The 72089-nt window shown below is 33.4% G+C and overlaps 6 protein-coding genes and 1 long non-coding RNA gene across 16 annotated transcripts in view; 2 read left to right on the forward strand and 5 right to left on the reverse strand.

The window, feature by feature from the left end:
- Positions 1 to 1404, reverse strand: part of LOC132040502 (protein RGF1 INDUCIBLE TRANSCRIPTION FACTOR 1) — a 3624-nt gene extending 2220 nt beyond the window's left edge. Inside the window, exon 1 of the mRNA XM_059431156.1 lies at positions 965 to 1404. Within this exon, the coding sequence (XP_059287139.1) occupies positions 965 to 1138 (174 nt within the window). The 5' untranslated portion in view covers positions 1139 to 1404. The remainder of the gene's footprint in view (positions 1 to 964) is intronic.
- Positions 1405 to 25884: 24480 nt separating this feature from the next.
- LOC132040511 (UDP-N-acetylglucosamine diphosphorylase 2) lies at positions 25885 to 35048 on the forward strand. The gene is made up of 15 exons (XM_059431166.1): positions 25885 to 26163; positions 26417 to 26471; positions 26730 to 26881; positions 28117 to 28156; positions 29075 to 29167; positions 29239 to 29348; positions 29462 to 29536; positions 30493 to 30532; positions 30703 to 30785; positions 30886 to 30963; positions 32129 to 32272; positions 33185 to 33252; positions 33604 to 33718; positions 33816 to 33972; positions 34726 to 35048. The coding sequence occupies exons 1-15, from the start codon at positions 26008 to 26010 to the stop codon at positions 34821 to 34823; spliced, it is 1464 nt and encodes a 487-aa protein (XP_059287149.1). The 5' UTR covers positions 25885 to 26007; the 3' UTR covers positions 34824 to 35048.
- LOC132040519 (uncharacterized) lies at positions 35024 to 37052 on the reverse strand. Its single transcript, XM_059431178.1, has 2 exons — positions 36804 to 37052; positions 35024 to 36433 (listed from the first exon to the last, which is right to left on the reverse strand). Exon 2 carries the CDS (start codon positions 36430 to 36432, stop codon positions 35362 to 35364), a length of 1071 nt encoding a protein of 356 aa, XP_059287161.1. The 5' UTR covers position 36433; positions 36804 to 37052; the 3' UTR covers positions 35024 to 35361.
- A 3237-nt stretch (positions 37053 to 40289) lies between these two features.
- On the reverse strand, positions 40290 to 41807 carry LOC132040530 (uncharacterized). Its single transcript, XR_009410703.1, has 2 exons — positions 41301 to 41807; positions 40290 to 40533 (listed from the first exon to the last, which is right to left on the reverse strand). It is a non-coding gene; the product is annotated as an uncharacterized LOC132040530 (long non-coding RNA).
- A 6174-nt stretch (positions 41808 to 47981) lies between these two features.
- LOC132047648 (receptor-like protein EIX2) lies at positions 47982 to 50795 on the forward strand. The gene has a single exon (XM_059438665.1). It carries the CDS (start codon positions 47982 to 47984, stop codon positions 50793 to 50795), a length of 2814 nt encoding a protein of 937 aa, XP_059294648.1.
- A 1668-nt stretch (positions 50796 to 52463) lies between these two features.
- On the reverse strand, positions 52464 to 59527 carry LOC132040537 (uncharacterized). The gene is made up of 12 exons (XM_059431191.1): positions 59338 to 59527; positions 59167 to 59263; positions 58928 to 59003; positions 58125 to 58221; positions 56758 to 56860; positions 56183 to 56316; positions 55446 to 55623; positions 54969 to 55123; positions 54587 to 54796; positions 53283 to 53630; positions 53083 to 53209; positions 52464 to 52843 (listed from the first exon to the last, which is right to left on the reverse strand). The coding sequence occupies exons 1-12, from the start codon at positions 59452 to 59454 to the stop codon at positions 52692 to 52694; spliced, it is 1794 nt and encodes a 597-aa protein (XP_059287174.1). The 5' UTR covers positions 59455 to 59527; the 3' UTR covers positions 52464 to 52691.
- An 11226-nt stretch (positions 59528 to 70753) lies between these two features.
- Positions 70754 to 72089, reverse strand: part of LOC132040548 (protein FAR-RED IMPAIRED RESPONSE 1-like) — a 5714-nt gene continuing 4378 nt past the window's right edge. For 2 of the 10 annotated variants that reach the window (XM_059431201.1, XM_059431261.1), the window contains 2 exons: positions 71820 to 71885; positions 70754 to 71715 (listed from right to left, as the gene is read on the reverse strand). The gene's annotated coding sequence lies outside the window, so the exon portion shown is untranslated. The remainder of the gene's footprint in view (positions 71716 to 71819; positions 71886 to 72089) is intronic. The other 8 variants (XM_059431246.1, XM_059431232.1, XM_059431238.1 and 5 more) reach the window with 8 other exon arrangements.

A 72089-nucleotide genomic window follows, 5' to 3' on the forward strand; every position in this document is an offset into this window, starting at 1 on the left:
AATGTGAATAAATGAAGTGAAATTGGGGCAGAAAAAGCATATAGAGATAAGTACTGAAAATGGTCGACTAAGAAATGAGAGGGAAAAAAAAAAAAAGATTTAATTTTGAGAATTGGGTCAAAACTGTCTTTGAAAGCAACAGGCAAGGAACCTTTGCAGGGGAAAATTAGGTGTAAAAGAAATCTTCTAAAATAGGAAAGCAAACAGCTCCAAAAAGAGGGAGCTATAGCTCCCAAACACACTACTTTTAGTAATTGACAACACACTAGAGAAAATCAAGATGAAATCTTGGATATTGTAAGGAAATATCCAAAACCATTTAACCTTTAAGTAAATCCACTTAATTTAAGAAAATAATTTCAATTGAAATACTCAGAATTATTTCGCAAATACTACTATCAAAATTAATTACACCTCAATTCTAAACAAGTTAGGAAAAATTATATGATTAGTGAGTGTCCATGTTGGCTGCGGCTCCATTTAAATTCATTAATTTAACAAATAAAACATTTAAAAGAAAATTACTTCTTTTAATTTCACAAATTCAAATTGTTTTTTACACAAATTTGAGCAAATCCCCCCGCCCCTCTTACAACCTAGCTCCCATAAGCAAAGAAGAAGAGAAGGAGAAATTTTGAAATCACCCTAAAAGAATTACTCCAAAGTAGTAGTACTACTTAACATCCAAAGTAAATTAAAAAAAGAAATACCTATTATTGAAAAATCAAATTTATTATCCTCGAAAAAAAAAATCAAATTCAAGAAAATAACCAAATAGCACATAAGACATGTTACCAAAATAGTGGCTTAGGAATATATAATTAAAATTAAAAATTCTCACAAAAGGAACCAAAACCTCAAATGAAACAAGTATTACTTGTTCAAGTTTTATGTGGTACATATATAATTATACATGTTTAATAGTGATATTAAAGAATTACTACTAGTTAGTAAAAGTGTAAACCTGGAGAAGAGGATGGGAGTGATGAGAAGGAAGGCAGTGAGGGCAAAAGCTTTGACAACACTCTAAGCAGAAGATGTTTTTCTCATTTTTCCTCCTATTATGGTGGACTCCACAACTTGCAAAGAATTTTTCAGCCATTAATCCTTCTAACCATGCAGGTTTCATCTCTTCCATTTGATCTTTCTTCCTTCTTCTTTATTTCTCTTAACAATTAACAAAAATTATATAGAGAGAAAAGGTGGCAACACAGCTAAATTATGTATGTTATAGAATTCTATCAGTTATATAGAAATTTTTATAGAGAGTCTAGACAGGGAGGTAACTTGGTAAGTGGCTTGTTGGGGTGATGGGGTTGGAGAGGTGTGGGTCTGATGGGATGATGAGACTGAGAGTACTGTGGTAGGAGTACTTATATATTTTTATGCCCTTTTGGTTTTGGTAGCCCAGTTCTCAGAGGCCCTACTTATAAAAAATAGTGCTGCTTCTGGTTTAAGTTATACGTGTATTACTATATGTTGCTGCATTTATTTTATATCATGCTATTTATTGTTTTATTTTTCTTACAATTTTTCGTCGGAAACATTTTTTTAAAATTAAGGGTCTATAGAAAACAACATCTCTAACTCATAAAGGGAGGGATAATGTTTGCGCACATACTACCCTGTCTAGACTCCACTTGTATGATTACACTAAATATGTTATTGTTATTGTATTGACATCGCAAAAGATATATACATAACAATACATGTAACTGTATTTAAGTATCATTGATTAGTAGCTTAAAATAATTGATAAGTAATAGATCAAATTATACGAATTGTTTTAAAAAATTAATATTGATACTATTAGTGTATATCACAATCTTTTTGCATCTCTTTTGTCAAGAGACCAAAATTACAAACAACAAATACTAGTTAAAAAAAGATAAACAAGGAATATCACTTTAGTTTGGAATTCCCAGTTCTTTTCATAGGAGAGTTTATCTAGGTCCCTTCCACTTGACATAGTATGAATGGTTAAAGCTGGTGTATCTTATTCTAGTACATAAAAAACTGTATAGACCAATTTACCAACGGACTTACTATGTGTTTTTTTCTTTATAACGTGAACTTACGAACATCTCGATTAATTTGATATGGTACCTGTTATCATTTATCAATACAAATATTAGATAAGCTTGTCTACCAAAGCTGGGACAAAGGAGAAGAAATCGTCTAGTACTATTTTTGCCCAGTCAGAGATTTAAACATGAGATCTCATGATTCTCATCTCACTTCATTGATAACTAGACGATACCGAATGGACTTACTATCATTGATCATCGATATAAACTAGAATCAATATATTTCCCATTTAGTTTACCATCTTATAAGAAAGGCAAGAAAAAATTATTAAATGCTATTCAGATTATTTCGCACACCCCAAGCTGTGGAATGCAAGTGCAGTATGATCTGTGATTTCTGTACACATATACGTTTCAAACTGATCAAAACCATATCATTACTTAGGTCATAGCTATCACATATCAATTTTATTAGCAAGGGGGGCAACAACGTATGAAGTTGTAGGATGACATGACTTTCGGGCTTTGATGATCTCTCCAAAAGTTCAACTCTTCCAATTGTGTATTTATTTCCTCGTTTTAATTAAGTAAACTTTGATTAATTTTATATGATCAAAATCAAAATAAAATGATTCTTGATAAGGTTGGCTTATCATGAGATTGGGGAGAGTGTTGTAAAGGGTGGGAAGACGGGCCATTAACATGTGTGTACTTATCTCTGCCCTCCCCCCAAGCACGACCCCCCACCCCACCACCCCCACAAAAAAAAAAAAAAACAAATGATTTAGATAGTACGGAAAAGGGTCAAATATACCCCTCGTTATATTTTTTGTTCAAATATACTCCTACCGTTATACTTTTGGCACAAACATACCCCTCCACTATTAAACTTGACCAAAGTGAACATGTGGCATTGACATTTTGGTGAGGTGAATGCCACGTGTCATGCCACCTCACACCCCCAACCCACACCTTCACTACCGCAAACTATCTTTACCATCTCCGCCATACAATAACAATCGTCGCCATTAACCCATCTCTTTTGTCCGTTCAGTTTTCTATCATACACTAAACTCGATTGTTCTTAAAGAGAGAAAAAGAACAAACTTTTGGTATGGTGAATATTAATAGTAAACCGTTGAACAGAGAAAATGGAGTATGTACTTAATTGAGTGGCCAACAAATTACAACTGATATTCGGGTTGTTCCCAAACGAACGTTGCTATTACTGTATTATTTTAAAATTGAAATACTAGTTGTTCTTGCTCGTGCTGAATAGTCAAAAAGATATTTTTTACAAGTCTTTTAGATGATTTAACTTAAAAAATGATATTTTATTTGGTTTTAAAATTTGACCGAAAAGTATAGCGTATTCGGTTACCATTGTATGGCGGAGATGGGTGGTAGCGCCGGCGGAGAAGATGAAGATAGTTTGTCGTAGTGAAGATGTGGGTTGAGGGTGTGAGGTGGCATGCCACGTGGCGTCTACTTCACCAAATGTCAATGCCACATGTTTACTTTGGTTAACTTTAACTGTGGAGGGGTATATTTGTGCTTAAAATATAACAGTAGGGGTATATTTGGACCAAAAGTATAACGAGGGTATATTTGAACCTTTTCCAATAGTATAGGGGTATATTTGACCCTTTTCCCTAGATAGTAATAGCACGGATTAGCTAATTTTTAGTCATGTAATTGAAAAATAGCCAACCCGTTTGAAGTGGGACAAATTCTTTTTGGAGCAGCCCATTTCATGACTAGCACCTGTAAAGCCCAACACTATTTTATCAACCAAAAAAAAAAAAAAAAACACTCAGATAACTGCATATTAAGGTGTGAAAAAAAAAAAGAAGGGTAACTGCATGTTAAGGTGAAAAATGCAAGACTTTTATTTTCTTTCATTTCGACTTTGAAACAATTGTAGCTTGTTGGTGATTCTAATCTCTATAAGGTCTTGGTTTCTCAATTATTTAGTAGACATGCATTAAGGAAAGACTGAACAAGAAAAAGTACTCCATATATTTAGAAGTATATGAACACCTACCAATCTAACATTTAAAAAAAACTCATTGGGATATGAATCACAGACCTATTGAGTATTGACCATTAAGGTCTATAAGATTAGGTTTCCGTTAAGGTATGAGCACACAAAAACCTTATGGTTGATTATTGGTAGATTCTAGTTTTTACATTTTTTATTGTTGAAAATATATACTTGTGGAATATGATTGTGAAAGAATTCACTTATAGTGTATCAATAGTAAATTCTTGCCTGTATCCGGTATTTATATCAAATAAGTTCAAATTACTATGATTAAGTGACTTAATAAAGTAGAAATATACATTTATTAGTCATGATTAAGTGATATGTATCAGTGGTTTTTATCTGTGTATATCAATAGCAGAGACAAGATTTTTACTAAGGTGATTCATCATTTACTATATTTTACATAAAAATAAGTTTGACTTTATATATTACAATGTATTTTTCCATTGAAAAAGACTTGGATGAAACCCTTTCATCCCTCTAGGTTCTAGCTCGTCCCCTAGTGTATTAAACCATGTTTTTTCAATGTTTTATAATTCATAGTATTATTCTAGTACAGTTGTTGTTATTCATCTTCATTCAGATTGCAATTGAGAAGTACCGAGTGCAAGGCCCAGTTTCTCAAGAGCAAAAGCAAAGGGAAAATCGCGTGTTTATGTCAAGTTATTATAGTTAAGTAAGAAATTAAAATTAGAGTAGGTACTAAATTAAGTATGGTTAAAAGACAATATGTTATTTAAAGACACATATAATGTATACATCAAATGGTAAATATATTTTTAACTAGATATCACAACTCACAAAGATCAAAAATAGAACTTGTCGATGTTCTAGAAATGCAAATTTCTCTATATTTTAGGTGTGCGAGGGGGGTAAAAAGAAATTATAATTTGCGGAAGTTGTAGGACAAAGTGCTCTTAAAAAATTTCAACAACTTGTAAAAACTTTTCTCAAGCAAATGGCCTCCAAAATTTGTGTCTTGTCACCTTTTCTTTTAGAGTGTCCTCTCTAAACGTGACCCTCTGGTACAAAGGACACCCCTTCATGTGGTACAATACATTTATTTCTAATTTTCTCCGTTCTAGTTAGAGTTAATTGCAATTTACCCTCCAACAGTATCTACCCCCTCCATTTCAATTAATATGGACATATTTAACGGGGCAGAATTTAAAAAAGAAAAAAAAGATTTTTTTAACATATTGTCTTAATTCTTAAAAAAATAATGATTCATATAAATCGCTTAGTGAGAAATGTTCCCAAGAAATCCAACGAGTAAGTAATAACCCTGTTATACAGAAGAAGGAAAAAAAAAAAAAACACTACAGAGTGTGATTTTTTTCTTCTTAGATTGAATTAATTCTGTAACTTTCACAACAAAATACTATAATATTTGTGTAACTGTAAAATAGAAGTTTATATTAAATTCTTTTCAAATTTGAAAAGATATCATTCTTCTTAGAACGAAGTGAAAAAAAATAAGAACACATAAATTGAAACTGAGGGGATGTAATGTATCAACAATAGCACTCAAGGGTGTGACCTAGTGGTCAATGAAGTGGCTTGAGGTATTTACACTAGTTTATATATGATGTAAATAGGAACTATTTTTCGTATCGCAATATATCTAATATATATGCTGTAAGATCAGTATTTTCTATAAAGAATTTTAAATGTATTGTACCCTTTGATAAGGTCTAAGGAGCCGTTTGGACATGATTTCATCTCATGAGATGAAATCACGTTTGGACACCCAATTTGGATTTCTTAAGTTGCAATTTTTTTTATAAACATAAAAACTCCACAAGTTGCGAAAACCATCAAAATTTTCCCAATTCTTATACAGTCTTACCAAATGAGTAAATCATAGTTCATAATAAAATTAATACGCTATTAAAAGGTCTTTCTAAAACATACAACATCAATTGATCAAACTTTAGTTCAATAAAAAGGAAAATTTAACATGAACAGTAATGTAACTACTCTTTAATATAATCCTCCCACATAGTAAATATGATTGGTAAATATATTTTACCAACTTGCAGATTAATATTTAATACACATGGTTAATAAACATGATTGATAAATATATCTATCAACTTATGGGTCTTTTCTTACAAAATATAAACGTATGGGTCAAATTTTACATTTATATTTTTTGAAATCATGATCAAATCTCAAATCATGCTTTTTTGGATAATTTGGGATTTCATCTCATGAGATGAAATCAGAGATGAAATTGCATGTCCAAACGCAGAGATGAAATTGCATGTCCAAACGCTGATTTCATCTCATAAGATAAAATCGCATGTCCAAACGCTTACTAACTATGCACGGAATAAATTTTGTGGGTGTGGTAGCCTTCACAAAGGAATTTTCCAAAATTGACATGTTTTAATTGTGTGTTTTCTTCTCAAATACCATTCCCAGTTTTCCAAACCCCATCATCAAAAGAAGGGGAAGTAGTGCAAATATTGAGCAACTACCAATGGTTGTGGCCTATGGGTTGGGTAGATGGATAGTAGTTCTTCAATTATAGTGAGAGCTTTCCGGTTTAAATTTTGGGAATGAAATTTCTTTTTTTGATACAAGCGCTTCCAATTTTAATGGGCTTATACGATGCAAATTCAAATTAGCAAAGACTCTAAAATCATATGCGGAGGTAGTATCTAACATGTGGGTCGAACCCAATAACTTTGGTCTAGATTCTATATCTATGCTTAAAAACACTAAAATTAAAAAAGTAAATTCAAAACTCAGTAACTAGCATTTGATTAGGCATTGTCCTAACATTTAGAACTTCAAAATCCTAACTCTGCTTCTATAAAAACCGAAAATATAAACATAATTTAGAAAGAAAAAAAGAAAGGAGAAAAGAGGGAATGGCCTTTGTTGGAATTTGAACACGCACCTTGCAACCATTACACACTATATTCTCATTCCCTTTTTATATATTTTTAAAATTCTAGCATACTTTTGCATATTTGTCTCATTTTAGCTTTTCCTCGAAATGGAAGTTTAGACTGGCGGACAGATTTGTTAATAGTATTAATTTGTAATTCATCTTTTTATTGTATACTATAAACTAGTAAATCTCATTGAATAGCGAATACTACAACAAGAAGTGCACAAAACTGTTGTTGAATGACTCGAAACACCAAATTCCTGTCCTTTTTTTGTCTTCTTATTTTTGGAAATTGTGTAACTTAAGATTAACAATTATATTTAAAACAGATGTATGTGATCATTTTTGGGTAATGATGTAAGATGTCAACTTATTAATCTAGAGAAGACTGTGTCGTTAGAATTATACAGAGAATCGAATGCATAACGGCGAATCAAAGCATTAGACAATTGCATCTTATTGGTCGGTGTAGTCTGTTGTTAATTTTAATATGTAATAAGTCTCACATTTCTTATTCATACGGTATTTTTGGGTAAAAAAATATAGAAGCTTATATTACGCACATCGTATTCTTTATGACGTGAATTAAGCAATGGCAACTTCAGTTTAGTGGCGGATTCAATAATACGTTCAAGAACTAATAGAACGCAGTGTTTCAAGGTGGAATTCCATATATAAATGCAAAAGCAAATATAGATGGAGTTAAATAGTATACATTTCACACACTCTCATACAATCCTTAAAAGGAATCCAATATTGTTCGTAATGCCATACTGGAATTAATTTATTCTTTGATTTAGCTCATTAACTGTGGTTTGCATCGGTCTTTACGCTCATTTCATGGCTGTTTGAGATCTATAGGCTTTGCCACTTGCTTGGAGATTTCATAAATTGGTTGAGGATGGGAAATGAATGTACTGGATTGAGAAAGGATCAAGATTCTGCATGTGTCTTTTATAGTCTGTTTGGCCAAGCTTCTAAATCAGCTTATTTTAAAAGTATTTTTCAAAAAAAATACTAGTTTGTGCTTGGTCAATTAATTTATAAAGTATTTTTGAGCAGCAATTAGTGTTTCGCTAAGCTTTTAAGTGTATTTTCTCAAAAGATCTTTTCAAAAAGTGCTTTTGGGGAAAAACTACTTGTTTTAGTTTCCCCTACTCCCCAAAAACACTTATTTTCTTCCAAAAGCTTGATCAAACACCTCATTTAAAAATAAAAATAAAAATAAAAAAGCACTTTAGGCCTCCCAAAAGCTTGGGCAAACAGGCTACGTACCTAATAAGTACTGTATCTATTCAAATGAATGTACAAGGCTGTTGGTGGGCTGTGAAGGTTGGGCTTGGGACTGGACTAGAGTGTTCTAAGCAGCATGTTTATTTCTTAAAGATTTGCACGATTTCCCATCTAAGGCACTGACTGGTCTTTAATTTTCGGCCCGCAAAGACCCTTGTGGTCCGGCCCTTTCCCGGACCCTGCACATAGCGGGAGTTTAATGCACCGGGCTGTCCTTTTAAATTGCTAGTCTTTAATTTTTGTCTTTCGCCTAATACCTCGATATTTTGGGTTCAAACGCGGGCTCAATAAAAAATAAAAAAAATAAAAATATTTGCAGGGCAGAGTTTCGTAGCAAAATTAGGCCTATTCGGGCAAAATTTGGGCCTTAAGACAGAGTTCTGCAAAATTTCAACTGAATTAAAAAAAAAAATTGCCTTAATGCAAACCTCTTGTAACACCTCGTACTCTCATACTAAACCATATCGGTAACATCCCGTAAGTTCGAGTTAGGTCCTAATGGGTAATATTGGTATTATAATGACATGTTAGTTATATGAATCCCTCGGGATGATTTCGGGCGATAGATAGCCGTTTTGAAGTCAAACCAAAAAGTGAAGTCCTTAAGGCCTTCTAAATCCGTCTAAATCTGAGACAGTCTTCATTCATGGCCAGTTTTCGAGCATTTGCGTTAGTAATTTGACAAAATTTCCTTCTTGAATTTGTAGATATTTTAAATACCTTTCCAACGGTATATTATGGAGGTCAAACGGACATCTGTATAAAGAGTTATGGCCATTTTACTGAAGGGTGGCAGAGTTAAATCTTCATTCATGGCCAGTTTTTGAGCATTTGATTTAGTAATTTGAGAAAACTTCCTTCTTGGAAGTTGTAGATATTTGAAATACCTTTCCAACGGTATATTATGGAGGTTAAACGGACATCCGTACAAAGAGTTATGGCCATTTTACTGAAGCATGACAAAGCTGAATCTTCACTGGAAATTTCACCCAATGTACACCCAAGGAGTGTTGGACGTACTTTCAAGTACGGGCCGTACATCCTAGGACGTACATTGCCCGTTTTTGGCAGAAAACTCATTTAAAATGGGTATGGTCTTATTTTGTTCCCATTTTTCATTCTCCCAAACCCTCAGGACGAAATTCTTCTCTCCCAAACTTAAAATACTCTAAGGTAAGCCATTCTAAGTCATTCCAAGTTAATTCTAACATGTACCCATGATTACTAATCAAGAATTCATCATTCCTAACCTAGGTTTTCAAGAAAACCCTCATAAAGATCAAGATTCTAGCTTTTGGAGTTCTTCTTTAAAGTTCAAGTCTTTAATTCAAGTTTTGAAGCGATTAAGGTATGTAGGGTTACTATCTACGTGTGGGAACATCATTGTTCTTCCCCACGCCTCTTCTTCCATAAAAGTATAAAGCTTTAAGAAAATTAAGGTTTTTAACCATATTCATGATAACCCTAGGCCCATGTCCCATGATTATAATATGTATGAAATTGTTATATGTAAATTCTTCATTGTGTTCTTGATACGTCATTATGATTATTGAGAATCTGTCCGTAATACATGAAAACCCATACTTTACATTCCATGGGTTCTTACATGCAAGTTTATGAACTATTATGATACTTTCAAGAAAAGCTATATATGTTTATTAAGTTCATGCAAGAATAATACGAATGATATCCATGTACATGCAAGTTATGATTTCATGAAAAGCCATGGGCAGCAAGTGCCACTTATGTTCCATGTTTATGTTTTTGGGAGTTGCACTAATTACCGAGAAGATTTCAAGCAGCCCGAAACTACGTAGCCACCGTAGGATAAGGATCGCCCACCCATGTTTAGGACGATTTCTCATAATGATTGGATCCTTTCATATTATTATTAAACCTCATATCACTAGCAAAGACTGAGCGTTCATTGGTAAGACGCAAGTACCAGACCATGTTGTCGGTTATATTTACTACTCTCCCTACTCACGATATTTTACACATGTTATATTCGTATATGTACTCATGTTCATGATCATGTTTCAGTTCAGTCTCTATTATGTTATTTCCATGTCCCATGTTATTTCATTCAGTTGCTTTACATACCAGTACATTCAATGTGCTGACGTCCCCTTTCTATTGCCCGAGGGCCTGCATTTCACGATGCAGGTATTAATTCACAGGACGACGCACCTGCTTAGTAGGACTTCAGACTTATCAGCTTATTGGTGAGCCCCATCTCATTCGAGGTTTAATCAACTCTTTATTTTGTGATTAGCTATGCATTTAAGGTATGTTGGGGGCCTTATCCTGGCAAGTATGTTTTCCAGTCAGACTCATGATAGAGGTTTCATAGACTAGACAAGTCAGTTATGTTATGTTAGACTTTCAGAGTCGGTTAGCCATTTTGGCTCATTTATGATATTATCCGCATTCATGATTTAAACAAGTATTTCTATTTAATATTATGACTTACTATGTTTTACAAAGGATCACTATGCATTCATGTCTTATTCCGCTTATGATACGTCTCAAAATGATTCAGCAAGCCATGTGGTTCGCCCAGTCACATGTAGTAAGGCACTGAGTGCCGTGTTTCGCCTAGGCCATGGTTCGAGGCGTGATACCTCTACCTTAAAGTAGAGTTTTGCCTTCATGTATAAGACAAAATTCTACCTTAACGTAGATTTTTGACATGCCCGAAGGTAAAACTCTACCTTAAGGCAAAGTTTGCCTCAAACTCTGCCTGATCAGGGAGAATTTCAAACTCTGCCATGCGATTTTTTTTAAATTTTTTTGATTAAGCGGGGGTTCGAACCCGAAACCAAGAGATTTTTAGCGAAGGACAAAAATTAAAGACCACCAATTTGACGGCCATAAATTAAAGACCACTGCCTTCATTCCGCACAAAAAAATATTTCTTAAATTTTTCCTCCTCAAGGCAAATAAATTTTTTGTGGGGTACAAATTTATATTTTCGCATCATAATATCCAGCAAGTTATGCCCCACGTCATTAAAGAACTTATACCCCACTAGGCATAAGTTCGGCTGTTAAGAACAAAAATTAAAGACCAGCCTATTTGAAGGAAAACCGTGCAATTTCTTCAAATTTGGTATACAAAGGCAAAGAAGCCACTACTCTGGGCCATTTGCAAAAATGATCTTTTCTGAGACCACTCTTTAATTCTGTCCTCCCTAGCTCAGTGAATTAAATTTATCGGCAAATTAAGAAAGTCATCCAATTACTTTAAAGATAAATTTATTTCACATAGCTAATGGGGAACAAAATTTAAAGAATGGCCTTAAAAAGACTATACAGTGCGAATAATCTCGAACAGTTAACCCAGTTACCAGCCCATCAACACAAATTGGACAGGGAAATAAAGCCTCTTAGGTGGTGTGAACGAGTGGGCTTTCTGATTTGAAAATTAGGATAGCTTACTATTAAGGAGTCTTTTAGGTTTAAAGGACTTCTAACAAGTAATAGGGCGATTTCAAATAAAAACATACCTCAAAATCGTTAGGTGGCAATTACATCAATTAAAAAATGTTTTTTTTTTTTTTAAACTTTGGACAATTTTTCATATAATATTCATGCTTCTGTTTATAGAAATTGTACGTAGTACTAAGAAAGTGTGAAAAAGGGAGTAGCAGTTTCTATCCTATACTCGATACATGATTCTGATTGAGTAATTTAGCGGAGAAATCTCCTTTGAAATTAAGACTTAAAGAGCATGAAATTGCTAACGCATTTCGCGAACTTCAAGTCTTACCGCGATAAATGTGTTTTCAATCATTTCAAATCCATTTTATGATTGTACTACTATACAAAATTACCATAAGACGTCACATTATTCAATTAGGGAGGAACAATTCCCAAGAATCTATACAGACGTCACATTTTATTATTGTTAATGAAAGAATGAGCCATTTCGAGGGCTACTGATTTCTTATTTCTCTTGGTTATTCTTAGTACCAGGTCCGCCTTTTTTCTTCCTTTCTAGTACTACTGTTTTTGTTTCAATATAGTGTTATTCCGCTATCTTTTTCCTTTTGGGTGAATAATTAAGGTGTGGAAATCATAATACAATCACAAGACAGTTGACATGTTAATTATAGGATTTTTTCCTCCATAACTCATACGTTTTATGTATGGCTGGGTTTATAATTTTGTCATTTTTTTTTTTCCGTATTTCTTCGTCATTCATCATCTTCTTCCCATTTTTATATATAATACCAATTGTTCCCTCTGATTGTAAAACCCGACTTAGTTGATTGGGGTAAGCTAATGAGTCTTTGCTTTTTTGTCTTGATTGCAGAAGAAGATTCACGAGAGTTTTAGCAATAATTTGGTCTGAAGAGGTTACAAACATCAAATACAAGATTGTTCTCAAAATTCTTAGAAACTAAAAAAGGTATAGTTCCTCTGTCCCAATTTATAGGACTTTTTTTTTTCTTAAGAGTTAAATTATGTAAACTTTGACCGGTATTTTAGTTCGAAACTACATCTTATCATGATATTGACATAAGAAGATATCTATATTCCAATTTTATAATATTGAGTTGATTTAATTTAACTTAGCTTCGTATTAGTCAAATTAACTCTCGACAAGCCAAATTAGTCACATAATTTGGGATGGAAGGAGTATAATTTTTCCCTTTTATCTCAAGCTGTTAAATTATCCAATTGTTGCTTTTCTTCTTTTTAGAAGTAGGTTTTAACTCTAACTAAGATGATTTTTGTTTTATTTGATGATATGTGATTAGGGTCGGATTTTTTTATTTTTTTATTTTTTTTATAGGTTGGTGTCTCAGGCATCTGTTATTATAGGCTCTACCAAATCAACAAATTATAAATGTTATGCGAGATTCGAAAAGGTTAAAAAAATGACGAAACAAAAGCTACCACAACTCTTAAAAACTCCCATGTCATTTCTATTCCTACCGATCTCTTCCCCTTGCACCACTACATGCGAGTTTGCTTTTTAGATTTGCAATCGTTATAAAGAAAAATTGACAATTTATAACAAGAAATATTTGCAGATATTGAGGTATCCATTCTGTTAAGTTTTATTTGATTTTTTTAATTTCAGGTCGATGCACTCAGAGAAAGGTTCACGACTAACAAGCACTCAGAGAAACGTTCACGACTAACAAGCACGCCTTTATAATCTTTTTATGGATAAAATAGTCAATAAAAAAAATGGTTGACTTTAAAATTATTCCTTACTGTTTTACTGATCGGCATGTAAATATCATTAATTTTCTTAAATTGCTTTACTTCGTACTTTTCGGTCTGTAATCTTTTTGAATTTTTTGTTTTTTTCTAGATAAGGTGAAGTGGCATCTCTCTATGACCAGCATTGCTATTTATCTTTTTTGTGATTTTTTTTGCCTTTTTCTCCTAATTTTTCTGTTTTTAAAAAATTTAAACGTGGCTAAATAATTACACTATTAAATGAGAAGTGTTATAAATATTATTTATTATTGTGCATGTCTATCTTTAGGAGAAATATTAGGGTTAGTGACTTTGGGATCAAGTCAGTTTTTCCCTATAAATATAGAGGTTCTCCTTCATTGTAAATCAATCCCTCAAGACAAATAAGAACTCTCCTCTCTTCTCTCTTTCTCCACAATATTCTTCTTGCTTGCTTTATTATTTCATAACACGTTATCAACACGAGTCTCTATTTTTTTTTTTTTATTATTATTATTGGAGTTTATTCCACATTAATACTAACATCTTCGGAAGCCTGACGCTACTATCCGTGGCTGGAAATCAAGAACGGTCACTGTATGTGATTAGGTATGTTTTTAGTCATTCATGAAGTATGTGGCTACTAATTATAAGTTATGTTATGATAGAGATGGAGTATACAGGTAATGTAATTTGAGCCCTTTTTCTTTCTCTTGATTTAATACATATGCTTATCAACACTTGGTAAGTTACTATACGTATTATATGCAAGCAGTAGTTATTTTGATGCTTGTTTTTATTATGACTATCTCAATGATAAATTACGGAGTGGATAACATTAATAATAACTGTTTTTGAATTCCAACAAAGTTCATAATATATGTACAATCACTAGAAGTGGGAAGTATATTTCATGTCTTTGTTAATCAATAGAAGGGATAATATTTTCTCATGTTTATTATGATTACTTTGGCAGACATGTTAGACAAAAATTCTCTATATTTTTGTGTGTCTTGATTTGCTCCTGAAGTAACAATATCTTAAAAGAGGTTCTAAGCTATCATACTTTGATATGCTTAAGGCATGTTTAGATGATTGTGTTCCATTCTTGAAGAATAAGAACTTTTGATAAATGTTACAAATACAAATTTATTCCCTGAAGTGAATATGATAATATTTCGTAAAGATTATAAATGCATACGTGCTTTTGGTTGTGAAAATATCACGCCTCACCTCAGACAGAGGTGGAATAATTGAAAAAGAAAATATTCTAAATATTTTATGATTTACTCCCGAAGTAGTAGACTCATAATCTGCTCACGAAGTAGCATAAACTCAGAAATCTACTCCCAAAGTAGCAAACTTTGAACTCTACTATTGTTTTTACATGTCCATTTAATTATTGTTCATCCCATGACACCAGCAATGTTTAAGTAAATAAGTAAAATTTCTTTTATGATACCAGCAATATTTAAGCAATATTTGGTAGTACAAAACGAATGATTAAGGGCTCCAGAAGAGCTAACTATTTACCTGGAAGATCATGACACTAGTAGCGTCCAAACAATATGTGATTATGGAGAATAAATTAAAAGTAAGAGCTTATATACTATTATGTAATTCGTTCTAGATTGTAATATACGAAGCTGTTATGATCGAAACACAAGTTGTAGTAAACCCGAAGTTTACTAGAGTAAATGGCTATCATATTAAAGCTATAAATGATTGGAGGATTAAATATTTTCAAAATCATAGTGGGTAAGAAATATGTATGTGAATGGTTACCCTCTTTATTCTCCAAATAGTATTACACAAATATAAGCATGATGAAATCACATGTCACGGTAAACCAGAAGTTTATTGGTACCAAAAAAAAAAAAATCATGTCATAGTAAATCAGAAGTTTACTAAAACAAATAGCACATGGCATGATAAACGTGAAATTTTCTAGTATAAATAATTTTATTAGTCAGCATGAGCGGTTCAGCCATCCCGATTCAAATATGATGTGTAGATTGAGTATTTGACATATATTGAAGAACTAGAAGATTCTTCAAGAATTTAATTTTGATGCTTGTTCTCATGATAAGTTGATTATACTGGCTAACGTTGGGATTGGATTCCCTAAATTTTGTAAAAATAAAAGGTGAATATGGGCCCGTTCACCTATTATGTGATGTCTTAAATAGATGCATTGATAAGATAGTCACATGTGCGTTTATTGTCAACCCGCAGTTTGACATATGCAAACTTACTTGATCAAAATAATTGAGTTGAGAGCACAATTTTCAGATTATGTAATCAAGATAATTCATCTTGTTAATGCTGGTTTATATCAAAGCTGGTTTGGCATTGAATGCCTCCGATAAATAGTTAAATCATTGCTTATGAGAACAAAGCTTCATATGTTGGTGTGAGATATGATATATTATATACAACATCACTTGCATGCTTTAGACCAATAAATTATGATAAATTCTCCCCCTCACAATTGGTTCAGGGTTAGGAACCAGGTATTTCCATATAATAATTTTTATGTGTGGTATATGATTAATTAATCTACCATGATGCACAAAGATGGATTCCCCCAAAGAAGATGAGATATATGTTAGTTTTTCTAACATAAGAGGGAGATAATAAGTAGCTAGGGAAATATGTTGTGAATTATCCTCATTCAAAAAGTAATTCAAGTTAAATACTAGAAGCATTTGCTGACCAAAAACTAATTTCATATTTCAGCTACAAAATGCTCCTGTTAATATTAATGTCCTGAAGGACAAAGTATACAACATGCATGAAACATGGTGTCAATCGGTTTCAAATGAAATAATCCTAGAAAAGGGAGAGGAACAAATGATCAGAATGGTCATAATAAGGATGCAATGTGCTCTTGAAGAGCCTACAACATAACACTTCATGAAACCTCATGAGAAATTTAGGTACCTAAAATAATGAAAGTGATGAGATCTCAATAGGTTATGTCATATTGTGAACCGATACAAATGATATATCGTCGACGATATCTTTGGTACAATATAGCGTAATATTATAAAAGGTTGTGAGGATCTGAATTCTATAAAGCATGCTGACATAGACATTATTACCAAGTGAAATGACTCATTTTGGTAAGCTTCAAACTTGTTGGACTTGTAATCCAAACATCAGAAAATATCACACATTTAAATATTAATGGATATTGTCACATGACAAAATTTATGTGAAAATTCTTGAAGTATTTTAATTGCCTGAAGCATATACGAGTTCTAAAAATTTATTCATAATTCTTATTTGAATTAAGTTAAGCAAGGTGAACGCGATTTGATTAGCTTAATGAATATTCACCGACTAAGGGTACAAGTGACTCTATTTATCCTTACGTTTTTATGAAAATCACAATCTGTTATATTGTTGTGCAAGTTGATGAATTGTATATTATTGAAACCCTTGAAGAGTTTTCAAAAGCAATAGATTATTATCTGCTGAAAGAAGTCGAAATGAGAAACTTGCAGAATTATTTGATCCTGAAGTGCCATATCTTTATGCAATGGAAGCATTATATATTTTGCTATGACTATGAGGGATTACAGTCATACGATGTTATTCTACATGACAGTCAAATCATATAAAGATAACATTTATTTATAAAGCAAGTCAGGAATGCACTTGGAGTAATTTCAACAATATTATATGCCGATGCAACTCTATCCAACGATTGAAGATGCAACAACATAAATAGCCTAACTAAAGAGAGGATTCATAAAAGGACAAAGCATGTTTCATCATAGTTGTTCTTCACACACGATCTCCAAAAGAATGGTGATATCAACGTGTAACAGATTCATTCAAGTGATAATATGGTTGATTTGTTCACCAAGTCTCTATCGATTGCAACTTTCGAGAAGATGGTGCACTAGATTGGAATGTGAAGATTCAAGTTTTGGATTGATGTTCTCATCAGGAGGAGTTAATACGCGTTGTACTCTTTTTCCCTTAGCCAAGGTTTTGTCCCAATTGGTTTTCCTGGTAAGATTTTTAATGAGGCAGCCAAAATGCATATTATTAAAAATGTGTACTCTTTTTCCTTCACTAGAATTTTTTTCCCACTAGGTTTTTTCTAGTAAGGTTTTAATGAGGCACATTATCTATTAAACAGACATCCAAGGGGGAGTATTATAAATATTATTTATTATTGTGGATGTCTTTCTTTAGGAGAAATATTAGGGTTAGTGACTTTGGGATCAAGTCAGTTTTCCCCTATAAATATAGAGGTTCTTATTCATTGTAAATCAATCCCTCAAGAGAAATAAGAACTTTTCTCTCTGCTCTCTTTCTCCACAATATTCTTCTTGCTTGCTTTATTATTTTATAACAAGAAGGAAATAATTGCATTATTAAATGATTCCCCTAAAATTTGAACCCCCCATTAGCTGTTACAAAATTTTAGAAGAAGTCTGAAAGTTTTCAACAGTGACTTCTACTTCTTTATTATTGTTAATGAAAGAATGAGCCATTTCGAGGGCTACTGATTTCTTATTTCTCTTGGTTATTCTTAGTACCAGGTCCTCCTTTTTTCTTCCTTTCTAGTACTACTGTTTTTATTTCTATACAGTGTTATTCCGCTATCTTTTTCCTTTTGGGTGAATAATTAAGGTGTGGAAATCATAATACAATCACAAGACAGTTGACATGTTAATTATAGGAATTTTTCCTCCATAACTCATACGTTTTATGTATGGCTGGGTTTATAATTTTTGTCAGTTTTTTTTTTTTCTGTATTTCTTCGTCATTCATCATCTTCTTCCCATCTTTATATATAATACCAATTGTTCCCTCTGATTGTAAAACCCGACTTAGTTGATTGGGGTAAGCTAATGAGTCTTTGCTTTCTTGTCTTGATTGCAGAAGAAGATTCACGAGAGTTTTAGCAATAATTTGGTCTGAAGAGGTTACAAACATCAAATACAAGATTGTTCTCAAAATTTTTAGAAACTAAAAAAGGTATAGTTCCTCTGTCCCAATTTATAGGACATTTTTTTTTTCTTAAGAGTTAAATTATGTAAACTTTGACCGGTATTTTAGTTTGAAACTACATCTTATCATGATATTGACATAAGAAGATATCTATATTCCAATTTTATAATATTGAGTTGGTTTAATTTAACTTAGCTTCGTATTAGTCAAATTAACTCTCGACAAGCCAAATTAGTCACATAATTTGGGATGGAAGGAGTATAATTTTTCCCTTTTATCTCAAGCTGTTAAATTATCCAATTGTTGCTTTTCTTCTTTTTAGAAGTAGGTTTTAACTCTAACTGAGATGATTTTTGTTTTATTTGAAGATATGTGATTAGGGTCGGATTTTTTTATTTTTTATTTTTTTAATTTTTTTTTATAGGTTGGTGTCTGTGTATCTGTTATTATAGGCTCTACCAAATCAACAAATTATAAATGTTATGCGAGATTCGAAAAGGTTAAAAAAATGACGAAACAAAAGCTACCACAACTCTTACAAACTCCCATGTCATTTCTATTCCTACCGATCTCTTCCCCTTGCACCACTACATGCGAGTTTGCTTTTTAGATTTGCAATCGTTATAAAAAAAAAAATTGACAATTTATAACAGTAAAATATTTGCAGATATTGAGGTATCCATTCTGTTAAGTTTTATTTGATTTTTTTAATTTCAGGTCGTTGCACTCAGAGAAAGGTTCACGACTAACAAGCACGCGTTTATAATCTTTTTATGGACAAAATAGTCAATAAAAAAATGGCTGACTTTAAAATTATTCCTTACTGTTTTACTAATCGGCATGTAAATATCATTAATTTTCTTAAATTGCTTTACTTCGTACTTTTCGGTCTGTAATCTTTTTGAATTTTTTTTTTTTTGTTTTTTTTTTTTGTATCAAGTTAATGTTCTCAGAGAGGCTTAAGGCTGACAAACATGTAATGTTTTTATTGCCCTTTTCATCTTTTTTTTCTCCATATTTTTTTTCTTACTTTTCACTAAATCTACGATTGTTATGCTTATTAGCATGTTTTACTTTTTGTGCATTTATAAAATTTTATTTCCTTGGAATAAATATATATTTTAAACTAAATGTGGAGATTATCAATATTTTACTCATTTACATAAACTTTTTTGTATCTTTTATTTTTCTTTCATCAAATCTATGATTCTTATACATGTAAAGTAATTTCTTTTCGACCCAGCGAAACGCGGATAAGTACACTAGTACTTTAATAAGAATCACAGCTACTTACAAAAACATTGTACTTTGATGACACAATTATCACAAATTAGAGTTAAGTCTAATAGTTTAGAATTGACGGTATGATCAAACTTTTAAACAAGGTCTGACTAAAATACTTATCAAAGTTTAGTATACCAAATATGATTTTAAACCACACAAAGTTCTTGGATGCAACAACCATAGTTAATTCAAATTCCAAGATATGATGGCCGACAGCGTCAAACCTTCCTTAAGAACTAATCAATCCACTTGAAAGTTCACCAATTATTGAACTTTGCTTATTGGAAGAATAAAGAAAAAGGTACTACGAGTACTTTTCTACGAATCATTCATGGGAATAAACAGATCACTGGCTAACTAGTTTCTATATATCAATCAGAGTTGCTAAGAATAATTCTACTTCAATTAAACACCTATTTTTTTTTTTTTAAAAAAAAAAAAAACAATTTGACTATTTAAACTACTTAAGAGAATACACCACGAGTTGAAAAAACAAAAGAGGAAAGAATAAACAATCATGGTCTTAAGTTGAAGATATTCAGCAAACGAAGAGGAAATTGGACAATTATTTTAAAAATAAATTGAACAATATTTTTCAAAAATAAGTGGATTAACATTATCGACAAAATGTTGCATACAACTTTATTTCAATTTATATGTCTTAATCTCCATTTTGTAGGTATTAAGAAGAATATAATTTTTATATTTAGTAAGTCTTGAATTTCGAAATCACACAACATATTTAAGATCATAATTTATTTAGAATTTTTTTGCCCAGCCAAAGTATGACATATAAAATCTATTAAATAATCCATTTTTGTAACTCTTTGATATGGACTACTCCCTCCGGTTCAAAAAGAGTGTTCACTTAGCCATTTGCACACTCCTTAAAAAAATACTAGTAATTCTGAGGTAAAAATAAGTCATTTTACTAAATTATCCCTAATCAAATGGATATTGAGATTTGATCACCTAACACTTAATAAGGGCAAATCTGAAAAACTAAAATTAATTATTTCTTAATTTGGTAAGTGAATTCTCTTTTTAAACCAAAAAATAAAAGTTAAGTGAACACTATTTTTTAACCGGATGGAGTAGTAGACAGTGGCACATGAATTACCTAACATAGAGGTAAAGAAAAGGCTCTAGCTGTCTCGTAGTCGTGAAAACATTAATATCTAGGAAATTACCAATTATATTATGTGTCCAATCATCAAAGCACATTTACCATGTCGAGACTATAGATTTCTACATCTTTTGTCGGTCTTTCGATTCTTTCTTAAGGGTGTCTGTTTGAAACTTTAAAATTACATTTTTGAAAACATTAACCAACTGCATAAGGAAACCTTTTTTTTTTTTTTTTTGCGTGGGGGTGGGGTTGGGCGTGGATTGGAGGTTGTGGAACAGTTTAAACAAACACTTTTTACAAAGATAACTTGTTAAAACTTCAAAAACTATTTATCATTTGATATCACACTTATATGTAATGTCCATGGACCATGATTGAATCTTAAATTCCAAGACTATACAAAGAGATCTATCAGTCACACCCAGCGGCGGATCTAGGATTTGAAGGTAGCGGGTGCCATAATTTTCTTCAATGTACATCTTGTTAGGAACGTGTATTTGGATTGAATCCATCTCTTTTTAGTTTATTCGAGTCAACTTAATAGTCTTTTTTTTAATTTGCAAATATGAAATTACATCTCAAAAATCAAGGAACGAACATAATTAGCATCTTAAACAAGAAATCATACCCATTAACAACAAAAGTAAAATCAACATTTTCATATGTATATTAAAAAATGAATTTGCAGAAGTAAAATAACATCTTGAATAAGGGAATTACACCAATCAAAATAAGAAAAATAATAGAAAAACTCTTCAATAGAAAAATACACCCCATAAGAAAATGTAGAATTAGATAAACTACAAGTTCTATGAAATTTCCATCACAATTTAACTAATAAAGTAATTTAAATTGAATTTAACAATTATAGAATAGCATAAATTTTATAATACACTCCCTTTGTCCATTTTTATTTGTCCATTATACTAAAAATATATGTCCACTTTTACTTGTAAGTTATATAGTTTGAAAAACCAAGATATAATTTACCATTTTATACCTATTTTACCCTTATGATTAAATACTTCAATTCATTTCTCATTTTTTTGTTGCTTATTAAGAGTATCCCAAGTCAAATATAGACAAGTAAACATGGACGGAGGGAGTAATAAACAAAAGAAATTATATAAAAAAAAAATGAATTTTGATCTCAATCCAAAATTTCCATTGAGACTCAAGTTTTTTGATTTAAATACTCACATATTTGAGATTAAGCGAAATGCTTAATTTAAGGGATTTTGAAGTTTCTATTTGTGTGTTCTCGCTAGAGATCACAGATAAAATAATAAAAAAGAGGAAAGACAATATAAATAATAAAGATAAATAAAAAATTGGGAGAGCCGAAAAGGGAATTACTGGAACAAAGGAAGTAAAAAAGCACAAAGAAAAATGGGAGTCGAAAAATGTTCAAGATAGATTCAAAATTTTGTCTACCAATTGTGGCACTTTTGTCTAATTTAAGACTTGAGATGATAGGATCAAATATTTAACCTAATTTAAGCAAATTACTACATAAGTATATAAAGATATTATTAATCAAGGGGGCCACCCCCACCCTTTAGGGTGGATCCGCCCCTGGTCACACCACAACCAACTTGAGACTTTGAGCCCGTTTGGATTGGCTTATAAGTTGCTTATAAGTTGCTTATAAGCTGTTTTCAGCTTTTTTGAGTGTTTGGCTGGCCAGCTTAAAGTCATTTTGTGCTTAAAATAAGCTCAAAAAAAAAATTGGGCCCATTTGACTTAGCTTATCTAAAGCGAACTTATAAGTGAAAACGAACATAAGCCAAAAAATAAGTTAAATTACCCCAACTTATTTTTTTTTTAGGCATAAAGGCTATGAAAACAGCTTATAGGCATAAGCCCATCCAAACAGGCACTTTGACCTTCTCCCTTCTCTCCATGAGAGCCTAAAATTAAGTAGGTGTTTGGCCATGAAAACCAAATATTTTTCACTTTTTTTTTAAAAAAAATTTGAAGTTGGAGTTGAAGATGGAGTTTTGTTTGGTTATAGTTTTTGCAAAGAATATTTGGTTGTTTGAATGTAGTGAAAGTGAATTCAAAGTTTTAGATTATATTTGGAATTTTCATGGCCAAACGTTGATTTCCAAATAAAGTGAAAAAAAATTCTGGAGAAAAGTGAAAAATTTCTCATGGCCAAACTGCTCCTAAGAATTTGATTGGATCTGACTCCGATATCAAGATAATAAAATAAGCTTTAAATGTAGCTCAATTCCAAAAATTAGATTTTGAATGAGAATTATTCAATTGGAACATAGGAGTAAAACTACATATCCCGCCACAACCGATGCAAGACTAACTGGCAGCGATAATTGTAAGTTTTTTTTAAGCTTTTTGTCCCTTTGGGGACAACTTCTAAAAAATGCCTTTTTAAAGCTTTTAAATAAGGTCAAATTGTTATAAAAATTAACTAAAGTGATACCCAAAATATTCATAAGAAAAAGACGGTAATAAAATGTTTCCAAAATTTCCAAATAAAAACTGCGTGCAAATTACTCAGCTGTAGTAGTAGTGTCCTTTTGGAAAACATCAGAGGTTTTGTGTTCTATAGGTAAGAGAAATGTTTTAATTAACATGTCTAGTTGTTAAGATGTCATTATTATCATATCATGAGGTTTGGCAATTGGAAATTAACAGATATTTTATGCTCGTAATATTCCGTGTGATATCACCACTACATAAGTGGGCAAACGTCGGTGCATCTCAAATTGTTCCATTCCCCCTTTGTTTATTGTCACACACTAAAGGATGAATAATGATAAACCTAATTTATTATGAATTATTCATTAAAAACTACTAAATGGAATATGTTTTGGAATTATGTCCTGCCTTCTGTTACTTTATGTCTGGCTTGTATTTCACTCCTATATATAAGAGAGGTTGGGATATCAATTTTCTTATTAGCTGCATAAATAAATATTATTTTCTACTATCAATCATATTCAACCTAAAGAGGAATTATGAAGCAACTTAATATAATATAATAATTCGCAGTTACCCTTGTGGTTGAGCAAAGAAATGGACACTTATCCTTAGGCTTTTACTAATCTAGAAACATATAATTAAGATAATAAAATTAAATTAAACTTTCATTCGTGTTTTAGGAGCTATTCTTTACTTTGTAACATTATACATACAGTTTTTTTTTTACATATGAACTCACTTTCTTATTTTCAGATTTTAAAATTATCAAAAGTGACACGTGTTTTTTCTTTTGGGACCATTTCTCACATATTGCCAAACAGTACTTCTATTTCACTAGATAGGAGTAGCTCTTTGTGAATTATAATACAATAAAAAGATAGGCATAAATACACCATTATACAGTCAAATTCTAAACAAAGGTAATGGTTTACCTGAGTTAACTCTTTAAGAAAATATTTATAGATTTATAAAAAGGTTTTTCGCTTCAAAAGCTAATTGTTATGGCACAGTTGACTATTGTAAAGGAAACAATTATTTCCACTGCGCTCTTTATTTGAAAAAAAGGCAAATGCTAATAAAAAATCATAATTAATATAATTAATGAGCTGAAAAGTATATGAGAATATTCTAGTCCCAAATAACACTTCGAAATTAAAAAGTCTCAAACAACATTAACGAACACGTGCACATACTTTGTGGGCACCCATGGTGTCACGTGACTATGGATCAAGAAAATCACGACATAGATCTAAAGTGGATTGGGACCAATAATTTTACAATTATCACTTTTGGATTTCTCATTTTCTTTTAATTATATTTAACTGTTGCAATAATTACCAAAATTTATTAGGGAAAGTTTTCATAAAATATCATTTCCTCTCAATTATGGCCTTCCTATCATGTATTAAATGATTACCTTGGATCTTGTTCATATTCGTTTTTTAATAAACATCTTTCTATTGCTAGAAATACTTTAGAATTATCTCTACTTTAGTTTATTCAAAAGCTTAGTAACTACCTCATCCACCATTTGTTCTAAATGATTGAATCTAGAAATCAATAATCAAAAGAGTTCTTTTTCATTGCATAATGTAAAACTTAAGATCTTTCCTTTCATTTTAAGAAATATAATTGGAAAAAAGATAAAACAAAGCAACATACTTTAAAGATTTGGGAATTGACCGACGAAATAGAGAATGTTAAAAAATAATCATTTTCTATATATTAGTGATAATAATGATCAAAGTAAATATATAATTTAGACCGGATAAATATCTAAAATAAATAATAGATAGTTGTATCAAATTTAAAATTTTGTATAGTATAAATGTGATTTAAATTCTTATGTAAATTTTTTATTAAGGTAAATATCTCTAAGGATCATTGATGCAGGTCGCTTGAAATCTAACAAAACACTCCAAATCAGAACTCCAACTAAATTATTGACGTCATTTTATTTTTGCTTTGAAATTAATTTTATCATTTAGTTAGTATTGTCATATTTAATCAATTAATTGTTGTGGCTTTTGTCGGAAAATTGATTTATGATGAATGAGATAGAAATTTATCGAATATAAGGAGGCTGACCCTAAGTAATAGAGAAAATCCAATTAACACATGATTCTGATTGCAAATGCAAGAAAAAAAACATTTTTTTTTACTTTCCCCACCACCCACCACGACTACAAAACATCTCCACCATCACTAGTGAACATAAATGTTTCATTTTTTTTATCAAATAATATTTTATTTTATTAAATTTGTATTTATTTTCTACTATTTAGTTACCTTTTAACTTGAATTGTATATTTATTATGTTTAAATAAAAACATTATGCACATTCAATTATTGAAAACAAACAGTCTCAATCATTCAGTGTTCAGATCTAGAGACAACATCTTAATCATTCAAATGTGCATTCAGATTCAGACGTTTTAATCTTAATGAAAACAAGCGAGGCCTAACTCTTTTTTTTTTTCAAATAATAAATTTGGGTGTGTAGAGGGCAAATTAGTCATTGAGCCTTGTCCATACAAACTCGATTCTTGTCTTCCTCGTTACTGTATGTATGTATGAAATAACCACCAACCGTCAGCACAAATACAGCTCACAATCTCACAATGACCAAATAAACACACACTCTCTCAATTCTATCAACATTCTGTGTATATAGATCTAGAGAGAGAAACAAAGAGATCTAGTGAGAGATAAGAATGAGGGAACCAACAATGGATAGTAACGCCCCAGTATTATCTCCACCACCACAAGCTTTACTTGAAAGGCTCAAAGATTATGGCCAAGAAGATGCTTTTGCTCTTTGGGATGAACTTTCTTCTGAAGAAAAAGATCTACTTGTTAAGGATATTGAGGTACATCCCTTTCTAACCGATTTAATTTAACTATGGCACTGCAATTACAAGGTAAAGTGTGTTTCTTCAAGTAAAAATTGTTTCTTTTTATTGAGTTTTCTTTGTTTCTGTTATAATGTCAATTACATGATAAAATTAGAATTTTTAGATTATCTCTCAGTTGATATTGTGAATTGCATTTTTTTTTTTTCCAAAAGTTTGGGTACTACTGATAAAGTGATGACTTTTAACGTGGAAGTATATTTTATTGCAGAATATAGATCTCCCTAGGATTGATCGGATCATTCGGTGTTCATTTCATTCACAAGGTTGGTGCCAAGAACACTTTTTTTTTTTTTGCTTTTTTTTTTTTTTTGTATTAATTTTTATCGGAAACAGCCTCTCTACCCCACAAAGGTAGGGGTAACGTCTGCGTACGCCCCACCCTCCTCAGACCCCTTGTGGGATGATACTGAGTATGTTGTTGTAATTTTCGTCATATTACTAGTTATCAAATGAAAAAAAGATTGTTTGCCTTAAAGCATAATAAGTATATCTGAAAGAATTTGTTCAACATTGATTTTCAGGACTCCCAGCAGCGGCGATAGAGCCAGTGCCGGAGAGTTGTGTGTCGACAGTGGAGGAGAGGACAATGGAAGAGAGAGAGAAGTGGTGGAAGATGGGCATGAAGGCCATTGCAGAAGGCAAGTTAGGTGTGCTGCTTTTGTCTGGTGGCCAGGTAATGTTACTAAAGAGCTCAGGACATTCTTGACTTTTAAGCATAGTAAAGTAACGTCTTTTATGCTTTTACTTGGTCCACCTGAGGTGTCATAAATTTGGTGGCTTGGTTAACCACTTTGGAATGATTTCTTATCATGAGGATTTGTGCTGCCGCTATGGAACTCTTGATTTTGATCAAGGGAACCAAAAGTAGGCTATGATTACGTTTATGCAAACCAAGTTGATTTAAAAGATGTTTTCTCCAGTGAGATCTGGATCACTGATAATCATTTCATGTATAAAGTAAGATAAAGTGTATTAGTATTTTCTTTTGATAAGCAAGACAAAGTGTATCTGTCTCATAATGATATAGATTGTAAATTTGGCTATCATTTATCATTCTACTCATTATGATATAGGTTGAAAACTTAGTAAATGTATCTACTGGTATAATCACTCAATTTACCATTTAAGGATGAGAAATAATTCCTGATCCTAAATATTTTATTGTGTCTTTGTAGCATACCTGTAAGGATTGGCTCTGTTTTGCTGCCTCTTTAATTGACTGATTGGTGCTTTCTTGCTTGATGCTTCTACTTGAAAAAATAGTTATCTCTATCCTCATAAAAAGAAAAAAAGTTACTTCATTCCGAAAATATATCATAATAATTAATATTTTAAAAGTGTATTGGTTATTTATCATAAAATATAAAATATATTTTTGATTGTTCTAAAAAATATTCTTGACTGTGTTCCTGTCAAAGGTTAGATATATTCTTAGTTTCTCAGTACTATCAGGTTAATTAAAAAATTCAACTCTCATCTTTCCCCCCCTTTTTTCTCTTTCTGACGGCAAGCAAAAATGCTTTCCTTGTTATTGAAATGCAATTTCGTTTTATAACTGGAGCTTTTCTTTTCCTAATTTATTTGTTTACCCTTTGGCTAGACTAATTGGCATTATGATTGAGGAGAACGGTTATAGATCATAACACTGGCCTAACAGGATCACCTTTTGGTCTGTGTTAAGAACTTTTCCTTTTGCTTTAAAAAAAAAAGAAAAAAAAGAAATCATGATAAAGGTAAGATCTATCGGGGCCTGTTCAATTGTCAATGGGTGTGACATGACATGGGATGATTTGTCCAAAACTTTTTGGCTTGTGATGTTACTTTGTTATTTCAAAGTTCTAATATAGGTGTTCTGGCTATTCTAAATTTTGTTGTCTACATGTTGAGAATATGACTTGTTTGGTGCAGGGGACTCGACTGGGTAGTTCAGACCCCAAAGGATGTTTCAGTGAGTAATTTTTAATATTTAGTTGACATCCTTACGAGTTGCCTAATTTTCTGATTCTTTTTATAGATTTTTGTGGTTGTTTCCTCCAATCACACTCAAAGATGTAGTCTACATGATGTACACTATTTGCTATAATACCTTATTCATAGTGGTTACCTGTCAACAATATGTTCCCAAAGTTGTTGATGCATGGTTAATTCTGGTGATGGTTTTATAAACAAGTACTTTTTTCTTTAGTAATGTTTATCTTCGGTGCTGTATGAATTCCTGGTGTATAACAGTTAGTTTTCTTTGGCATTGTTCTTAGTATGTAACTATCAACATTTTTTATGACAATAAAAAGAGCTAAGATATAAAAAACTACGCTTCTCAACTTATAATCTACAAGCCTCACCAAATCTTGTAATGTTAGATGGGATGGACTAGATATTTGTTGCAAAAGTATAACAAAGTTCACTTTTGAGTATTTTGTTTATTGAACAAGGTGAAAAGTTAGGTAGTAATGTTAACGAGCACTGTCATTGATATATTTATTTCTGATTGGCATCTTTTTGTACTGAATGGCATGGATTCACTCCTGGGAAAACTTGAACAAATTTGAGGTGGTATATCCTAATACACACAAATATTTTGTGATTTTTGAAATGGAAACTTAATAAGTAGAACTTTCTGTGTTGGTCATGCGGAAAATGTGGAAATGGTTGTAGCAAATACCAAAGAGTTTTTAAGTATTATTAATAAAAAAGAATCAGATAAACCTAATTACTTTCTTTTTGGATGGATTAACATGCAACTTCTATATTACTTCCACCTTTTCTCTCTAAAGTGGGTGAGGGCGAGGAAGGACGGTGGGAAATAGAACTATGGGGAAATAAAGCTTCTACTTATTCATGTTCTTTTTCTCTTCTTTTGTACCAGATATTGGACTTCCATCTGGAAAGTCACTTTTCCATCTTCAAGCTGAGAGAATTCTGTGTATTCAAAGATTAGCAGCTATAACTGCAAATGAGGGTAAGCTTCTCGTTCGATGCCCTTGGATGTTAATTCATGTGTCCACACTCTAATCTATTGCTAGATTTCAGGTGCTGGCATTGTTCCGATACAGTGGTACATCATGACCAGTCCATTCACTGACGAAGCCACGCGCAAATACTTTGAAAGTCATAAGTATTTTGGCCTTGAACCAGATCAAGTAAGATTTCATTCGTCATGCTTTGTTTCCCTCTCATTTTTATCTAAATTAATCTGAGAGTATTATTGGTTTTTGATATTCTGTTCGCATTAAGACAACGTTTGTTAATGCAGGTCACCTTCTTCCAACAAGGTACCATACCTTGTGTTTCAAAGGATGGAAGATTCATCATGGAGACCCCATTCAGGGTAGGTGACTTCTTTCTTTGAAGAAATGTTCTATCACGTGATTTCACAAAGTCAGGCATCAAATCTAATGCATATCTTCAAGCTGCAATGTTTAGAGAAAGCATTTTACAAGCATATGCGAGATATTTTGCTGCTACTAATGAAAGTGTAATTGTTCAATAATTAACTTTACACAGGTAAAGTAGAACATTCTGTTTAAGCTCACTTAACTAGAGTTGTATGTCCAACTAGAGATGTCTCACTTTACCTTCTTTTTGCCGGGATAAGTAGAGATATTTTAGCTACTTTTCAGCCTTATGGATAAAGCTTGCTAATGCTATCTGTCTTGAGCAGTCAATACCTTTCCATTTTCGTAGATAAAGCTTATGGATAAAGCTTGCTATTGTCCTCCATATATTGGCCATCATATAGTGTACTTGTCAATCTATACTTCTGTCATTTTAATTACCAGTTACGTCCTAAACTTCTGTACTGCTGAAACTTTATGACACTTGGTGATTCGTGTCGGAACCATACAAAGGGGTCTAGTTAGTTTGAAATTCCAGGTAGAAGATGTCTGTGAAATCAATAAAGCATGTGAGGTCGATCCAGGGTAAATTGAAATGTCACTAGTAACTGAGAACTCAAAGAGGAACATAATTTTCCTTGAATCTCTATAACAGACTTAATTAATCTGCTAATTTTTGCTGTGGATGGTTCTTTCTCCCTCTCTCCCTCTGAGAGGTCAATTGGGTGGAGCAAAGAGGCAAAGAGTGCCTGACATAGTGACTAAGCAATCAATTAATTTTGTTACAGTTGCTGATATTATACCAGTTTCTACTTGTAAAATATCTGTATTTCCATCTAATTTTTCTTTTGTATTATTACTTTCAGTTTATAAAAAAACAAAGTTACTACTTCTGTTGTCGCTATATTCTAAAGAGTTAAGAGGTTATTAAAGCTTTTTGTTGAAGCAGGTAGCAAAGTCTCCAGATGGAAATGGTGGAGTTTATACAGGTACTATACCTCAATTCTTTTCCTGATAAGGAGCTATACCTTACTTTAAGCATCTTTTTCTCAATGCGATAGAGTACTACTTGTTAACTTCTAGAATTGGAGAGATGTTATTTGCTTGTCGTTCTCATACCATACTGAAGTAAGTCAATTAACATTTAGATTGTGTCCAGCTTTGAAATTTTCAAGATTATTGGAAGACATGAACTCAAGAGGCATTAAATTTGTCGATTGCTATGGAGTTGATAATGCTTTGGTAATTTGTGCTTTTCCTACCACCTTTAATATAGTTTTCCCACAGACTAAAATTTCTATCAATTTGTTCTGTTTACATGTTTATTGTTTTCTGGAAGCAGGTTCGAGTGGCAGATCCTACCTTTTTGGGTTATTTCATTGATAAAGGTGTGTCTGCTGCTGCAAAAGTTGTACGTAAGGTGAATAATTTTGTTTTTCTTTTTCTGTTTTTTTTTTTTTTTTTTTTTTGTTTAAAAAAAGAAAAGTGCTATACTTCTCCTATCCAACTTTTTGTACATGGAATTTAGCATCTGAGAGAGTAGGAAGTAGTTGCAATATTTCCAATCCAGTATCTGCTCAGGATGCCAAATCAGATCATCTGTGTCTTTTGTTACCTTTATAGAGTTTCCTTTTGTTTTGGGAACTGAAAGCCACTGATACAGTTGCTTTAGATAGGTTAAAAGATGCTCGTTCTCAAGTATAAATTTAACTGAGCAAAATATAGTAGAGTTGTGAATTTTTGAAGATTGATAAAAGTTGATAAGTTTATTTTTGTCACTTCATAATGAATTAATGTATGTCCCTTATGAAGGTGAACCGCATAGAGAGGAAAAGTCGCCTGTGTTTTTTGATGAAAAAAATGCTAAGCTTCACTCTTATGTTCAGACTCGTATTTTGTAGAATATTAACACCAGGAGCTTTATCCTATTTTCACATTCCTTGGGTCTATATATAGTTACTCTATAACGCTGAAATATGCAAGCATGACGGTAATTTTAGCTAGATCAAACAATATAAGCTTGGCATCTAGTTACTTTGCCTTTAGTGTTAAGTTTGACTTGTTTAGTATCTTGGTAGGGTTCTTCCTTCAATCCACTCTTTTCCAAACTAATGTTTGGATTTTACATTTCTGCTATGATTGTCCATCTTCCATCACATCCTGGAATACTCAATTCCCACAAAATAAATGGACTCTCCCTAAGAGAAGCAAAACAATAACCAGCAGCAGGGTACTAGGCACATTGATCCTACTAGAGAGAAAAATCCAGCCAAACACGACAGAAATAGTGTATGAGATGCTATCTTTTTAGTCCAAGAAGACAAGTAGAATTTTGGTGCTTCTTTGATGAAGCAGCACAAGAGCTTAGCTTGGACATGAATTACATTTATTTACCTGACATGTCAACATAATCTCATTCTTTTTATAGACTACTACAAAAAAAAAAAAAATATCTCATTCTTTTTGTAAACGTAGTGCATCACAATTTAGAATTCTCATCAATCATCATGTAATTCTTGAATAGAATACTATTCAGAAAGAAGTTATAATGTATACATATTGATTTTTATCCACTCTAATTGTAGGCCTATCCACAAGAGAAGGTTGGTGTGTTTGTCCGTCGAGGTAAAGGTGGACCACTTGCTGTAGTTGAGTACAGTGAATTGGATCCTTCACTCTCTAGTGCAGTCAACCAGGAAACAGGACGTCTTCGGTTTTGTTGGAGCAATGTAAATTCAACCTCTCACCTCTTTATTTCTCCTTTCTCCGTCTTTCCTTAGATTTTTGTCTCTTATTCTTCCCCTACAAATATTTTAGTGGAATTCTAATAATAGTTTACAGCAAGAGGTTTTCTCATGTCTAGTCAGAAGCATTCTGTTGATTTGCGACGTTATAATATTTTTAACAGTATGGAAACTGAATTTTGTGTATCCTTCTTGCTTCACTTGCAAATAATTTAGGCTGTTTTTTTCAACAGAAAACTGTGTTATAAATCTTAGCTAAAACCTTGACCATTTTCCTTGATTGATTGTAGTGGGAAAAAGGTAGAGTTCCTATATTTAAAGAGAGTTGTCACTAAATCTTCATATCAAGATTTTACGCTGCCAAAGTTATTCTGATAATCACATTACCATGCTAAAGAACATTTGATAAGAAAAATATACCTCTATCTTTAATTGTAAGGAAATATTTCGAAATAAACCTTCCTTTTACTATAATATGTGAATGAGTTCTCTTAGTTGGTGTAAGTTCAGATTTGTGTGCCTTAACTATTTCCGGGAGCTAGCTCTTTTTATTTTTCGATAAGTTAAAGAAAAGAGCATAGTTCGAGCAACAAAAAAGATTCTTGCTGGAACTGTGCTCATAGATGTGCCTGTCAATAAACAGAGAGAGGATTTAATATTTCCAATGAATGCTGTAAACAATTTCTTGTTTGTTAAGATATTTTATTTGTTATGTGGGACAAAATTTCACACCCCGCAATCTCGATGATATCTGTAAAATATATAAATAGTTATAAAAAGAAAAGAAAAAAAGGGTGTATAATGGACCTCGTGAAGAGGAAAGCACAGTTGCCTTGTATGCACATGTTTCTTCTTTTGTAGAAACCTTTTTGATTTACTCGTGTGTTTTATTTTCAGGTCTGCTTACATATGTTTACTGTAGATTTCCTAAATCAAGTGGCAAATGGCCTTGAGAAAGACAGCATGTGAGCAATGCTTTTCTCCTTTGTATTTTGTTCCGTGTGGTTGCCTAATAGATGTAAAGTTATGGCTTTGATGGCTACTTGTTGGAATCAATTGCATAGTAATAATAGTAGTATAAAGGCCGTAAGTCGGTGGATGGCCATGAAGTAAGGCTATTACTCTTACACCTATAGAGATCAATCCATCACGAAAGCAACCCGGACTATACTTTACATGTGCTCTGCATAATTTGACTATTTTACTCTCCTCCTTTATTTGGACTCTGGGGAGTAGCTATGTTCTACAAACATAGGTGGAGTTGGCTATTATTGTCGGGATACCAGTCTAAGAACGCTTTTGCGATATGATTGCAGTTATCATCTTGCAGAGAAGAAAATCCCCTCAATTCATGGTCATACAGTGGGATACAAACTAGAACAATTCATATTTGATGCTTTTCCTTATACACCTTCAACAACACTATTTGAGGTAATTGTCTTTCTATTGACAGAATACTTCCAGTCTCCAATAGCAGCTAAATGCGTATCGGCCTAATACCGGAATCTGAAATATTTTACCTATATAGGTTGTTCGTGAAGAAGAATTTGCTCCAGTTAAAAATGCAAATGGGGCAAACTTTGACACTCCTGACAGTGCTAGATTGCTTGTTCTTCGTCTCCACACCCGTTGGGTGGTTGCAGCTGGAGGCTTTTTGACACATTCTGTGCCCTTATATGCCACAGGTAATTTGATGTTTGAGGAAGAAAAGATTTTTGTGAAGTTCATAATGCATGGTGGAAAAAAATGATTAAAGGTTAATTATCGTGACGAATGAGAACTTTCTAAGCGATCCAGATCCTCAAGTAAGGAGGGGTTTAGTTTCACGTATATTTGGACTTCTCATGGAATACAAAGTATGTCAAACAACAGACATAGTTGTCTTGGTAAGTCCTGAATAGTCATGAGGCCAGGGCTGCTAAATGGTGAAAATACAACTCCTTCTCAACATTGCAAGAACATTAGGAGTTGTTTGATATGAGGGATAGGGAAACTTAATCTGAATAAAACTCTGCATTACTTATTCAGTGTTTGGTTTCTCATATAAAAATCTATCTTACTAATAGAATCTCCGCTCAACTAATTATGGAATAATTGGTTTGCGATATTGAACTTCATAACTTATGAGAGTTTAACACCAGAATCCAAGTGTTGCTAACTAATACTGTTATAATCTGTGTATTGTCTTTTACCAGATAGAACATGGAATAAAAATGTGTTACTACCAATTCGTGAAAAATTATTCATCTTATAACTATCCATGCATAATTATTCACCATATAACCTCTATGTTATTATTCACTGCATAAAAGTTCACCCAACTTGTTTGAGACTGCATGAGGCGTGGTTGTTGTTGTAGACCGTGAACCAAACAACCCCTAGTTTAACAAATGTAAATGTTTCACAGTCTTATGAAAATTGCGCGTTTAATTTTTCAGGTGTGGAAGTTTCTCCGCTTTGTTCATATGCTGGCGAAAACCTGGAAGCTATTTGCCGTGGAAGGACATTCCATGCACCATGTGAAATCTCGTTTTAGTTTGATTTGATTTCATTAAGTAAATGCCTGGAATTTTTCTCCATTTTATACAGTTCCTTCGATTATTTCACTTTTTTCTTAGTAGTAGTTTTTCATGTTCACAAGGGTCGTCTTTTCATACTGTTGTAGACATTAGTGTAAGCGAGAATACTTGATACTACTAATGAGGAAGCTTTGGCTTATATTTTATAAAGATGATACAAATGTAATAATTTCTTCTTCTTTTTTTCCTGGTAAATCAATCATTATTATTCCATATAGGGGACGTAATGAAGTACATCAAAATAGGGTTCTTCTGAGTACTCAAGATGTAAGGCATTACTATAATGCTCGACACGAAAGCATGATTTACCAAAATACTAATCAACTAGATTTTGTAAGGACAAGAGCTTGTACTACATTGCCTGCTTCCGAAGTGTTTTCTCTTGTCTGTCTTAGAATGACAAAATCCCATTTCATAATATCACTATTGCAATTATAAGTAACTGTCTTCGTCCTGAAGGAGCTTTTCAAATCTACTCTCACAACTATATCAGCTTTACATCTTGAGATGGTAATACTTGTCAAGGAGCTTCTCAGTGTATTCTCCAAAAGTAAGAGATCCATTGGACTGAATCAACTCGCGATGAATATGCACATCCTCTGGAAAAGAAAGCTTTTGATCCCAATCAGGTTGCATGAACAATGCAAATGTTGTGCGATCAACACCAGATGCAGCATCACCTTTTGGTGCCTGAACACAGTGTGGCGTCGCACAAAGCCGACCACTTGAGAGGATCTCAGTTGTTTCACCTATTTGGTATGCTATTTCATCCACCCCATACTCCACCTTAACTATTTGACCGGTTCTTGTTTTAACATAAAGACCAGCAGCACTATCAGGGCAATCTATTTCTACAGCATCTCTAGTAAACATACCACATGTAAGACCTGTAAGGGAACCATGATCTGTATGCCATCCACACCACGACGATATGGAACCATGGTCAGGGCTGCTATGCTGCTGAGCTGGAAAATAATAAAGCAGACGACCTTTATGACATCTAGAATGAACAAGCGTCTGTTCAAGACGTTCACCCTCAAGCATCACATAGCGATCACAATGATACGCCAAGAGCAACCCCACATCCAGTATCAACTTTCCAAGAGTTTTAAACGCGGTTTCAAGTTCTGGCAGAACCTTACGAGGCCATATGTTTGATCCACAATACGATGGATATCGTTCAATGAGAGATTGGTCTGTCGTAGGTACATCTAACACTGGATTTGCATAAAAAGATCCTTTCAACAAATCTAGCTTACCCGATTCGAGCTTTTCTTTACCATGACTCCATCCAAAGTTGTACCTACTATTAGCATCTTCAAGCTCCATTTTCACATCATCAGGAAGGTTGGCTAACTTGGGACCAAGGTGGAGAAGATTCTTTCGACACAATGAATAACCAGGAACATCGGATATTGACAGAATTCCAAGACCATTTGGGCCAAAACCTTGTTGTATTTTTGCAGACAAATCAGCATTCTTGTCACTTAGTTGGGTATATGATATTGAAACAGTTGGAAGTGTAAGTGGCGGAACTAACGAGCTCATGATCGGAGAAAGAGACATTCTGCATTTTAAAGCCCAAATAGTAATGATTTCAGTATGTATAATTTTCATTTTGGTCGATTGGCATATAATAAAACTAAAAAAACAAAAAGAATATGTGAATTGTTGGCTGAAAATTTAAAGTGTTTCGGTAGAGGTCATCCGAATATAAAATGTTTTTTTTTATTTGTTGAAAATATATCTGAAAGACTCAAAACCAAAACACTTTTAACTCTATTTTATTTCAGTATGTCTAATTGAACATTTTCACCCTTATACAAGAAAGGAGGTAGAATATTATAAGTTTAAGCAGAGGGGAAATAAACATAAAAGAATAAAATAACTAACCAGGGGAAACAAGCATCCATCCAAAGAGGGGGGGTAATTTGTACCTGTTTTTTTATTAACGTATTTGTGAGGGAAACAATTATGCCTCGGAAAGCGGCGCCTACAAGATGTGGATCTACTGCCAAAATCCCAGGCAAACGCCGTAAATTTAGAGAAATGAAGATGGAGGAGAAAACCGACGCAACGGGAGTCGTGAGGAACGGGCTCAAACTGCGTTGAATGCCAAAGATCGGTTTCACCCAAGACTCATATAGGTTTCAAAATAAGCTGATTTAAAAGTCTTGCCAAAAAGGCTGTAAGTATTGGTACAAGATTTTGGAGGGTTAGAAGACTAGCAAAAGTGTCCACTTAGCTTTTTTTTTAATTTTTGGGTTAAAAAAAGTATCTATTTATTAAATCAATAAACAATTAACCTTATTTTTTAGATTTATTCCTGTTAAGTGTTATGTTATCAAATCTCAATGTCTGTTTAATTAGGGGATAGTTTAGTCAATTTACATATTTTTTTTCTTGGAGTGAGTAGTTTCTTAAGGGCTGTGCAAATAGCTAAATAGACTCTTTTTTTGATCCGGAAGGAGTAGTAGATTAGTTGTATTTCTCTTACTAGTAAATTTAGTATTTTAATTTTATTTTAGTTTTTTAAATTATTTTCATATTTCTTGTTCTTACTTTGCTATTACTACTTGTCGTCTTTTCTGCTTTAGTTTTCTTATTTTTTATGTTGTTGCGGAGTATGTTTTCATGTGTTTGCTGTGTTTCTGCTTTACTTGAGCTGATCGTCTATCAAATACAACCTCTCTACTATCAAGGTAGGGATAAGGTCTGCGTACACTCTACCTTCCCCAGATCCCACTTTGTGGGAACACACCAAGTATGTTGTTGTTGGTATTTTAACAATTTTATTGCAGTTATTGTCCTTTTTTGGGAATGATTTGTCATGCTAATTTTAGTATTTTACTGTGGCTTTTCACTTCCATTTTCTTTCCCGTACTGCTTTAATATGTTTTTTTTCCTTAGTATTGTCGGCGTACACACTATCTCCCTAGACCCCACTTGTGGAAAGACACTGGGTATTGTTTTGTTGTATTCAGATTTTTTAGTTTCAAATTCTAATTGGTTAGATATCTTCAATATTTTCCTAATTGTATTACGTACTTCATTTTGAGAGAAAATAAATTTGTATTTTTATATATATAAATTCCATACACTTCTAGGTTCAACTAGATACGGGAACCCGTGTCACCACGCGCTCAATATATTTATAATTTTATCTCTATGCAATTTTAAGGATTTTTCAACATATTCTACGATGTTTTTTGAAAGTCACAAGTGAAAAGCTAGAAGTTTTGGGAGCACGGGTTCAATAATTTGTGTTATAGTATTTTAGATTATTTGAAATGCTTTGAAAAGTTATATATTTGTGAGGTAGTAAATCATCTCATTAAGCGTAAAATAAATAAACGAGATAAATATTACTATTAATATTGGTAAAAATATTAAAAACAACAATTATATATTGGGGTAAAAAAGCAGCGGTAAAGCACCTTTAATAAAGCGTAGAAACCATGAATTTACAAAAATAACCTTGGCGGAAGCAGGTCAACAGGCAGTTACACATCGCTTCTATCTGGTTATTAAATGACTAGATATCGGAACTCGTGCCAGCACGGGCCCAATATATTTATAATGTTATCTCTATGCAACTTTAAGAATTTTTCAACATATTCTACGACGTTTTTTGAAAGTCACAATTGAAAAGCAGGGTTCAATAATTTATGTTATAGTATTTCAGATTATCTGAAATGCTTTTAAAAAGCTATATATTTGTGTGGTAGTAAATGCGTAAAGTGAATAGCGGATAAATATTACTATTAATATTGGTAAAAATATTAAGAACAACAATTATATATTGGTGTAAAAAAGCAGCCGTAAAGCACTCTCAATAAAGCGTAGAAACCATGAATTTACAAAAATAACCTTAGCAGAAGCAGGCGTGTCAACGGACAGTTGCCTGCTTCTAGCCGCTTATATAGTAGTACTAGATGGTTTGTGCCCGTGCAAGGCACGGGCTTTAGTTACTACTGAGATGCAAATAAAGGAGAGATGATTAAACTAAATATTTACATGACATGCTTCATAGTCTATTACATTCATTTGTGGAACAAAGATACAGGAGTAGTTTGCAAGAAAGGCAAAACAGAGACATAGTTTGTGAAACAAAGTTACATAGGTAGCTTGGTACAAAAAAGTAGAAAGATTGTAGGTGCTCCAACATCAGTATGAGATTGGGTTGGAATCTGAATTCTAACAGTTGAACATAAGTATGCTCTTGGAAGATAGAAACTCTTTCATCCAACATAATCCAGTAGATAGCAAAGTAATACTGTAAACATAAAGAAAGTTTAATGATTCTTACTTTGCTTACTAGCACAAAGAATAGAAATTAAAGTCAGCTAAGAACTTGAGAGAAAAATTGGGATTTTAACTTTAATTCTTTTGAACTGTAAAACTCACTTATTCCTTACTCCCTTTCTCCTTCTCCCTCTGCTCTCAAAAAAAAAAAAAAAGAGGGAAAATGTCACCCTATTGCTACACGGAATCTAAAATTTTCCCTGATTAAGGAGTGCCACTGCCTTTCACATACAGAATAGCAAGGACTATGAACTCACATCTCTACCAATTCCCTTACACCCGAGAACTTGATAATATGGCCGAAGAATACAGAAATTCCGTACTTACCACAAAATACTGTATGCATACTGGGCATTCATGTGTTGCCTTCTCTAGCCAGAACCAAACAACATCATGCTCATCTTCTGTTAAATTAGAAAACAACTTAGAAGATTAAGTGAACTGGCTAAAGGAAAAAATCTGTAACATAGAGATTTTTCATCTGAATATGCCGCCTTCACCTCCTTATCATGGACAGAGCTATAAGAAGAGATAAACCGAAAGGTACGGATCCTTGCATAAATGAACCATTAAAAAGCAAATATTGCTGAGTTACATTTATAAACATTAAATGATAAGATAAAGGAAGCATATTGTCAATGACAAGTCTACCTTTTACTTGTTCTTGCAAAGCTTATCAATGACAAACTAAGTAAATCTCTAGGTTAGAGATGCTGCAAACCGATATCTCTAGATATGTTCATGTTATTGTCCTTAGTGGAGTGTCAGGAAGATTTTTTTTTTTTTTAAAATTTTAATGCTCCTGCGGCTAGTGGAAGAAATTTCATGTTGTGCAAGAGTTCTAAAAGCGGGGGTAATCTTTTATTACGTGCCATCAGTTCTTATTCAATTCTTATTTATGTAGGAGGGGTGTGTGTTTATACATGAATAAGTAGATATGTATTGAACACTAATCCAAGGGGGGAAGTTCGATATTTTGGGTCAACTCAATATCTCATAAATAAAACAATAAAGGAATGTTAACGGTAAAGAGTGAACTGGAAAAGAGGAAAAAGGAGAAGTAGAATTCGCATGCAGACACCCATGAACAAATCAACACTCAAAAAATTAAAGCGAAGAAAGAAAGACTGCTCAAATTTGTAATCTTGAATAATTTACTTTGACAAGAAACATATATCACTTGTAGATCTTAAGGAAAATTATGAATTTAGTGACACATAGTAGAGAGTAGTATATAGGAATCACACCCTTTCTAGCAATTCTGGGAAATTTTATCATTCAAGAAATCTACTTAATTAACTCATCGAAAGTGCACCGCAAAGGCCTTGTTTTATGTGCTTGGAGCTTTCATATCTTCTGTATCTGCATCATTATGCATTGAATAAGATTAATCTGTTCGTAACATTGTTTTATAGCTTAAAGTCTTTGCAACCAATTTCTATACATTTTGAAGCTAACCACCACAGACTCCTCTTACAACATAATACAAAGAATCAATTATTGTGATTTGAAAAGTAAAGAAGAAGCTTCCATTGCAGAAGTGGTATCCCCTCTCTCGGCTGACAAGAACACATAGAGTACCGCTAAGCATAACCTTTTGCACATTAACAAAAGTATGTACCATGGTTGTTAACGTTATCAGAGTTTAGTTCAACCAACCATTCTAGGAAGAAGTTGGTTTGTTTCTAATGAAGATAGCAGCTTGCCCCGTTATCATGCTTTGAGGTTCAAAAGAAGAATAAGTTTGATCAGAATAATTAGTAGTAGAACTTTCAGAGAGACGATGCCATCTCACATCATAGTCTCTCGACAGTCCTTCTAGAAGTTCTTCTTTTTTTAGGTTTCATTCTTTGTATGTGATATAAAGCCTATGTTTTTATCACTATTTTTGGAACAAAAACATGGATGTCTACTTTGTCTGCTCAATTTGGGCTACGTCCATCTTTCTTTTATTGTCAGAAATCTGATTTCATACGTTTATCGTTAAAGCCTACATTTTGTATTCTTAATATTTAATTTAGTTTTCCGAAGTACATACATCTATAGTGTATAACATGAAATATTAACTCACAACCATTTTTCATTGTAACAAAGCATATAACATTAGAGCAAAAAAGTGCGTAAATTACCTTATAGTCTCAATATTGTCCCTTAATCTAGAGCATATTCCACTTTCAAAAGCTTTGTGAAACAAAATTTGTGTGACCATTATATTTATTTAATTCCAACTAAGTGGATCAAATTCGGCAATGTCAAAATAGCAACAAACTATTCGATTTGGTCAAATCTCACCGAAACAAAACAATAAAAAATTTGAGGAAAAAAAGAAAAGGAAACCTAGTCAAGAATACCTAAGATTGATGAAAGTAAAATTGGTTGATGGTGAGGGAAAAACAAACACAAACAAATCCGGTAAAATTATTGGCATGCATTAAAAAACTCCCGAAAAAAAGTACCCAAAAGAAGAAGATAATATATGTATATATTTTTTGAAACGAGAGAACCGAAGGCTAAATTAGCAAATGCCCGAAACCGTAAATTAACTTCCATTATTTATATGAAGCCCTAACCAACACATGCAACACGGCCAAAAAAAACGAAAAAAGAGGGAAAACATGATTAAAATAGATGCATGGTTAGAGGAAATAAAAGATATTCCATTGTTGGACAAAATCGAAAAATCACCGATGAAATCCACCCAAAGAGAGCAAAGGTTAGCTATTTGCATCTTTCAATCGCTTCCACCTTCTATCTTGCTCAAATTTTTCGAGAGCGCCATCTCTGCATACACATAGTAAAGATGACGACAAATAAGTTGAGATTCAATTTGGTAGGAGAAACAACAAAAAGTCCCAAGTCATGGACCCACAAATTTTGGGAACCAAGCCCATGAGAAGTTCATTAAAGCAATATTAAGAGTCGAGTCTTGATGAGTTAGAATTGATAATTATGACATGGCATTAGCCACAAACAATAGTATCAAGAGATAGCGATATAAAAAAAAAAATCCTCAAATCTTTGAAATGAAATTGATTTTTTTTGCTGCGCCTTCACATTCTCCTTCCCGCGTGCCAGTACAATACAATGATATACTATAGCCAATATTCATGAAACTCAATTGCTAACCGTGTGAAGCCACGTACGGTGCAAGAAAGCAAAAAGGTAAGCATCATTCAAGCAATTGAGAAAGCTAATGACTATACCATTTATATTCTAAGATTTGCACAAAGACAGAGAGAGAGAATAAAAACAAAAAGAAAGAAAAATACACAAATACACAAAGAAACTAAAAGAGAAAAGATACCGAAGTTTGTTAACGGTACCAATTGCGGTATTGCCTTGGGAAAGAAAACTTGGCGTGCCACACCAAAGCAATATCTAACAATGGTTTCAACTAAACCACTCCGGAGAAACAACGGTTGAGACAAAGAAAGTCAAACAAAAACCAATTATAACTTTAAAATGAACTATAGTCTATACATAGGGCAAATTTATCATTAAGACTATTGAAGGGATAAGCACCAAACAATCACATATAATGTGACTCCACAAGACCAAATATCTTCCATCTTCACATCCAAATAGTGACACATATATATTGAAGTATAAGTCAATAAATTAATGCATTAATTGAACTCGTCTTCCAAAAGTCATTATCATACCTTTTGATCATACTTTTTCTTGATAAGACTCTGCAAAATACATGGGCAAGACTCTTGCATATTCGGTTGGAAATGCAAAGCTACAAAATAAACAATGAAATACACCGATCGAATCGAACTAAAAAAGAAACCAATCCCAAAATAGATCATAGTTCCGGTTTATTGCCTTTCTTTTTGTTTAAGGTAAGTAATTTTATTAATAATGGGAACACCTCCCATATACACGAGGTAATACTGAAAAGTAGATAATCTACATAAGAACATGTTTCTCTATGAAAGAGACCTGTTTATCTACACTAACGAGAATCTTAAGATGCACCAAAGAGAGAAATTTGGTTGATTGCCTTGGAATAAATAAACGCATATTTTCATAAATGGTGTAGAGCTTCCATCTAACGGAGTCTATTCTCGAGCTAAGATATGTAAAAAGTTATCACGCCGATAATAAGTCTCTCTCTCTCTGCTTCTCTGTAGCTCCATTCTACTTTCTACATTTGAAATAACCTAATCAAGCATAAGTGTCTAAAATATGAAAAGCAACTCCAAAAAGACAAATTTGCCTGACCTATAGAATTATGAGTAATTTGGTATACTTGAGATACTTCGATTGAAACTAATTTTATTTGACTGTTCACTTGGGCGCAACCACTTAAATGATAGCTGACCTCATTTCTTTGGAATCTTCGAGCTAAAACCATAATGCCAGTTCAATATCTTCTTCTCAAGTGATATATGCACTTGAATTCTTCTATCCGGATAAAAATAAATATTCTATCCTTCATTAATCCCGTAACCATCTCTTTCTATTTATATGAAGTGCTTGAGCAAGATTTCCTTGCCTCTGTTTTATGTAAAATATGAATCGATCTTTTAATGGATGACATCTACTCAAATTCATTAGACAACTTTTGGTAGAGTTAAAGAACTAAAAATAGGATATTCCAATGGCTCAAACAAATTTAGTTAATTATGCTCATATATACACAAACACACGAACATACAGACCACAACAATGAGCAGAAACTGTAATCAAGATGAAACAAAACAACAAAAAAAATATCAATAGACAACCGCAATTAAAAAACTGCAGAAACAAAGGGGAAAGATTAAAATTGGCATGCGTGAACAAATTCGAAGAATCAATTACCAAGAAACTATCTAAAAGATTATGAAAACAAAGATATATAGCAACAAACAAAGAATACAAAAGAATCCTCAAATTTCATACACAACTGAGACAAACTAAAATAACTGGAATATGAAAAATATGGTTTTGAGGTTGTGGAATTCAAATATGTTATGAATTGCTTTCTTTGTTATGCCCAAAGAGCAATTTTGACAAATCTCATCTACCATTATCACTAATTTGCGAAGGAGTTATAAACAAAGAAAAGAACAAAGTTATACCATGTCATAGGTACCATACACACTCCTCAGGAATGATGCTAAATCATCCTTGTTTTGTTTGTTCTAATCTTAGCAGATAAACTGACAAAAGAGAAAATACCTCATTGTATATAGCACAGTGTGTTATAGAGTTATTGCGTTGTAAATCACAAAAAAGACTTAATAGCTAAGCATAGCATAATTTTAAGAAGTGCTTAAATTCGGAAGTTTAAATAGCTAAGCATAGCATAATTTTAAGAAGTGCTTAAATTCGGAAGTTTAAATATAAATGCTATTCTATATAAAATCACCAAATCTATGTAGCCAAATAGAAATTGCAGCAAGTCACAAAATGACCACATATGCATACTGCAATAAACTTCACTACAATTCAAAACTAAAAATGAGATGATCAGACCATTTTCTTGAGGGGAGGACTTGTTTTCGCTCCAACCCCTAGCTTTGTTTGTTTGGATCACGTTTAAGTGTCTTGCAACCGGATATGTATATAAGCACACGCTTCGCTTTTTATTTGGTTCTAAAACCACAAAACGAAAATATAGGATTTTTTTCAACCTAAAAATTAGAACTTTCCTCCTATCTATAACGGAATAATGTCATCAACCACCGTAGGACAACAACGGCCAAGAAATTGGAAAGAAAATTTTCGAGCGAGAAATTGAGCGAGAAGTTTTGTTTATTTTCCTTCTTCCTTTTCCACTCTTCTCTTTCTTGCTCTACATTTACTGTTCATTCGTAATTGAAAAGAAAGAAATGCTATGACGGTCGTTGGTCAAGCACGGGGTGCCAAAAAAGCTCCATTAAAACTTGAGTAGGCAGGATCATAGATACAGAAATAGACTCAATAATCTGTTTGCTCATCGTTATCTACCCAAATCACAACTACATTCACTCATAACAAACCTTCCGAAACTCTATCCCTTTCTCTACGTTGAGAAATTTGAAAAGAACTGGTACAAGATTAAACCAAAATTGAGAGAAGCTTTACCTGAAATTGGAAGACCCGGCTGAGAAGATGAAGAGATTGAGATGCATCTAGAATTCGGTTGAGTAGTAGTATAAAATTAGGGAAGAAAGAAGATGTATGCTTCCAGATTTTTGTTTTTTTTAAATATGGATCATTCCAGATTGTTAGAGTGTGTTGTAGAATACCGAAACTACCCCTGAGGACCAAAGCCACATTTACTGAATTACCCTTGGTCGTCCAAGGGACTCATGCTTATTAGATAGTTAAAAAAGAAATTTAGCACTTCCACAATTTAGCTGTATTTATTTCTTAAATTCTAAATAGAGTTGTTGATTAATAGACCTCTAGTTGTATTAGCATAGAGTTGTTGATTAATAGACAGACCTCTAGTGTATTAGGAGAAGAAAAGAAGTATACTTCATACAAATTACCACTCCTTCAAAACCTTAAAATCACGAAATAAAATCCCCTTCATTGATCCTCATTCCTTCAACTTGGCAGAGGAAAAATTCAGTGAGAAGAAGTATCTAGATTTCAGGTCCATTTTCTTCACTAGCCTATTTTAGTATGCGTTTGGACATGCGGTTTGAAACCATGAGATGAAACCAGCGTTTGGACATGCATTTCATCTCATGGTTTCAAACCTCAAACCATCCACAAAGGTATGATTTGGGGTTTCAAAAAATTTAAATAAAATTTTTTATCTCATAAGTTTATATTTTGTAAAAAAAGACCCATAAGTTAGTAATATCTTTAACAATTACTCCCACCAACCATTTACCAACCTCATTAACTTCCACCAACCTTTACTTATGTCTACTAACCTTTATTTATGTCCACCAACCTCATTACTATTCATGTTAAAATTTCATTTTTATTGAACTAAAATTTGATCAATTATATTGGTGTTGTATTTTTTAGAAAGGTCTTCTAGTTGCGTATTAATTTTGTTATGAATTATGACTTGCTCATTTGGTAAGATTGTATAAGAATTGGGAATGTTTTGATAGTTTTCACAACTTGTGGAATTTTTATGTCTATAAGAGAAAAGACAACTTCAGATATTCAAATTGCATGTCCAAACATGATTTCAAACCATGTCCAAACGGCACCTTAATTAATTCACGTGCTGTTGATTTTAGTATTCTCTTTTTCCTTTAGTTGAGAAAAGGACATAAATGGTCCCTTAACTATGAAAATAGATTCAAAATAGTCCCTGAACTATGCTTTTAACGGTTTTGGTCCTTTAAGTTTGCCACAAGTTAACAAAAATGATCCCTTAACTATGAGGGTTGGTTAAAAATAGTCCCTTAAGTATGCACTTAATAGTTTTGGTCCTTCTATATAAGTTTGATATGATTATGTATTCTGTAGGTTTTATAAACAAATTGACAGTCTTCTTCATAATCGAGAATCCGGAGGGCAAGCGGTGCATGTCCACGCTTTGAAACTCCATGGATAATGTGCTTCCTCCTCTACCCTTCTCCACTTAACTATCAAGTTTTTGTTGATGTGTGCCGCCTTAACCCACACATTACACATTACGCTCTTACCACTAGACCGGTAACACAAATTAACACACCTACTTGCACAATTTCCAATGTTGGCCCCCTAACTTAGAGTTTAACTCAACTAAACATCTCTACTTGGTTAAAACTCACATAATAAGTGCCTTTGATCGATTGTTATGCATGTGGCGTTGTTATTGATCGTTTGCCATGCGTGGTGTTGTTATTGTTGTTGTTGGCTTTATTGCACAAGTAGACTATTTTTGCGCCAGTCTAAAAATTGTCTCCGATTTTGGCAACTGTTCACAAATAGTCTCCCGAGCGTAATGAATTGTCTATTTAATGAATTACTTGTGGACAAAAATACCCTTCAACCTAAAACACCAGCTCCAAAAATATAAAAGTATTCTATGGATTATACATATTTAAGGTGGCATTTCTTCTCCATGATTTTTTAGTCTGATTCTCTTTCATTATGACGAATAATTGATTTGAAACCTTTGATTCACTTCCCACCCCCACTCCTGTCCACACCCAAGTATTCACATGTGCATGAGAGCTGACATTCATATTTCAAACATAATATGGACCCAAAAGAAGTCTTCATTTAATCCACTTGCATTTATTAAAACAAAAGAAAAGAAATTGATGTATCCAACCAATAGTTGAATGGATAGCGTGTGCCCATATCTGGAAGTCAATTTTGAGGTCTTGGCTTCTAACTACCTACATTTTATTAAAATTATTCTTTGATTACATAGTATAGTATTTCTTTTATTGTACTCGCTCCAGTCTTATTTATATGTCATACTTTCTTTTTTAGTCTGTTCTAAAAAATATCATACTTCCATTTATAAATAATGTAACTTTAAACTTCTTACTTTATCATTATTGAGATGATTTATAACCATACAAACGTCTATGATTTGTTTAGACTGCAAGCTTAATAATACTACATTTTTTCTTCATACGTTAGCTCGTGTCTTTTAGTGTAACTCAACATTATCTCCCTTATAAAGATCTCAGCACAACGCAGCCTTTAGCATGTAAAGGTCAAACTTTACTGCGCCAAAAAGAAATGCATTCAAATAAGCAAGTACTTGCACTTCCAAGTCTAAACAACAACTACTGCTATCACGTTTAAATTATAATTTCAGTAGCTACCACGAATCTGTCACCAAAATTTATGTATATATCATTCTAACAAACTTGTCTATCTATCAAAGCCATCGTTTTTGGCACATTCTTTCTTAAAATTTCACTGAAATGAGAGGGCTGTACTTAGTAGTTGTCCTGTTTTTCTCTTTAACAATTACCTTTAAGTTCAGTTCTTGTAGTGGAATTTGCAAGGTAAATGAGAAAAATGCTTTACTAAGGTTAAAGAAAGAAGCAAATGATCCCACAAATGTACTATCTTCTTGGGTTGATAAAGAAGATTGTTGTAATTGGGAAGGAGTTTTATGCAACAATGTAACTGGTTCTGTCATTGAGCTATCCATTAATGGCTGGGATTCGACTGAACTTAAAGGCCTAAAAGTTGATAATTTCTCTTGGTTACCAAGTCTCGACAATCTTGATCATTTGGGCATGTCTGGTGTGGATTTAAGTGAAGTTACAAATTGGCCTGAGGTGATTAACATGCTTCCTTCTTTGATTAATCTTCGTTTTTGGAATTGTAGTCTTCATTCAATACCCCCTATGTTTCATCATAATAATTCTATTCTTGAAAATCTTGATCTTTCTCTGAATAACTTTAGTTCTGCGATTCCCGGGTGGATTTTCAGTTTTAGTAGTCTTGTTTCTCTTGAACTCATTGGTAGCAATTTCATTGGTTCATTTCCGAATGGCCCTTTTAACTTGACTTCTTTCACAACATTAAGAGCTTCTAGCAACTCCTTTGGTTCTGTTTTACCTCAATGGTTATTTGATCTAAATAATCTTGAATATCTTGATTTGAGTTTTGGTGGTTTTGAGGGTCCAATACCAAGTGGTGTTGGAAGTTGTACCAAGCTTACTTATCTTAGTCTTGCTTCCAATAATCTGAATTTCACCATCCCAAATTGGCTCTATAGATGCAAGAATCTTGAAACACTTATCATGAAGGGAAACAGTCTTGAGGGAACAGTTTCAGATTCGATTTCAAATTTGACATCTCTAACTAGTATTGACATGTCTGAAAATTTTCTTTCTGGAAAGTTACCGAGTGTAATTGGAAAGTTGTCGAAATTAGAGGATCTTGATCTCTCAGAAAATCGATTTGAAGGAGAAGTATCCGAGATTTTCAATACTATGAATAATTGCCCTCCAATAGGCTCAGGAAATTGTTCTTCTTTGAGGACTTTAAGACTAAATGACAACAAGTTAGTAGGAAATCTTCCGAAAAGTTTTGGACACCTTCCAAGTTTACAAATCTGTTTCATGTCCAATAATAGGTTGGAAGGGGTGTTAACAGAAGAACATTTCACTAACTTGACAAATTTGATGTGGTTTTATGCATCTAGGAGTAATTTGACTTTGAGTGTGAGTTCAGATTGGATTCCACCTTTCCAAGCTAGCGACATTATAATGAGCGGTTGGCGCTTAGGCCCTGAATTTCCTTTGTGGATCCAATCCCAACAATCAATCATGAATTTGGACATGTCAAATGCGGGTATAGTAGGTGAAGTTCCAACTTGGTTCTGGAACTCATCGTCTCAAATTCGTTTCCTCAACATGTCTCATAACCAACTCATTGGTGAAATTCCAACTATCTCAATTTCTGATAGCTCCATGGGAGGTGGAGGTCCTTGGTTGATCTACTTAAGTTCCAACAATTTTAGTGGTTCACTCCCTCATATTCCAACCATGGTAACAGAGTTAGACCTTTCAAATAACTCTTTCTCAAAAGGTTTAACAAACTTCTTGTGTGATAAAACGAATGCATCTTACATGTTAGAGATTCTACACCTCGGAGGAAATCGTTTCTCCGAAAAAATTCCTGATTGTTTTATGAATTGGCCAGAGTTGAGAGTTCTTAACCTGGGAGAAAATAAGCTTACTGGAAGCATTCCAAGATCCATTGGGGCTTTAAGCAATTTGAAATCTTTGGACTTGAAAAAAAACAAACTTTCTGGTCCATTGCCTTCATCCTTGATCAACTGCACAAGATTGTGGAAAATAGACTTGAATGAGAATGAGTTAGACGGAAAATTGCCATCTTGGTTAGGTACAAGGCTATCAAAGCTGATAGTCCTGAGTCTTCGGTCAAACAAATTCGATGGTGAATTAGCTACTGAACTTTGCCAACTCAATGATCTTCAAATCTTGGATCTTGCCAGCAACAATTTGTTTGGAGATATACCTCGTTGTGTTAACAACTTCACAGCTATGGTGAATGGAAGGAAGTTAATTAGAGATGACGACGAGGAGATGGACTATTCGTATTATGTTGGAGTTTTCAGGGAAAGTGCAACAGCAGCAACTAAGGGCAACATATACCAGTATGACACCATTTTGTCATTGTTTACAAGTATGGATATTTCTAACAATAATCTTTCTGGTAACCTTCCTATGAGTCTTACAAGTCTTGTTGGATTGAGATCATTAAATTTCTCCAACAATCATCTCACCGGTAGTATTCCAAGGAGCATCGGCAACATGAAGGTATTAGAATCACTTGATATATCGAATAATCAACTCTCTGGTGAAATACCACAAAGCATTTCGAGTTTAACCTCTTTGAGCCACTTGAATGTGTCTCACAACGACTTAAGAGGGCGAATTCCTGTGAGCACTCAACTTCAAAGCTTTAGCAATTCTAGTTTTATCGGAAATAAACTTTGCGGGCTTCCACTCAGGGAGAGTTGCAGTAAAAAGAATCCTGAGGTTGAAAATGAAGAAGAAGATGAAGATGATAATGAAGTGGAATGGTTCTATGTTTCCATGGCAATAGGATTTATTGTGGCTTTTTGGGGTGTAAGTGCTCCTTTGCTTTCCATAAGACAATGGAGACATGCCTATTTTAGTTTTTTAGATAGAAAATGGACAGACATAATGTGTAAATATGTGACATTGAGGAGATCTCTCTTCATGCATGGATGACATTTGTTCATTTCTTCTGTACTGCTGGATAAGGAGAAAATTTTCAATAAGTTTCTCCTTAAGATAATGTGTCTAAATGAATTTTCTCGACTAGTTTAGGCAGCCATCTATGTATCCTGCCAATTAAGTAACTATTTATCTTCTACCTCCTCTATTTTATTTTATTTTGCCGGCAACCCTGTCTTTCTTTCATTAATTTTCTTTAACATCAACTATACACAAGCTAAGGGGATCACACAGTTCTATAAATATTTGAATAAAGTACAATAAACATCATTATAGTAGACTTAATGACGTAAACAACCCTTGTTTATCAAATACTTAATAGCCCGATATTACATAAAACTTAAAACTAGTTAACCTCGCTAGGCTAACTGGCTAACCCATCTTAATACTATACTATACACCACGTCTTAGTATGATAACTTCTCGTTATTACCCACAGATCATCGAGTCTTTTGACATGGTATATGTGACTATTTTATGACTTGGCATACTAAATTGGGTAGTTTTGTGATGCTTTTTTTGAAAATTTTGGCAAATATTGTTTTGACAATATAGCATAATTACCAATCACACAATCGAGTACCAAGACTTCAAGATATTGAGAAGAAAATAAACAAATAGGTAAAGATGCCGGCTTCTTATTGGCCATGGAAGAGATTCAGGCAATTTGTTAAGATGTACAAAGAAGTATCTTAAAATTTTGCTCTTTCATTATTCTAGAATAAAACAAAATATATGAAAACCTTTTTAGTATATCACCATTCAGTTTCTTCGAATTTTGACATTTTAAATTTGTTGTCTCCATATGTATGAGAAAAATTGTCAATTTTGTTTTGGCAGGGTTAAGTTATAGATGATTTTGTTATGATCTACTTTGTCTTTTGAAATAATAGAGCAAAATTGCAAAATTAAGTGCTGAATTTAACATGAAAAGGGTAATCTTGTCCTTATATCGGGATTCCCATGGTATTTTATATTAAGTATTTAATTTTAAAATACAAAGAAAATCTTCGTAATTGAGTCGTAATATATGGATATTTGACGAAATTACTGCAAGCACTTTTATAACTTCATAGAAACACAAATTAAAATATCAAGCATTTTTAAAACAAATAAACTCTATAACAGATATAAAATTATCAAAAACAACACAAAATATTCATAAAAGGTAAAATATTTTTCCAGTCATGCCTCCCTCATAAACTAATTTAGTTTCTGCCCACTCCGGCCAAAACAATTTACCTGAATACCCCTCGCCCAAACTGTTTGGTATCATGAGGACTGAGAGAATCTCACTTAAGGATTGAAGCAGTCCTTCATGATACTATCTCAATGTATGGTATATATCATGATTGTATCATGAAAGTCATCTGTTATACCATTATGGTATATAAAAGGTATCATGTTGGTATTGCAGTTTTGGGGGCACCATCACGGTATATAAAAGATACCATGTTGGTATTACAGTTTTGGGGGCATCCAAGTAAATAGTTGCGGGGGTATGAAAATAAGGGGACAGAGCTAAGTAATGACTTTGGGTGCAGTGGGTATTTGTGTTCTTTTCCCATAAAATTAATGACCAATTGTTACACTTGCATGCTCAATCACTTCTGGGTGGGTCTTCATTCTTCAACATTGCTCTACTCTTTTTTTGAGATAAGGTAACTGAAACATTGCTCTACTCCTCTCATACAATAAATAGCCCATTAAGTAGTTCCAAGCAAAATTTCCCATAGAACTACAATTTTGCTATGATACACACTCACACTCCCTTCTAAATCATAGATAATTCCTTAAAACTATCAAGCACTTTCAGAGATGAATGTTAGCCATCTCAAACACTTTGTAAAGATAACAGATTACAAGTCTAATGATGCCCTACCAAAACATCTAATGCCTGAAGTGTCTCACATTGGTGAAAACAAGCGAGACTCCATACTTGTTACAGCACTCCACTGCATCCTTGTCCCTTATGCTCCCTCCTGGTTCTGCAATAACGCTCACTCCACTTTGACATGCCTCTTCAACAGCGTCATTCCATGCTGATTTAATTCAGGAAACAAGTTTGTTAAAGAGAATTCAAGTAGAAATATTTGTCCGAAGCACATTAGAAGATGAAAACATTTTCTTTACAAACTTCTGAGTTACCATTCTTTATGGTACATTTTCTTAAATTTGCACTATCGACTACTCAGAGTTTGTCGTAACCTATCGTCTTACTTTCTTTTAGATGTTAGATTGGCTATACTGGTACATGTATAACCCAAATAGAGGTACATACCAAATGGGAAGAAAGCATCACTTGCCAAAGCGGCTCCTTTTACTTCATCTCCAGCTTTCCTCATAGCTATCCTCAAACTCTCTAGACGATTCGGTTGTCCACTCCCCATTCCTAACATACAATTGTTCTGCAATACAAAAATTCTATTTAGAAAATAATGAAAAAAAGGTCATCCATTAGACATATCATGCAAAAAGTACCTTTGCAATTACTATGGCATTGCTCTTGACATGCTTGACACATAACCAGGCAAACTGTGCATCAGTAAGCTCATTTTCTTGTGGAGTTTTGTCGGACATGACATTAAATTGGATATCTTCAGGGGTCAAATCATCCGAGTCCTGAGCTAACCAACCACCACCAATCTGTCTGAGAGAAAGCTTTCCCTTGCTGTTTTTACTTGCCTCAAGGATTCTCAAAGTCTTGGACTTCCCACGGAGAACCTCAAGCCCCTTCTCTGTATACTTTGGTGCGACTACTATTTCATAAAACATCCTAGTCTCACCATCTGTAGGGCTTCTAAATTCTCGAATATCCTTAGCAAGAACCTGCAAAGAACCAAAACAGATTAATTAAAAGAGTTAGCCACCTTGACGCGACACCTAAATTTAAGTTCGATTTTGCATTTACTCAACACCTCAAGGTGCGGGATAGCAGACAATTTTTTTAAAATTCAACTGCAACTCCTATAAAAAACAGTACCAAATACAAATAACTGGTCGACACTGTATTGTCATTTTGAAAAGGGAAGCAACACAGAGACTTATTCTAGGCGTCCAATTTTCCTAACCAAATAACAGTCAGGTATTCATCTTAATTGCACAAAATATCACCCTTGTTGACAAATAAGAAGGGGGAATAGGAACAGTCTTTTCGCACGGCTTATGTCACAATACTTGGAGCCTCGACCTGTTCTCTTCTTTGGTTAAATTGTGTGAAATTTTAGAACTTTTCTCCTTTTTGTTGTTCTTTTTTGTGCCTTACAAGAGTTCTTCCACACACCTCTTATGCACTAGTTGAACAACAAGATTACTTTTATTCTTGAAAGGGTATATTGTACTAACAACATATAAAGCAAATGTTGAATTTTCTTTTTTAATAAAACCATATAACAAAAGAAGATGAATAGGACATGGGAAAGATAAATGCACTATACAACAGTGCAAACACATTCTTCCGACTAGCTCTTCAAGGATTCAAATAAGGAATGCTAGGTGATGGTGGTAGAACCTAATCACTTCAACGAACTCAGATATACTTTTTCCTTCATTTTTCCCCTTAACTGTTGATACGAGATGGAGGGAACAAATGCCCTATCACTGTCAAAAAAGTGTTGTGTTGTCAACAACACAATGCATCGTTACCCATTTAGGTTTGTAGAAAAGAAACAAGAAAAAACGCAATTGCAAGATCATAATCAACAAAGAGATCAAGATAAAACGTTACCTTCTCAAAGAAAAAAGATCAAAATATGTATCTGAAAAGGTCCGTTGAGCAACTTTACCTCATCAACTTCGACATTGAAGGCTACTATGCCACCAAATGCACTAACTGGATCTGCTTTCACAGCCAGCCTATATGCTTCAATGATATCATCCCGTGATGCTACTCCACAAGGATTCGTATGCTTCACAACAACACATGTTGGTTTATTAAAATCACACACACAATTCCAAGCTGCATCGGCGTCCAGATAGTTGTTATATGACATCTCCTACATCAAGAAGAAGGCAGAGTCATTAGCCCTGAAACTTCAACTAGATGAATTCCATTCATGTGATGCTAAATTTAGAGCAACGAACTATCCAGCGTACAAATAGACACTAAACAGAATTTGAAAATATGCGAAGTTATGAACATTAGAACATAAACATCAGAATTCTAACCTTGCCATGGTGTTGGATAACAGTTGCAATTCCACCAGCGTTAACCTCAGATAGAGACTTATCAACATAAACTGCTGCCTTCTGATGAGGGTTTTCACCATATCGAAGTGAGTCTTTTAGAGAAAGTGGCACTGTCAAGCTGGGAGGGAACTTATCTACCAACAGAGACCAAAGTCATCAATCAGCATAATATCAGATTAAAAAAAAGCCTGATCCCTCCCTCCCTCTCTTATTCAATAAGATATTCCATCTCGAAGCACAATGAGGCTTAGCAGGCAACTGTTAAATCAAAATTAAAATAAATTTGAAGCCTTAGTTTTCTATAGAAAACTCTCAACCTTTCCGTTTTTTTCAAATGTAGAGGCTGAAGATGATCGTTTTAATGTTTTCAAGTTCTTTACTGAACCTTTTTTTCTTGTTATGGGGAGAGGGGGTTTTTGTATTCACATGGCTGTATGAATTTTGGAGAGGGAATACCTCCTACAGTCTGCTTCCACAGCCACTCTGAAACTGCAGAATCATAAGAAGCGACATGTTGAAAAGCTTTCCAGGCCAACTTCCTACGAAATTGTTGGTCATCATTATCTCCACGAAGAAACTCCAAAAGATCTGGGTAATCTTCAGAATCAACTACGACCAAAACATCCCTATGATTCTGTTAAATAAGCATTGTCCATGTTTAGACACAACGCTGTATACAACACAAAGATTCAGCCAAGCATTTTTTAGAAAAGATTCAGCAGGCATTATATAAAGTGTAAGGCACTAACCATGATTTTATCCGATATAGTTTTGTTATTGATGTATGCCAAATAAATTGTATCATGCAACATATAATCCAGAAAAGCAATTCATAGAATTTAAGCATAGTTGAAACACAACTTAGCTCCTTGTTCAATTCAGATACTCTATAATGGATAAGAGCATCCTACATAGCATTTTATCCAATTAAGACCAAGAAGCAAAAGCATATATGCCTAAGAAAACGTAAAGCTGTAACAGAGTGGTTTGCAGATGAAAAACTGTTGGTTCACAAGTGAAATATATGTGCGAAAGCTTTAAATTCTAAGGGACAGATGTTGGTATCATATGTCTTCTAATATTTATAACTAGAGAGATGCCGCAGGTGTAAAAAAAAGGGGAGAATGCATTAAGATGAAAGTAACTTGTCTTATACTAGTTACAGGTCAGGGAAAAGTAATAAGCTAAGCAACCTTTGCAGCAGCTCTAATCATGGCAGGTCCGCCAATATCGATGTTTTCAATTCCATCCTCAAATGAAATTCCACTTGAAGAAGAAACCTTCGCATAAAAGGGATACAAGTTGACCACAACAACATCAAATGTACCTGCAGATGGAATCACCGTAAATTTCATTTGTTTCCTAACATTGCATCATGCTCCTATAAGAAGAGTAGATGTATGCCAAACCCCAGGCTTTTTCTGGCAACCAAGCAATAAGTGTTTTTACAATGCAAAATACTATTTACTTGGAACAGAAACCTTGATTCCTGAAGTCCATATCTAGTGTTTTTCACCTTTTTTGGATTAGTTGCATCTAAAGGCTAAATATGTGAATTTTCAGCAGCATATTATGAAAAGACAAGTTGCATCTTTGGATGCTTAGCGAGGCATCCCAACTAAGCCAGGTGGACAAAGTGGTGGGTCTTAGATAAACTTTGAAAACGTTGGGTGTGTAAAGGGTTGCACGTGTGTGTGACATAGGGATTTGGCCTCAAGGTCAGGGGATAAACTACGTATTCTATCATACTTAAAATCAATTAGCTCACCAATTTCATGCTTTTCAAGAGCTTCCATGTGATGCTCCTGATCTCTTCTAGCAAGAATACCTCCATGAATGCCAGGATGCAAAGTCTTTACACGGCCATCAAGCTGTGACAAGGACAAAAGTCCTCAGTTATGTTTTTGAAGTTTACTGCCATGATTCACCGCTCTCATTTCCAGATGGAAGTTACAAAATCAACAAGAAGGATGTGTAAACACAACATTTATAGGACCAGGCAATAAGAGAAAAGTTTGAATACAATATACTATCAATAATACAAAGATGAGCAAGAAACATGAAATTGCAAAAGGAAAAAAAAAAGGTAAAATTATATCTAAACCACAAAGATATGCAAAAGAAGTCAACCATCACTGCAAAGACAAATAAAAGTAAAGCAGGTTGAAAACAGTGTTAAGAAGTGTAGCAAGGGTTGGCATTTTACCTATCATAGAGGTAGTACTCCATAATTTTTTTATTTTATTGAGAATAGGTTTATTTTTTTTAATTGCGGTGTCAGGAGCAGCTTGTGCGCACCTCGACTAATTCCACAGGGTACCTGCTACCTCCCACCAACACAGGTACCGGCTAACTCTATCCACAATGGACAGATGAGAAGAATCTTCAAGTGTTTTTTGTCTTTACTGGGAATTGAACCTGAGACCTCATGGTTTTATTGAGAATAGACTAAAGTATAGATATCTTATAGAAAAAATAATAATTGATCAAGCTTATAGAAAAAAATAGATTAAAAAGAAAAAATCAAAATGTACAAAATTTGTTTCAACTATAAAGGGGTAGTAATACATGCAAACAATAATATTCCAATTCATTAAGTTCTACTCCCTCCGTCCCAATTTAAGTGTCTTACTTTCATTTTTTGTCTGTCCCAAAAAGAGCTTTCTATATTTAGCAAGTTTTAGCAAGTTTTAAGCCACAAGATTTAAATGACACACAAATCTTTAATTTAAGACCACAAGATTCAAAAATCTCCCTTTTGTTTTTTAAACCTTTATTTTTTAAACACCGTGCCCAGTCAAACTAAGACACTTAAAATGGGACGGAGGGAGTATCTTGTATTAAGTAAAAAGATTTTATTAACAATGGGCACAAAAAAACACCCGTGTAGAAGTTATATTCAAAGTTTTACAAGAAAATGTTCAAGGGTGCAGATGGAAGACATATCAATGCGTAAAATGTGTATAAGCCACACAGCCTAAGGTGTAAAGTGCATATGGGTCGAATGCCCACCTATCGAGGTACTAGCCCCGTGAGACTTAACCACCTCATGGTCGTCTTGGGGGGGTTTAGAGATTGCCTCACCCCAGGGCGAGTCCCAGTTATACCTATAAAACATTGGTCAGGAGTTCCTACCATTTCAGGGAAACGTGTCAGCTCTTCCACTTTGGTGACAGACACACCAGCATCTTCCAAAGCTGATGCAGTGCCTCCGGTTGAAACAATTGTATACCTGCAGAATAGGAAATAAGAAGTCTTTGCAAATTGAGAAATACCCAAAGGTAATGTAAATAAGTTGTGTGATTTTTGCCAGTAAATATAGGTAGCAACTAGAGCCTTCAATTTGCAAGATAATGGGTACAGTTTCATCAAAAGGTGCACAAAGGAACTAGATAGAGGGGACACCAGCTCCAATCAGATTAATCCAAGATGATAACATAACCCTGTGACATTGACAAAGGGAGAAAGGGCCACTTTACCCTCAACATATAGTGATACATATAGATATATATAAAATTGTTAAAGTTTATGTTTTAAAATTCTAGAGATAGATGCTTCAGTCTTTCAGAAATCTTGTCACCAAATGAAGGCAATCCATACAAAAAAACAGGAGCCTTAATATGTTCGACAGAACAATTTCCACTTGGAATCTAACAGCCACAATTTAAAGCTCTTGTTCAATTAAGCCAGAAAAACCAGTGCCATCGGAGTAAGAGTCTCAATGCAGATTAGGCATTATGCCCTTTCATGTGAAGCTCGACAGCCTTTTTTTCTTTAGAAAGGTAACAGCAAGTGAAGCTCGGCAGTCTTATGCATATAACTAGATATTCACTTCGCCAACACATACACACACTAAAAGCTCTAGGCAAAGCGATTTCACTAGTAGACGCTGCAACTATCCTTTGCAAAATATGAAAAAATGTTTCTGCAATCCTTACCCCAACTCCTGCAGCCCATTGCCAAGCTTAGCCAAGTCGGTCTTATCTGAAAGTGATATCAATGCTTGCTTCCTCCCTAACATAACCCATATATACATGAATAGTAAGTTCACATGAAAGTACAGCGAGCGAGTGAATACATTCCAAATTCTAACACACACTGGTTGGTATCATGAAATGTCCAATTTGTAAGTAGCATTACTTTGGTATTACATGCGAATTTACTCCAAAAAAATTACCAGAAGTGGACAAGGTGGGAGCAGATTGAGGAGTAGCTACAGTTTCAGCCATGGCCTTTACTGGATGAACAATCACCCTATACGACGTCGTTGAGGACTGAACCACACAGACAAAAAGTGAGATGAAAGAGAAGGAAAAACTATAAAAAGAGTGTTTTGTTTTTGCAATACCTGTTGAGGGACAAAGCAATGATTAGTTCTGGTTCTGATGGTTTGGAGATGTGGAATTCTGATGTGGAAACCGGTGGCGGAAGAGGCGGAGGTAGTGGCTCTACTCAAACCCAGCATTTTGGTACTAGCTACTGTGTAGGGTTACTACTACTTTTTTGCCGCCGTATTATTCAACCAAGTCTCCCTTTTTTTATTTTTTCCTTCTTTTTTTTTTTGTTTTTCCTTCTTTTTTGTGTGTGTGTTCTTAACAAAGGCGCCACCCACTTTATTTTTTAGGTCGTTTTTTTTTTTTTTTTTTTTTTTTTTTTTGGCATACTGTGTTGTATTGCCCTAGTTTGCCCACACGTACCCATAAGTAAAATGCAGTTCGTCCAACAAGGAGCGAATTGCCTTTATTTATATATTTTTTAATTAATAGCTAAACTATGTGAAAAAAAAATATTAAATACAGTTCGTTAGACCTGTAACGAAATGTATTTAAATTTATTTAGTTTTCGCATTTCGCTAGGCAACCAGCGAAATGTGCCTTTTTTTTTTTTTTTTTTTAACATTGAATGCTTTTTCTTTTAAATTGAATGTATCGAACCCTAACTCCACCGACGCAAGACCTTCTCCTTCTTTTCTCTTTCTCTCTCTCCTTCACGTTCTGTTCTTCTTCCTATTTCCATTCTTCCTCTTTCTCTACGAATACAAAATAAGTATACCTCAACTCTTGCTCCGTAATTTCCTTCAAACGATTTTGAGGTAATTTATTAATTTTGTAACTTTTTACATATATTATTTAATTTAGTTATTATAGATTAGTTCATATTTAATTTTTTGATTTATTTATATCTTATATTTTGTTTGTCAAAAACCAACAATTGTTTAGTTGAAAACAAAAATCACGTGTTTGATTTTATATATTGCACGTGTTTAACTAAGTACTTTCTTCTCTTGATATGATTTTTTTTTTTTTTTGACAATCTCTTGATATGATAAAGATAAGAAACATTATGAGATTGGAATGTAGTAGATTAGAATAAAGAAAAATTGTTTGCTCATTAGTTAGAAATCAAAAGTGTAGTAGATTATAATAAAGAAAACAAAAGTGACAAGTTTAATTAACGGAAAAGTAAAAATTATTGAACTTTGAAAAATAGTTCATTCATACCTTCGTTATCTTAGGGCGGTTATACCGCTTATATATCTTATGGGGTCAATTATATCTTACACAATACAGCATTCCCGTGGCATCATCTAGCCCTTCAAAATTATTTTACCCTCAAATAATTTTTTACTCACTAAAATAACTCAATCCGACCAATTTTTTTTTTTTTCAAAGAAAAATAATACGATAATTTTTCCAAAAAAAAATATAAAAATAATTCCGTATTATTTTTGCTGAAAAAAAAAAAAATCGGGTCGGATTGAGTTATTTTAGTGAGTAAAAAATTATTTGAGGGTAAAATAATTTTGAAGGGCTAGGATGATGCCACGTGGCAACGCTAGGACAGAGGGTATAATTGACCCCATAGTATAACTGTAAGGGTATAATTGGCCCTAAAGTATAACGAAGGGTATGGATGAACTATTTTTCAAAGTTCAGGGGTAATTTTGGCCCTTTTCCGTTTAATTAATAAATAGTTGCAAATTTCAATTGTTGATTAAATTAAAAAAAGCTTTAAAAAATATTAGTTACAGTTTGATAGTTAGTAAACGAACTGCAATTAAAACACTAAAAATGATTAATTACAGTTTGTTGACCACATATCGAACTGCAATTAATATTTATTTTTAAAAAAAAAAAGTTATCTTGTATAACAATTTGTTCACCTTATTTTTTTTATTTAATTAATGATGAGATTATGAATGAAATTGAACCACATTAGTCATTACCCCATTTGAGCATTAATGACCCTTGCCTGCAATTTTGACTGAGCGTGCCTGTATTTAAATTTTTCTTTTTGCCCATTTGGATTATATTTATTTCCTTAGTTAAACTTGTACTCTAATTTATTTATTTTTCTTTTCTCTCTAAGTATTTAACTGAGTGAGCCTGCAATATAACTGAACTTGAGAGATAATTACTACAATAATAAATTCTTCCCGTGTATTTGTTTTTGTATAACCATATGTTCACCGTATTTTTTTATTTAATGAGGGGAACTGTCCTTTTGATTAAGTATTGTTATCAACTAACTAAAAAAAAAAAAAATTAACTAAGTGCACAATGTTATAGGTATGGATCGTCCCACAGTGACTGTACATCCTGGTTCAGAAGAGTATGATGTGTTAATACTCTAGCAGCAACATTGATCCCAACTTGTGTGAGATGGGAAGTTGACTAGACAGGATGTGTGTTTAACTATATGTCGTGCGAATTTTGAATTCTGGAATCACGTGAGGCAACACCCTTTGCATCACCTCATCCTAAATTACTTTGAGAGATGTGAATTTAGCAGAGTTTTAGAGGTAGGCGGTAAGCAATATGATGAAGGAATCATCACTGCACTTATTGAGAGAAAGTGTCCAGAGACGCATACTTTTTCATATGCGCACTGAAGAATGTACCATCGCATTGCAGGATGTCGAGGTCTTATATGACATTTCCGTAGATGGCGATCCATTGATGAGGACTGGTGTTAGACAAATAAGCAAATCAAAGTGGCGGCAGTTGATGTTTGAGCTTACTAGTTGATTGCCCGAAGAAGGATCAATTAAAGGTAATAGCTTGTTGAGAATAAAAGCATTAGCTAAGCATGTGAAAACCTTGGCTGATATTGACGATGACACCGACAAGATTGTGGTGCAACAGAGGGTCAGGTAGTACCTGCTTTGACTGTTTGGTGGCACAGTATTCCCTGATAATACTGGTGCATGGCTTAGTTTAGACTTTTTGCTTGACATAAGGGGCCCTGATGCAATGGGCAGGAAAGCTTGGGGAGCAGCAACATTATCATACCTGTACAATTCTCTATGTCGTGCTTCGATGTGGAATGGGCTTGATGTTTGTGGATTTATTTCTTTGTTGTAGGTACGTGAATTTCAATATTATGTTCTATTTTCATTATCCGTCTTATTTAATTAAAAACATATTTATATATTTTAATTTACTTATACAGGTTTGGGCTTGGAAGCGACTTATCCCGATGCAGCCGTCACTACGTCCTCTAAGAGTAAATGAGCGAGATATGGTATTTGCCCAGAAGTGGACTTGTCTTGAAGATCGCCTAAGCGAGGCACGAATTGTGCAACTACTTTGTAGGGATGTGTTAGACAACCTAACCGATGATCAGGTATTTTCCTTTTAAAAAATTTTAAAGCTGTAATTTGATAAGAAATGTGCAAAATATAATAACAATAGAAATTTGCAAGAAAATATTAACAATCGGTTTCAAAATATAAATGTATATTTACGACCCTTATGTTTTAATTAAATTGATTTAAAACTCATAAATAATAGCGAAAAATGTAAACAATAAAAAGTGTCTACGTGCTTTCAAATCCCAAATACTATTACATACATCATCATATATTTGGAAAGAATCAATAAGGACATTATTTGATGTGCTACGCATGCCAATTTCTGAAAAGAATCAGATTCTACAACTATTGATGTGACTTGTCAATGACAAAAAGCTAGAAACAATTTTTTAGTTTTGCAGTTCGTAAATTATGCAACGAACTGTAAAGAAAAGGAAAAGATAAGTACAAGAAAGCTTCTGAAAAAATTCTTCATTTAAAGTTGATTTGACTTATCCGTGTAAAAAAAAAAATGAATCAAATTCTTCAATTTTTTTGTTTTATAGTTCGCAACATACACAACGAACTATAAAAAAAATCTAGATTATAAAGTTATCTTCGGGTGAAATAAGCGTTTTACAACCAAACAACTACAAAAAATGTCGAACAATTCTTTAGTTTTGCAGTTCACAAAATATGTAATAAAAAAAAAAAAAAGATAAGTACAAGAAATCTTTTCTACTATATTAGAAGAGTGGGTTGGATCGTCGTCCACCCACTCTTCTAGAATAGTAAATTTAAAAAAAAAAAAAAAGTGGGGCCCACTCTTCTATAATAGTAGAAAATAAAAAATAAAAAAAACTAAGTGGGGGCCACTCTTCTATAATAGTAGAAATATAAAAATAAAATAAAAAATGAAGGCTTTCAACTATATTAGAAGAGTGGGTTGGATCGTCGTCCACCCACTCTTCTAGAATAGTAATTTTTTTTAAAAAAAATTAAAAAAAAAAAAGGTGGGCCCCACTCTTCTATAATAGTAGAAAATAAAAAATAAAAAAATTAAGGTGGGGCCCACTCTTCTATAATAGTAGAAATATAAAAAATAAAAATAAAAAGTTAAGGCTTTCTACTATATTAGAAGAGTGGGTTGGATCGTCGTCCACCCACTCTTCTAGAATAGTAAAAAAGATTTTAAAAAAAAGATGGGACCCACTCTTCTATAATAGTAGACATATGAAAAATATAAAAAATTAAGGTGGGGTTCACATGAAGAAGTAGGAGACAATTGCAACAAAAAAAAAATAGGACATTTAAATAATGATAATAAGTTTAGAAAATGGTAAACGTACGCTTAGAGAAAATTTAAAGAAGAGAAATTCAGGAAAAAAGAAATAACGATTTAAATTGATATATAATAGTAAATTAAAAAAAAATTAAGGTGGGGCCCGCGTGAAGAAGTAGGAGACAATTGCAACAAATAAATAAATAAAAAAAAAAGGATATTTAAATAATGATAATAAGTTCAGAAAAGGGTAAAAGTACGCTTAGAGAAAATTTAAAGAAGAGAAATTCAGGAAAAAAAAATAACGATTTAAATTGAACACAAAAATCGCTAAACGTATACTTTTGGGTATAAGTTTAGACACATACGTCTCACACAAATAATGATGAATATCATCAAAAAGAGGAAATATAAACAATCAAGAAATGTATACACATATTTCTTAAAATGATGAAGTTGGTCTATATTTAAAAATTTAAGACTACAACAGATGCTGACACATGAAAGCGCTTTTCAGTGTTGTTGAGTAGAAAGAGATGATGGCATGAAACTCGGTAGGAGAAGATGCATTTCAAATCTTTCAATTGGAGAACTAAACCAGGAAAGTCATATATGGGAGAAACGAACTAAGTAAAATAATTTATTGATATTTTCAATTAATTGAATTATAATACTTTCTATGAATTATAATACTTTCTATAATAAAAATTTCATAATTATATTACTAAAAAGTACTCTCTCGGTCCTAATTTATGTGACATAGTTTGACTAGGCACAAAGTTTAAAAAAAGAAAAGAAAGATCTTTGAAACTTGTGGTCTAAAACAAGTCATAGATATTTGTGTGGATTTAAATCATTTCATTAAAAGTAAAAAAAAGGAGTTTCAAGTTAAATGATTTCTAAATATAAAAATATATCATTCTTTTTTAGACAGACTAAAAAAAAAATGTGGTACTATTTTTTGTGTTGGACCCGTGCTAGCACGGACTTTCATCATCTAGTCTAAAAAGATTCTTCAATTAAAATTGATTTGACTTGTCCATGTAAAAGAAAATAATTCAGATTCTTCAATTTTTAAGTGTTGCAGTTCGCAAAATATGCAAGTACATTTTTATTTGACTTGTCCATGACGAAAAGCTACACATAAGACTTAGATTACTTCAATTTTTATGTTTTATAGATCGCAACATATGCAACGAACTATCAAAAATCTAGATTATAATGTATTCTACCCGACCGTTGTTATCTTCGGGTGAAATAAGGGTTTACAACCTATTTACTAACCAAAAATGTCAAACAATAATGAGAACACTGCTAGAAGCTCTTCCTCGCCCTTTACTTGGGCATTCCTGAAAAACAGGAATGATAACTCAAATTTAGAGTCACCCAACAACGACGTTGGAACATGGGATCCATATGATTTTAAGATGAACACGTACAACCCACACATGTTTGACGAACGAGAAGATGATTTTCGGATCCATGTGAGTACTACTGTAGATTACCACGTGAATGAGATCATAGCTACCGTGAGTCAAATCGGCTCATTCATGAGCTTGAGGAACTGGGGGGCACCCAAACCACGTCGATTCTCTGTGTGGATGGAGCGCAAAGATATAGAAGTTTATGAGATAGTTGTCAAACAAATTCGAAAGAAGAATAATAGGATGTTAGCGAGACGTTATAGGTACTATATCCTTAAGCTCGCTGAAGAATAAGCTGCGGCAACAAATTGCACGCTAACAGAACATGAAAGAGCAAGTGTTTTAGAACACGAACTTTACAAATCAGAGGTTGACATGCCTAACGAACGCCCTTAGTCCAACTATGTGTTATGTGTTTTTATTTTCAATAACAATGTAATTTTTTGTTCATTCAATAAAGTAATGTGTAAATTTTTATAATTAAAGTTGCAATTAAACTCCATAATACGGACCATTTATCTATTAAAATAAGGACAACAACATATTGTAAAAGATTACATAAGATAACAACAACATAGAACTCATGAAAAAACATAATAGCAAACAAGCAACAACAACTACTGAGTACGATTGGGACAGCGATTCTTGTCATGACCGGTTTGCCTGCAAGTACTGCTCCTCCTAGCCATGCGAGCAGGAGCAATATCCATTTCATTGCTTCTTCAAGTTGTTCTCTGAGCTCCAGAAGTTCGCTCGTATGCAATTAAACGGAAGGGACTTGCAGACCAATATGCCTCATCACCCAAGGGAGAAAACGTTTCATTGTACATTTGCTTGTAATACCTGCAACTGTAGTACTTACTAATATAGTCCTTAGGCTGAATTTTGCGGATTCGGTAAAATTTAATTGCATGGGAACATAGCATATGGTAGTTTTTCCACTTTCCACACAAACACTTTTTTCCATTGTCAGAGACTTTATGGACATTTCCACCCTTAACTTCGCATGCAAATGTCAGAATCTCAAAGACCCCATTCGCAGCGTTGTAGTTCATCATACAATGTGCATTTGGCCCTCTCCCAATATTCATGGAACTTCTTATCAACAACCCCTTTACCTTTTCCCTATTTGCAACATCCCATTGTGTATGAAGCAGGTTCGGTTAGATACAACCAACGTCCTGAAATAGGGCAAAGGTTTCCAATTTCCCTAAAATATGATCGTCTGCAACGCGTCTTAAGGAGTAAAATGTTCGCAAATGATCCTGAACTTTCGGTGGTTATCATCGGATGATTTCCAAGGTCATTTACAACCGATGGTTTATCAATTTATGGTGAGATGCCGATTACGGACGATGAATATTTATCGTTATTTCTTCTAGTCCTAAAAATCTCATAACGCTGTTTTACCTTTTCCCTATTTACAACATGCCATTGTGTGTGAAGTAGGTTCAGTTAGATACAACCGACGTCCTGAAATAGGGCAAAGGTTTCCAATTTCCCTAAAATATGATCGTCTGCAACGCATCTTAAGGAGTAAAATGTTCGCAAATGATCCTGAACTTTCGGTGGTTATCATTGGACGATTTCCAAGGTCATTTAAAACCGATGGTTTATCAATTTATGGTGAGAGGCCTATTACGGACGATGAATATTTATTGTTATTTCTTCTAGTCCTAAAAATCTCATAACGCTGCGAATGAGGTCTTTGATGATAAGAAGTTCCATGAATATTGGAAGGGGGCCAACATGCATACTGATGAGATGAACTACACCGCTGCGAATGGGGTCTTTGAGATTCTGATATTTGCACGCGAAGGTAAGGGCGGAAATGTCCATAAAGTCTCTGACAATGGAAAAAGTGTTCGTGTGGGAAGTGGAAAAACTACCATATGCCATGTTCCCATGCTATTAAGTTTTACCGGAACCACAAAATTCAGCTTAACGACTATGTTAGTAAGTACTACAGTTGCAGGTATTACAAGCAAACATATGATGGAAAGTTTTCTCCCTTAGGTGATGAGGCATATTGGTCTGCAAATCCCTTCTGTTTAATTGCAAACACTGCATACGAGCAAACTTCTGGAGCCCCGAGAACAATAGATGGAGGAATGAAATGGATATTGCTCCTCCTCGCATAGCTAGGAGGTCCAGTACTTGCAAGCAAACCGATCATAACAATAATCACTGCCCCAATCGTACTCAGTAGTTATTGTTGCTTGTTTGCAATTATGTTTTTTCATGAGTTCTCTGTTGTTATTATCTTATATAATCTTTTACAATATGTTGTTGTCCTTATTTTAATACATAAACGATCCGTATTGTGGAGTTTAGTTGCGTCTTTAATTTAACACTTATTGTTTTGATAAAACTTACTCAATACTTTATTGAATGAACATAAAATTACATTGTTATTGGAAATAAAAACACATAACACATAGTTGGACTAAGGGCGATCATTAGGCATGGGCGATCATTAGGCATGTCATCCTCTGATTTGTAAAGTTCGTGTGCTAAAACACTTGCTCTTTCATGTTTTGTTAGCGTGCGATTTGTTGCTGCAGCTTGTTCTTCAGCGAGCTTAAGGATATAGTACATACAACGTCTCGCTAACATCCTATTATTCTCCTTCTGTATTTGTTTGACAGCTACCTCATAGTCTTCTATATCTTTGTACTCCATCCACACAGAGAATCGACGTGGTTTGGGTGCCCCCAGTTCCTCAAGCTCATGAATGAGTCGATTTGACTCAGGATACTTATGATCCCATTCAAATCGTAATCCGCAGTAGTACTCACGTGGATCTGATTTTTTCAGCATCAGAAAATCATCTTCTCGTTCGTTAAGCATGTGTGGGTTGTACATGTCCATCTCAAAATCATATGGATCCCATGTTTCAACGTCGTTGTTGGGTGACTCTGAATTTGAGCTATCATTCCTGTTTTCCGGGAATGCCCAAGCAAAGGGTGAGGAAGAGCTTCCAACAGTGTTCTTATTATTGTTCGACATTTTTTGGTTAGTAAATAGGTTGTAAACACTTATTTCACCTGAAGATAACAATGACCGGTTAGAATACTTTATAATTTAGGTTTTTTATAGTTCTTTGCATATGTTGCGAACTATAAAACACAAAAATTGAAGTAATCGAAGTCTTATTTCTAGCTTTTCGTCATGGACAAGTCAAATAAAAAATGTACTTGCATATTTTGCGAACTGCAACATTCAAAAATTGAAGAATCTGATTCTTTTCTTTTGCATGGACAAGTCAAATCAATTTTAATTGGAGAATCTTTTTAGAAGCTTTCTTGTACTTATCTTTTTTTTTTAATTTTTTTTTTTTTATAGTTCGTTGCATATTTTGTGAACTAACGAGAACTAAAGAATTGTTCGACATTTTTTTGTAGTTGTTTGGTTGTAAAACACTTATTTCACCCGAAGATAACTTCATAATCTAGATTTTTTGTATAGTTCATTACGTATGTTGCGAACTATAAAACACAAAAATTGAAGAATCTAATTCCTTTTTTTTTTTTTACACGGACAAGTCAAATCAAGTTTCAATGAAGAATCTTTTTAGAAGCTTTCTTGTACTTATCTTTTCCTTTTTTTAACAGTTCGTTGCATAATTTGCGAATTGCAAAACTAAACAATGTTTCTAGCTTTTCGTCATTGACAAGTCACGTCAAAAATTGAAGAATCTGATTCTTTTTAGAAATGGGCATGTGTAGGTGTTTTAAAAGACAGTTTTGGGACTCGCCTCGGGGCGGGGCACTGTCAAAACGCCCCGAGGCTTACGTGTGGGGTTTAGTTCTGTGAGGGTTACGCCTTAAGCGCCCGACTGTACGCCTTAAACACGCCTAACGCTTGACACTCGAGGCTCGCCTTGCAGTTCTTACACAAGTATAGGTCAAATTCCTTAGTTAACACTGTTGATCCTCATAATTCTTTAATAAATGAATGATTTCTAATAATTTTTCCATCTATAAAAATAAAAAGATTGAAAGTATCTCAAATAACAAGCCGTAGTATTGTACATTTACTATTTGAGAACACCGTTAGGGTGAATATCACTTAACATTTCTTTTAAAATACATAGCCGGATTTTACAAGTTCACTTATCATTATCATTGGTCTTCATGTCATTTTTCCTATGTCTCAAGATTATCATATTTTATTATTTCGTTATTTGAATGTAATTTTGTTTCTAGAAGGAGTAATGTATTAATTATAATACTGATAAAATTTATTGATTATTTTCTTTTAGGGAGGTAAATTGCACAGTATGGTAGTAATATATTTAAGAAGTTGTGATTCTTTTGGTTTTGAAAGTTAAGATGTCAGAGTTTTAATTGCATTTCATAAGCTTTTATATCATTGCATTATTTATATTTGGAATATTATGTTAGAAGTTTTGTTTTCTATGAGTTAGTTTAATCATGTTTTTAATTTTTTAAAACTATTAATGTATTTTTTTTATATAAATTTGTGTTATTATACTATTTTACTACATTATAAATTAAAATTTTAAAGATCCATGGAGCTTATGCCTCGAGCTTACGCCTCGCTCCGTGCTAAGTAAAATGCAGCCTCACGCCCCCCGCCTTTTAAAACATAGCACATCAAATAATGTCCTTATTGATTCTTTCCAAATATATGATGATGTATGTAATAGTATTTGGGGTTCGAAAGCACTTAGAACCGTTTTCATTGTTTACATTTTCCGATATTATTTATGAGTTTTAAATCAATTTAATTAAAACATAAGGATCGTAAATATACATTTATTTTTTAAACCGATTGTTAATATTTTTTTTTGCAAATTTCTATTGTTATTATATTTTGCACACGTCTTATCAAATTACAGCTTCAAAATTTTTTATAAGGAAAATACCTGATGATCGGTTAGATTGTCTAACACATCCCTACAAAGTACTAGCACAATTCGTGCCTCGCTTTCATGATCTCCACGACGAGTCCACTTCTGGGCAAATACCGTATCTCGCTCATTTACTCTTGACGTAGTGACGGCTGCTTCGGGATAAGTCGCTCCCAAGCCCAAACCTGTATAAATAAATTAAAATATATAAATATTTTTCCAATTAAATAAGACGGATAATGAAAATAGAACAACATAATATTGAAATTCACGTACCTGCAAAAAAGAAATAAATCCACAAACATCACGGCTAGTCCACATCGAAGCCCGACATAGAGAATTGTACAAGTATGATAATGCGGCTGCTCCCCAAGCTTTCCTGCCCATTGCATCAAGGTCCCTTATGTCAAGCAAAAAGTCTAAACTAAGCCATGCACCAGTATTATCAGGGAATATCGTGCCACCAAACAGTCAAAGTAGGTACAACCTGACCCTCTGGCTCTCGTATCAAAAGCCCGTGAAGATTTGAGGCTTAGCAGCTTAGGTCAAGAACACATTTAACATTATGCCGTGCAAAAAGAGGAATGGATCAAAATCACGAGAAGCAGAGAGGTGAAAGATCTGTATTTAAACTATAAGTTTTACACCATTTCTAGTTGGAGCTCAACGAATGCAAAAATATTTACAGGACCAATCTAGGGGTGGGCTATTGATGGAGGATTTTGGGGAAGGAGTAGACGAGTCTATATGTATCTCATAATATCAATCTTGATGCCTAGAATATTGTTACATCTCCAATGGATCTATGTACATTAATATCGATCTTATGTATATTGTCAGTGATCGACAGCTCGTACTCAATTTTCAGCACCGAGGTAACTTCATCTCCAGCAACTCTTTGTTAGTTTCTTCCTGCACTAGGTAGTAATACATATCAAATACCTGGCTTTCCTAAAATTACATACTTGATAACATTACTGTAAAGAAGGGAAAAGGAACAATACCACGAAAACTCCTCACTTAAGAGGCATGAAGAGGGACTATTTTGAGCAGCATTAGAGTAGCTCTGTACATCAACAATCTATAGCCAGTCATGTAACGTAATGTAAGTAACAATATCCTGCTGTTTTTGTACTATTCCTACCTTTTTCGTGACAATTAAAAACAAAATAGCAATTGAAGTGTCCGGTTTAGATGGAGGATACAATGCTCCCTATATTCCAAAAAAGAAAAGAAGCGGACTTTATATTAGACATCTCGAAGTAATTTCTACTTCCAAACCAGTAGTATTTAAATAGTGAAATTAGATCTGACCGAGTTTTACACTTCCAAACTTCCTATTCCCCTTCCAATGTAAAACTTCAGATTAGATAATACATGTCAGTCATCTTTGTCAAGTAATGGAAGCAACAAAAGACATCAGAATAATCATTGCACATGTTGATCTCATATATGTACAAACTACCACGGTGAAGTTGGTCAAGGAACTGCAGTGTCAGCAGTTGTCAAGATAAGTTCTTGGAGTGCAAGTTCTCCGATGCCAAGCACATCTGTGTATTGGCCAAGGTAGACTGATGATAAAACCCAGAAAATGGAAAAAGATTAAGTATATAGTACAAAATAGTGGTGAAAAAACAAAAGAAGGACTAGGCAAAATGATCATAAGGTATAGCACCTCTTGCAGAGAGTCCTGAACCTCAAAAGAACTTTGAGCAACTACAGGCCTAAAATACAATTGTCCCTACAAGAGAGTAGAATGATAATCTAATATCAGGTATAAATGGAACAGCAACAATTGGCAGTGCATATTATGTAGTTCACGGTCACGCATCCATATATAGGAAAAAGGTCGCCCTAACACTCTTTTGTTTTATTTATGGGAAAAAGCTGTGTTTAGATTATCAATTTGAGAAATGATATATTTTGCAAGACAGAATTAGAATGT

Source organism: Lycium ferocissimum, chromosome 2, assembly GCF_029784015.1.
Source record: "Lycium ferocissimum isolate CSIRO_LF1 chromosome 2, AGI_CSIRO_Lferr_CH_V1, whole genome shotgun sequence".
In the NCBI taxonomy this organism is placed as follows: Eukaryota; Viridiplantae; Streptophyta; class Magnoliopsida; order Solanales; family Solanaceae; genus Lycium; species Lycium ferocissimum.

Excerpts from the sequence above, each read along its gene's own strand:
- LOC132040511 (XM_059431166.1), top strand. The coding sequence starts at position 26,008 with ATGAGGGAACCAACAATGGATAGTAACGCCCCAGTATTATCTCCACCA. Across the intron at positions 26,472-26,729 it reads GTGTTCATTTCATTCACAAG|GACTCCCAGCAGCGGCGATA; the intron begins GTTGGTGCCAAG and ends ATTGATTTTCAG. Across the intron at positions 32,273-33,184 it reads TTCGGTTTTGTTGGAGCAAT|GTCTGCTTACATATGTTTAC; the intron begins GTAAATTCAACC and ends TTTTATTTTCAG.
- LOC132040519 (XM_059431178.1), bottom strand. The coding sequence starts at position 36,432 with ATGTCTCTTTCTCCGATCATGAGCTCGTTAGTTCCGCCACTTACACTT.
- LOC132047648 (XM_059438665.1), top strand. The coding sequence starts at position 47,982 with ATGAGAGGGCTGTACTTAGTAGTTGTCCTGTTTTTCTCTTTAACAATT.
- LOC132040537 (XM_059431191.1), bottom strand. The coding sequence starts at position 59,454 with ATGCTGGGTTTGAGTAGAGCCACTACCTCCGCCTCTTCCGCCACCGGT. Across the intron at positions 55,624-56,182 it reads TGATTAGAGCTGCTGCAAAG|AATCATAGGGATGTTTTGGT; the intron begins GTTGCTTAGCTT and ends CTTATTTAACAG. Across the intron at positions 52,844-53,082 it reads TGATGCTTTCTTCCCATTTG|CATGGAATGACGCTGTTGAA; the intron begins GTATGTACCTCT and ends GAATTAAATCAG.